At 36.9% G+C, this 72,089-nt stretch overlaps 1 protein-coding gene and 1 long non-coding RNA gene across 2 annotated transcripts; both read right to left on the bottom strand.

Annotated features, from left to right (window-relative positions):
* Positions 1 to 39,892: 39,892 nt before the first annotated feature.
* LOC140140300 (uncharacterized) lies at positions 39,893 to 46,138 on the bottom strand. Its single transcript, XR_011857242.1, has 3 exons — positions 45,983 to 46,138; positions 42,871 to 43,041; positions 39,893 to 40,054 (listed from the first exon to the last, which is right to left on the bottom strand). It is a non-coding gene; the product is annotated as an uncharacterized lncRNA (long non-coding RNA).
* A 12,562-nt stretch (positions 46,139 to 58,700) lies between these two features.
* Positions 58,701 to 65,874, bottom strand: LOC140140445 (uncharacterized). Its single transcript, XM_072162205.1, has 2 exons — positions 64,636 to 65,874; positions 58,701 to 58,763 (listed from the first exon to the last, which is right to left on the bottom strand). Exons 1-2 carry the CDS (start codon positions 65,872 to 65,874, stop codon positions 58,701 to 58,703), a joined length of 1,302 nt encoding a protein of 433 aa, XP_072018306.1.
* Between the last annotated feature and the right edge of the window lie 6,215 nt (positions 65,875 to 72,089).

A 72,089-nucleotide genomic window follows, 5' to 3' on the forward strand; every position in this document is an offset into this window, starting at 1 on the left:
GAATTTTTGGCACATATATTTTGGGGACAGGTGTAGGAAAACATTAGGAACACAACGGTCAAATATGCAAAATTTCCTGATCGCTGCGCTCGCATTATAGGATAAGGCAATTTAAGGTTTTAAATACGGATTCCCCAAAATCTTACATATGTAAAGGGGTGGATGGCAAAGATTTTTTGGCACGTCAAAGGGGGATGGTCAAAGGGCGATTTTTGGTAGACCATTTTGAGAATTCGCCAAAAATAGGTGGGTTATTTATTATTATTATTATTATTATTATTAGCCCCGGATATCGACGACAAAGAAAGACACAGAACAATCAAACTTTTGTGCGGAATGACCACGGAATAATTTTATGGCTCAATAATACTGAATAAGAAGAAAAACATATACTTTCAACATGTACTTACACAATGTTTATGCTGTCGCCATACTACACGGGCGACTCGACTAAATGTAACAATTACCAACTGTCACCGTGATACACAGGCGAACAAAGAAAAACATATACTTTCAACATGTACTTACACAATGTTTATGCTGTCGCCATACTACACGGACGACTGAATATAACAATTTGTAGCAAATCACAATAGTCCCTAAAAGCTTAAAAGTTTTTCCCAACCCCTATTTGTTCCCGAAGAACGCGTCCCCACCCACGCTAATAATCTGAAAAACCCGTTCAGGCTCCAAAAGTAAGCCCTCCCCACCCCTTTAAAAAAAAACGAAACGAGGGCGGGTAGGGTGGGTTTTCATTTGAAAGAATGGCCATCAAAATTATTCCGAAGTCAAATTGTGACATCAACGGCCAGTGCACACGCCCTCATCGTCGATCCCGGGACTAACACCAATTAACGATAACAAGTCTCGCTAATTGTACTTAGCCCCGGATATCGACGACAAAGAAAGACACAGAACAATCAAACTTTTGTGCGGAATGACCACGGAATAATTTTATGGCTCAATAATACTGAATAAGAAGAAAAACATATACTTTCAACATGTACTTACACAATGTTTATGCTGTCGCCATACTACACGGGCGACTCGACTAAATGTAACAATTACCAACTGTCACCGTGATACACAGGCGAACAAAGAAAAACATATACTTTCAACATGTACTTACACAATGTTTATGCTGTCGCCATACTACACGGACGACTGAATATAACAATTTGTAGCAAATCACAATAGTCCCTAAAAGCTTAAAAGTTTTTTCCCAACCCCTATTTGTTCCCGAAGGGGCCAACCGCGGATTCGAGGTGCGCGAATCCGGATTCGTGCAACTAGAATCCGCGGCCACCAACCCCGCAAGGGCCGAAACCATGAAAACTAATAAAAGAAAGCATCTGAACTAGCAAAAGAAATCGTTCGCTCTCCTTATGGTGAATATAAACTGCGTATAGTCCAATATTGCTCAAATGGAGGCAATCCCATACGTAAAATCAAATAACAAGGCCCCTGTTGCATTGCTCACTCTTGGCGCATACAATGGTACCTGATATCCTGAGTGCGGTATGTCCTGATTTCGTGCATGTTTGATAGATGTGTCAAAAACGGCATAGGATCATTGCTGCATTCTCCCCTGTTGAAAGCAAAGCATGGGAGATCAGTCTGCTGTGGGAGAAGTGTCTGATCAGCCCTAAACCCGGGCAGTTGTGGGCCGCTTTCAGTCCAAGTGCTTCCCCCAGTACTATATACCACTCCTAGCTCACCAGGCAAGGACGACGCCTGCCCTGTGATTTCTGGTGGATTTGTGTTATAACATTTGGTGGTGGGTTATTAACTGCGCCGCTAACGCCATTAAAGCGGGCGCTTGCTGCTGTCTTTCTTTGCTGAACTTCCTTGTTTGCGTCTTTCTTTGCTGAACTTCCTTGTTTGTGTTTCGGCATGACATTATCTGTTGAAAAGAAAAAGAAAATTAGCTATTGTTCTAATAGGTATGAATGTGTATTATAAAAAAAAAAAAAAAAAAAATGGGAGGCCCGACTGACGGCCTCATCCCCCAATTTATCGGACCAAAATTCAAATTAGTGAATCGAGTGCAAAATCGCACCTCTAGTCCCAGGTGTTCCCAACCGGTACCACAGGAAGCAACATCCGGAAACACGCCGATCTGAAACCCCAACGAGAAAAATAGGGTTCCCATCTGATAACAATGCCAAATATGCACACGGAAATCATTATAAAAATAATTAGGGATGTCCACCGTCAATCATGAACATCATTATAAATATAAATAGGGATATCCACTGTCAAACATGAACATGGACATCATTACAAATATAAATAGGGATGTCCACTGTCAACACATTTGCTGCTAGAGCAGTTTCCCACTCACTATGTGCGAGTACTCACGCACAGTACATGCGGTGGCCCAGTTTAGGCCTAAAACAAACAAGAGTTTCAAGAAATCCCTCATTTCACACCAGAGAACAATAACCAAATCTTTCATGATAAATATGTTAATAGAAAGGACCGTTCTTTATCAGGGGTTCAACTTGAAGACTGTTTACGCCTACCAAAACTCGTCTCAAATTATGCACTTCTAACCACCATTTCAGATATGATACCCAGTGGGGCTTCCATGCTGTAGCATGCACACACAGTCTATTGCTCAGTGTATTAAAGTTAACCCCTTTGGGTTGGAGCAAATTCCTCAAAATGAATAGTGATTAATGTTACCAGACTGATGCCATGATGAAGATAAAATGTGCTGATCTTAAAATGTTGAACAATGTTTAAGACTACCACTAGTCATTTAAAATAACGCACTTATTTTTTCAGCTGTGAGCTATCTTGGCCGTGATGGCCTCAGCTGATAAATGGTGCACAAAAAGTCTTTAAAAAATGACGAATTTTATGTGTTTTTAAGCATTTAACATCAAATCAGATGTCTGTTATGAAATTATCTGAGATGTCAGATTTGGGGGGGGGGGCTGTACCAAAATAATCCATTTCCCATGCTATGAGGTAAATTGCACCAGCCGTTTTGATATTGGAAGTAAAATGTGTTATTCAGAACGGCATGTGTGGTATACCATAAATTGGAGATGAGGGTATTACTTTTTGGTTCATAAATAAAAATGTGAGATGTAGTTGTTATTCATCAAATAGTGATTTTTTTTTTTTTTTTATTAGTTTATTTATTTTTTATTTATTTTTTTGTTTCTGTTTTTGCTGTTTTTTTTTTTTTTTTTTTTTTTTTTTTTTTTTTTTTTTTTTTTTTTTTTTTTTTTTTTTTTTTTTTTTTTTTTTTTTTTTTTTTTTTTTTTTTTTTTTTTTTTTTTTTTTTTTTTTGTTCATAACATGTAAATGGAATATATTTCATGCTTATAATTTCTCCGGGATTGTGAAAAAAATGTGCTTTATTCAGAAGGCCGGTTTTTTTTTTTTTTTTTTTGATTTAATTAATTGTTTTATTATTATTTTTTTTTTTTTTTTATTGTGTGTGAATGGGTTAATAGTAGGTATATCACCTCGAAAATAAGGGCAGCAGAAACACGTTATTTAATGTTTCTACATGAATGACCTTTATTAAAGCATCAAAATCAAAAACCGAATTGAAATCGGTCAATGCATTGTGACGTAGTGTCAATTTTAAGATGCTCATAAATGGAATGCAAATCTGCCACAAATTGCTACAATGACAAAATTGGCACATTTCGAGATTTTGAAGGTTTATTTGGACACTTGCTTGAAAAAGCAACGTTAATTTAAGTATGACAGGTTAATTACCTATCTTTTTTAACTTCGTCAAAGAAAACAAAATTAAAAAATCTATCATTGAATAATTATAATAAATTAACCAAATATACTATTTTAGCAATTCCGGCCAATCTGCAGACAAATAAAAGTTGAAAAAATGACCAAGTTCAGCTAATTAATATGCAAAATTGATGCCAAAAGAAAACCGTACATGATATCAGGGTGCGGTTTTTTTCACAAACATATGTATACAAAGCTCTTTCAATATTGATAACAAAAAATACACAAAAAGTAATCAATTATGCAAATTAGCTTATTACAGCTAATTATGTATTCATGATATTATTATGTAAATTAGGCATGAGTAATTTTGGTTTATTTCGATATTTAATGAAAGTCTTTTCATTCATCATGAATTTGTCAAGTATGAACCTGTTGTGATGTTGAGTAAAGAATCTGCAGTTAATTACTTTAATATAATACAAAAAATACAAACTTTTGACATTTTGACGGTGTCTGGAATAATATTTTCATTTTTCTGTAAATATGGTATGTGTCACCATTGCTCAAAGCCAAATCCGAAAAGTAAAAATAAAATTCATTTGCAATGAGACTTTAAATTAACATTTTGTTATCTGGATTAACATGGGAAGAGAAACGGTAAAAGGAACAGCCCCTGTATTATACCACGTATACAAAAATGGTGTGGCCTTGGACACACACAATGGCTTCTAAAGAGCTATTGTGGTTTGGAATATTACTCCCTTTAAACTCACTTAAAAAATGTTTTGTTTCAAATCGTTTTCCTCAAGTGTGCCATTCGTTGTCGACGGAAATAAGTTACATGCTTAGAAAGATTAGTATTTCAGCTAAACGGTGGTAGATCTTGATTTTTCAAAAGGCCTATATTGATTGATTTATGAGGGATCTTCAACAATCCATAAAAACAGGTAGTAGCTCTTAAACGAAGCAATATTTATTTTTTAAAAACCCGATGGTAGTCACAGAAAGGTTTCACACACCATATATCAAAAATTCAAACAATTGTGATAAATAGCACATATGAGAAATTAATTTTTCGGCATGGATGTTTGCCAAAATTGAACAACTTTCTTCATGCGCGCGCTTTTCAATTTACTGTTATGCTTGCATGCACAGTGTGGCAGAAGTATTGTGCAGCCACTGTGACATGCCTATTAATAGTTTGATTATTTGTTTATTTATTTTAATTGATTGATTTTTGTAAACTTGTGTGTTGTAGATTTGGCTGTTGTTGTTGTTTTTATTTTTTTTATGGTTGCCTCTCTCTTTGTTTATTTATTACTATTATTAATTATTATTATTAATTTTAATAATTATGTGATAATAATATAGGAATGGATTGATTGATTTTCCCATGGTTTAAAGTGTTTCTTGTTATTATTATTATTATTATTATTATTTTGTGCTTAATACTTTGGGGTGCATGTCACTTTTTTCTTGTACTTGTTAAGATTTATCTTTGTAAATTTTCCTTGCGTAATTTGTGTTTATGTAAAGCGCCTAGAGACCTTTTTGGCATTGGGCGTTATATGAAACGCCTTATCATTATTATTGATAGATTGATTTTCTTTTCTTTTTTAATAAAATTGATTACTTTATTTTCATTATTTGCTATTTATTTTCTATTAATTGACTTTATTTTTATTTATTTATTTATTTATTTATTTTTCTTTCTTTCTTTTGTATTTATTTATTAAAATTTATTTTTTTTTTTTTTTTTTTTTTTTTTTGGTACGGTAATTTTTTTGTGTACTAAATTATTTACATATCTATATATTAATTAATTAATTAATCAATTAATTAATCAATTAATTAATCAATTAATCAATCAATCATGGTATGGTGAGTAATCAATCAACCAATCAATCACTCGATCAATCAATCGATCGATCAACCAAGCAACCAATCAACCGACCAATCAAGTAATCAATTAATGTTATTATTTATTATTATTTAAACCTTTGCTTCTTAAAATTGGAATTGCGTCTTACAGCATATGTACTTGTTGACAAATACTTATCTTTTTTGCCTTTGAATATTCCGATGGTTCTGGTCTTTTTCTCCGTTTTAGCATGGTGAAACTGGTCCGCTTCAGTTGAACGCTACGTGTTTCACTGCATGCCGCCATGGCCGTCGGAACTGTACGGTATGAACCGCAATGTGTATCAGTACATGCATCAGCATTCGGTGGTTCAGCGCTATATAGCATGCGTGCTATGTCCACTGTATGCAGTATAATCAAATGAGTACTGCACGATTGACCATTTACACCTTTATATAGTTCATTTCGACCACTGTCCAGTCTGTTATTGTGCCTGTTTATTCCATGGACACTTAACTTTCTTCTGTTGGACAAAGTTCTTGCTGATACTCCCTAAGAAGTGGTTATTTAGACAAAATATATTTTTCATTTGAAAGAATGGCCATCAAAATTATTCCGAAGTCAAATTGTGACATCAACGGCCAGTGCACACGCCCTCATCGTCGATCCCGGGACTAACACCAATTAACGATAACAAGTCTCGCTAATTGTACTTATTTGCTCACTTATATAGTGCCTCTTCAATAGATCGAGGCTCTTGACAAGATAAATACTAAAATATACAATTTAAAAACACGAAAAACATAGCGCCACCAAACGAGCGTTGGTTAAGTATGTGGCCTCATGCGATGCATACCTACGTAAACCCGTACGTATTAATGTACGTTAAAACGTACGGTCTACGTCGACGTTTGGAAAACCGCAATCTCTGTATGTATTGTTTTGCTTTTGGCGTAAAATCCAAGTTTCCTGCAGGTCGCCTGAAATTAAAAATGCGAAATGCCTGTCTATTTTTTTTTAAAGATTTGGATTTCACGTAACGTTTTCCAAACACCACAAATATTTATCCTTAAATTAGTGGAGAGTACGTTAGATATGAATATTATAAGTCTTGGAAAAATTATAGGTTCATTTTCATAGGATTTTCCGGTATTGATTTAAACAGGGCTGTCGCAAAAAAAAAACAATCAGGAAAAAATGTCATTAATATTTTATTTGCAAATTATACTTTTCTAGATTTTCAAAACAAATCTATCCTTCTAGTCTTGCATTTAATACTATTTACATTTTGTACATTCTTATACGAGTCCACCTACGAGTGCTATATGAGTCAAACAACAGTGACTACCGCCATCTACAATGATCTGCTGACACTTGACCACCCATCGGGTGGTCATGTGACCGGAGGAATTTAAACACTACACTGGATGAAGACGACGTGATGGTGTCGCTAGCTACGTCGCTGCTAACCAAGACTCTGAAAAAGGTATCTTTTAAGCAAATGTCAAGAATGACAGAGTCCAATATCAGTATCCATGCTGCTACCATAAAATAAATTAAAAGAAAATTGTTTTGTACACACATGTAAATGATTTTATACATACATGTAGGTCTCATGGTAACCAAAAACTCTTGGTAATTACAACAATGACACGGGTCATGTACAGTGGGAATAATTTTAGGCACAACATCTATTTTGGTCCTATAGCACTATTGGTGCCCGAAGAGGTACCGATTGCACTTTTTATCAGACCTTGAACATTTGTACAATGCATTCGTTTTTTATTTAAATGAAAAACAATAACACTATGCAACTTTTAATTATTATGCTTGATACAATTTATTACATCTCCCGGAAGTGATGTTAAGGTTATACAATGGATTTTTCAAGGCTTGATTCCAGAGGGGCGTAAGTTAATAATAGAAACAGCCATGCAGAAAAAAATGAACCCAAGCGTACTTGCACAATGACCACGTGACGCGTGAGTCATCCTATGTTGCTGGGATAGGGAGGGGGCAACCATGATAGGGGGCCGGTTTTCTGCAATTTTCCTATAGTATTTTCTAAATTTTCATTTTTTTAAATATTATCCTTAGATGATATTTGTCGTGAAATTGTATAATAGGCCTAGTAGGCCTACCCTAATTATGCAATATATACAACAATAACTACAATAACAATAACAAAACCAACAACCAATATCTAACTTGTAAAATATATTCATGACATTTAGACTAGTAGGCCTATTCCTGAATTATATAATTAAATTTTTAAAAACCGGCAAAAACAATCAATCACTGCAGTCAGAAAGAAAGAAACGAACAAGAAAGAAGACAGAAAAAGAGAACAGTAAGAAAAAAAAAGAAAATAATAGAACTGGACCACACAGGGACTCGAACCCGTACTAGTCGTCGTCCAGCTCAAAACTATTAAATAGTCGAGAAGAGTATGAGCCAAGCGGGCTAATCGATTACGCCACAGAGGATCTTACGAACATTGATGGTCTCAAGCTGACTATAATATGCAATAGTGCATTCAGGCTGTTATGATAAACAAGCGCATTACCCACGCAAGTCGGACGCATCGATGACGAAAAAACTCGTTTTTTGCAAAAGTAGCTTCAATTTGGAATGAAAATTAAATGGTAGCGTAATCGACAGACAGTTGAGAAATAATGTAGGTAGATAGATGTCAAAATTAAGGTTCCACAATCGAGATATCGATAATGTAACAAAACAGTTTTTTCGCAAGCAAGATTCTCAAAAACGGGCTTTTAAAATTTAATCGGTACTGTATTTGGTTCTTCTCCATGGCAACATTATTTCTTTGATCGATTTGTAGTACAATACAAAAGAAGAAGAAAACAATCACTCTGCGTGGTTTTATACGGGGCGCACATTTGAAAAAAAACGTCATGGAACGCGTTTTCTATCTTGTGAACATGGTGCGTAAAAAGGATTTAATCGAAGGATTTTCAAATTTATTCTAAAAATTTGTACAAATATACAAAAATAATGTTAAGCTACATCCAATGCACCAACATTTCACTCGCTGCGATATTTGATTACTGAGAAAACTCTGTTTTAGAGAACAAGTTTATACGTCTTTTATACGTTTTTTATACGTTTCTTTGTGTAACCTTAAGAGTTATCGGTACCTAATCAGGCACCGATAGTTCTTGAGGACCAAATTCGATGTGGTGCCTTAGAAAAGTCGTTGCGAATCGATCTGAGACAGAGAATCGATTCTCGCGACGAATCTTCTAAAAATTATTTTGTTTGCGAGAAATAAATTCTCCTTAATTCATCACAATTCCAAACGCAGTAAGATAAGTTGATTCCACTTTGAACGGTGGTCACCCGATATATATTGTTGTACAAGGTTCACTCGTCATTTAATGAGGCAATACAAACGATCGAATTTGGTGTTGAAATAAGCAAAATTTTGAGTTACACCTTTTCAATGTAAAATTAATTTTTTCAGCCAAATAAAAAGCAATAATTTTCATTTTTTCAGTAAATGTCAGGAAAAAAACTATAATGTTTAATACTGTATTTTTTTTTTCAAATCTTAGTGTTAAACTTAGGCGTGAAATTTAGTCATTTAGTGTAATATTTTCGATTTTGATAGGCTTCAACTCTGTCCGCGAGTTTTTTTGTTTGTTTTTTGATCAACCTTTTAGCTTTTCAAAGTAATATAGTTCGCTTTCTAACGCACATCACCGTGAGCGATATATCATAGTTTAGTCAAAACTTCCGTTTCGATTTCACCATTTTTTACTGCCGGCTGAAAAATTCTCAAAATACTAGTACTAGAAGAATGGTCGACTGCAGATCCGTCGGATAACGCTTTTTCAATGGGAAATGAACTTTGCTGCTTGGATGATGTCACAATGAGGTTAGCATTTATTCCGTATTGAAAAGCTACTATGGCTACAGTGTTGCCAGAACTTCAACATGGCAAAGAAATTTCCAGGCCTATGACACTGACCATGTTGACCCAAGCACGATGATGATCTTTCATCACGTGAGTGACCTGGGTGAGTGATAACTATTTGATTTCATCATCACCGTGATCATCGGACCAATGTGTTCAAATGTGCCTCTCCTCAAAATAACTTTGCCCAACGTTTGGTAAAAAATATCAACAATCTTACACGCAATTGGGCAATATTTTAAATAAAACTTTCATTTACAAAACATATATTACGCTGTATGTTTTATCAAGCAAACTTCCAAATAGCCTTCGTAACATCCCCAGACTTTCGTTATTTAAACGCCAGCTTAAAACCCATTTCGGTAAATTGATTGTTTTTATGTTTGTTTGTCATTTTCGTGTTTTGCGCGCTTTGAGTTCCTCGGAAGATTTTGTGCCTTATAAGAATCATTCCTTATCATTGTTAACTTAAACAGGGTTTTGTTTTTAAACAAAACAATTTGCAAGCAATTAATTAAAATTGCTTGCCTAAACACAGAATAACTTGGAACGTTGATACTTGACCTAGTGTTTTAATTGTCATGGGGGTGACTGGGTGACTTTTGTTTGTGTTTGTTTGAAACTGCTTTTGGAAACCCACCGAAAGTAATGATGAAGCAGCCAAAACAATACAAGGTTTTTAAACATGGAAGTTTATAAAAACCTATTAAATGACCTATAAGAAAAAACATTTGTGGCAACAATGAGCCTTGCATTGAAAGTCATGGTTAACATGTGTTGAGTTTCCCTACATACACACCCCACTACCCACACCCACACACCCCTGCACCCCACACCCACCCCATAGGCCTACGTATATTACATATCGTCGCATAATTATTAAATATTTATATAGCGCGACTACCTATATACATTTTAATGTATAGCGCTAAATGATGACAAATAGGCCTACATGTCAAATTATATTTTTTTTAAACCGAACACAAGTACCAAGTCTGAAGAGTGTAATGAAAATGCCAACCCGCGATGGGGGGTGGGGGTCATACAAAATTGACCTGGAGATAGGACGGTCAGAAAATGACAATCCCTTATAATAACACGCTAATTTTGCTAAGGTCTGGACCGTGGATTTTCCCATGGACCTCAAGCGTGCGTCTCTTAATACGAACCAACCTAGGTAAATAAACAAACAGACAAATGGTCGACATAATCATGGAAACCATATAATTTGCCATTGCAGGCTATCACGGGAGGAAATATCCAAAATTCACCTAATTTACCAGAGCACCCAAATGGAGATTTGGGCTACAAAATCGCTGGCCTAGTAATCCTTGCTTTCAATGCAAATGGGACCTGGATTACAAAAATGGAATTATCGACTATTTCTGCTGCTTGCTTTCAAGATAAAGTAATGAGTTTGACATTTTAGGAGCATGACGTGAAAAACGGTGAAATCAAAACGGAAATTCTGACAAAACTATAACAGATAGACCCACACGATGTGCCAAATCAAAAATCTTACACAAAAATACACAATTTCATGCCTAATTTTAACACCAGGATTTTTTTTAATGTATATCCAAGCACTTTGTTTTTAACTGACATTACTGAAGAAAAAAAGTATTGCTTTATATTTGACCGAGAAAATGAATTTCATAGCAAAAAGGTGTATCTCTGAAATGTGCTGATTTTAACATGTATCGATCGACTTTTAGCGCGACTATGCATAACAAAAGAATTTTTGACCACCGTTCTGAGTGATTCTCTTAGTTCTTGAGAGATGAGTATGATGCATTTGTGAGTATCAATTGTTATTCAAGCAAGTTGGAAATTATACCACAGATGACAATTTTCATAGGCTTACCTGTGGACAAACACTATTTTGACCTTTTATCTTAAACCTGGCGCCACCTTCGTAATTTACATTCTTTCCCATTAACCCCGAAAGTATCGAAACGATTACAGATGGTCAGATATATCGGGAACTGAAATATATAGCAAAAACTTATTTAATGTATATAAAGCGCAGCTTTCTCCTGTGCATTTTGATACCTCCTTTGTTGCTCTACGATGTCATTGGGTCGAGTTATGGGCACTTGAGTTGCTCCAAGTCGGATTTTGAAAGTTGCACTTAGCTCCTATTCAAGCCAAATGCGTACACACCAGAGAGTTCTTGGAAACAGAGGGGGTGGATACACTCGACTGGCCTGCAAAGAGCCCTGACCTTAATCCACTAGAACACTTGTGGGACACTCTTAAGAGGAAAGCTAGCAAGGCAATCAAGTCTGACACCACCTTAGAAGGCCTTCGGCGCATCCTGCTCAGGAAATGGCAAGACATTGACCAAGGAAAGATAAAACATCTTGTTCAGAGCATGCGACGACGAATCCAGGCAGTAATAGACAGTGATGGTGGGCACACCAAGTATTGAGATGTCAGCAGAAAGAGTTCATAAGATAAGTCAGAGATAAATAAAGGGTAGCAGGTATTGAAGTTGGAAGTCGAAGGAGTAAAATAAAGTAAAGTTCATGGTTAAGTAAACAGAGCACATCGGTGTCCTTGATCTTGATTTTGTGTGTGGGTGTGTGTACACGACGAACGCATTTGGCTTGAATAGGAGCTAAGTGCAACTTTCAAAATCCGACTTGAAGCCACTCAAGCGCCCATAACTCGTCAAAATGATATAGTTGAGCAACAAAAGAGGTATCAAAATGCGCAGGAGAATGCTGCGCTTTATATACAAGAAATAAGTTTTTTGCTATATATTTCAGTTCCCGATATATCTGACCATCTATAATCGTTTCGATACTTTCTGGGTTGAGTTTATATTGTATATACTACAATAAAACGATCGTCGGCAGGATCAGCGCATACCATATACAATACATTATATGATGTGTGCAAATCTATATTTGTTGTTAATGGTTTATATTGTGTGTCAAGGGCTACAGTGATAAGTAATTTCAGATGACATTTAAGGTCACCGATGACTCGAATGCTACATTGATTTTTCCCGACGATTCATTCATTTTGACATTTATATCAGGCTCCGTCTTCTTCCTCCCAGTTGTCATAATTGGTTCACTTTTCGTCACCAAACAACAGCATCTAGATACAAGTCGCTTCCATATCTCCGAATAGGCTTGTCGGAAGTTCCTGTCTATGGCGTAGACCAGAAAATTAACAGAACTGTTGGTGAAAGCCATGAAGGAAGCTAGAAGAAACCACCAAAATTGATAATGAAAGTCAAAGAGAACAATTATAGAGTACGGTGTCCACATTACCAAGAACACAATACAAATTATGGCGACAGTTTTTAGTACACGTCTGTCATCTGCTCGAAGTTTCTGTTGGTTTTGATTTGATAATAGATTGGTGGTGTGCTGTCGCATTCGGCGATTTGAACCGCGAAATGTCATAAAAATACGAAAGTACGAATAGCACAGTATACAAACGGGCAATATAACTCCTACCGCGACTAAAAAACGAGTGTACGATAAATTGTATGAATAATCATAGTTGCACATTAATTGACGAGTATCAAATATGTGATCACCCCATCCTAGGTAGTTTGGTAAATCAAAAAGAAAGACAATGAGCCACAACCCAATTACCATAAAGGGAACGGTGCGATGGTTGTATATCTTTGTATAAATCACTCGGTGGCATATGTAGAAATACCGATTTACGGAAACTGCGCTTATACTCCAGATGGAACAACCAAAGCTGGTGAGGGCCATTGTTGCAAGAAATTCACATAATGCTGGCAGACGATAGAAGAACTTCCCCATATCTATAGCGCCAATAACAGCGAATGGATTCACCAGTACAATGAGCAGAAGATCTGCTACTGCTAGATTAGCTATGAAGACATTTTGCAAGATACGAAGTTTCTGTGAGGTTACAATAGCTAAAATAACAACAATGTTTCCCGCAGTACCAACCAAAGACATAAATATCATTAGTGCGATGTAAGTGTATAAAATCGGCAGATGTGAATAGAGTAAATATTCGTCTGATTTTACCGAATCTGATGAATTCGACGTCCATGTCAATTCCATTGTACCCATGATATTAGTGCTGTTAATAGCATTTTCCTCTTCCATGCTATCAGCTGTTTGTTTGTGTGCGCTTCATACCTAAAATGTAAAAATATTTGCAAAATTGTCATTTGACATTTGAGGTGCGGTAAATATGATACTATAAAAAGCACTCATTGAGGTACATATAAGATCTGTCGTAAACGATTTGCCAAAACTTGCCATGCGCTTGGATTGATTAAAAACACGCTTAGAGAGAGACCGCTAATTACTTAAGTAGAATATTGGGTGTTGAGAACCAGAGAGCCTTAACTCAAGAAATGCCATTTAGAGAACTAAACCTATTTACGACTCACAATGTAAGTGTCTGATTTAACTGAAATTTGATCCTATAACCAGAAGTTCTATCCTATTGGTTATGATAAATGTAAATTATGATCAAGAATAGTGGAATATTAGATATTCTTTAGCATTCCTTTAAGTAATGAGTTATTTTCAATGCTGTCAATGGTGGATGGAATGTGTTATTATATTATCTTTATTATAGAAGCCAATGACCATAGTTCTGTAACTACACTTTAAAAAATTACTTAAAGATGGATTAGTATGAAGTGTCCGGCACTTCAACATTAATCTTATGTTATGTTATGTTAAACATTATGTTGGTACCAAAATCTCAAAATGGACGAAAGGTGAGTGAAGGTACTCTGGTTCTGAACCCTTTTCAATATAAATCATATAACATTGTACTCGTCCACTTCTTAAAACAATGGAAATAAGATTAAAAGTACAGCATCCACTTCATACAAAGTGTGTTACGACAGTGATCAGCACCCTTCATAAGTGTGTAGCTCCAGTAAAGTCAAAGCAATTCTCGCAGAACTGGATCAGCGTTTAAATGTGTCCCATTATACTACTTTGTCAGTCACCATGGTTACCCTCAGTAGCTGGTCAGCCCATTAGTAATAATTGCGGCTTCTTCTTCCTTAGTATTACCAATTTCCATTTCCTGAGTATTATGGTACTGCGGATGGGCGCATGCGCTAGTAGCTCAATCAAAGCAGATGTAATTCAGTATGAACAGGGAGGCATCAACCTTTCTAGTTTGTTCCAATGTTGGTTTCAGTGTGGGTGAGAAGAATGAGGCGATAAACGTAATAGAATGCTGCTACTTGGCGATGTCCCGTAATATCAACTAGAAGGCAGCAACCTTTCTAGTTTGTTCCAATGTTGGTTTCAGTGTGGGTGAGAAGAATGAGGCGATAAACGTAATAGAATGCTGCTACTTGGCGAGGTCCCGTAATATCAACTAGAAGGCAGCAACCTTTCTAGTTTGTTCCAATGTTGGTTTCAGTGTGGGTGAGAAGAATGAGGCGATAAACGTAATAGAATGCTGCTACTTGGCGATGTCCCGTAATATCAACTAGAAGGCAGCAACCTTTCTAGTTTGTTCCAATGTTGGTTTCAGTGTGGGTGAGAAGAATGAGGCGATAAACGTAATAGAATGCTGCTACGTGGCGATGTCCCGTAATATCAACTAGAAGGCAGCAACCTTTCTAGTTTGTTCCAATGTTGGTTTCAGTGTGGGTGAGAAGAATGAGGCGATAAACGTAATAGAATGCTGCTACTTGGCGATGTCCCGTAATATCAACTAGAAGGCAGCAACCTTTCTAGTTTGTTCCAATGTTGGTTTCAGTGTGGGTGAGAAGAATGAGGCGATAAACGTAATAGAATGCTGCTACTTGGCGATGTCCCGTAATATCAACTAGAAGGCAGCAACCTTTCTAGTTTGTTCCAATGTTGGTTTCAGTGTGGGTGAGAAGAATGAGGCGATAAACGTAATAGAATGCTGCTACTTGGCGATGTCCCGTAATATCAACTAGAAGGCAGCAACCTTTCTAGTTTGTTCCAATGTTGGTTTCAGTGTGGGTGAGAAGAATGAGGCGATAAACGTAATAGAATGCTGCTACTTGGCGATGTCCCGTAATATCAACTAGAAGGCAGCAACCTTTCTAGTTTGTTCCAATGTTGGTTTCAGTGTGGGTGAGAAGAATGAGGCGATAAACGTAATAGAATGCTGCTACTTGGCGATGTCCCGTAATATCAACTAGAAGGCAGCAACCTTTCTAGTTTGTTCCAATGTTGGTTTGAGCGTGGGGAGAAGGATGAGGCGATAAACGTAATAGAATGCTGCTACTTGGCGATGTCCCGTAATATCAACTAGAAGGCAGCAACCTTTCTAGTTTGTTCCAATGTTGGTTTCAGTGTGGGTGAGAAGAATGAGGCGATAAACGTAATAGAATGCTGCTACTTGGCGATGTCCCGTAATATCAACTAGAAGGCAGCAACCTTTCTAGTTTGTTCCAATGTTGGTTTGAGCGTGGGGAGAAGGATGAGGCGATAAACGTAATAGAATGCTGCTACTTGGCGATGTCCCGTAATATCAACTAGAAGGCAGCAACCTTTCTAGTTTGTTCCAATGTTTGCTTGAGCGTGGGGAGAAGGATGAGGCGATAAACGTAATAGAATGCTGCTACTTGGCGATGTCCCGTAATATCAACTAGAAGGCAGCAACCTTTCTAGTTTGTTCCAATGTTGGTTTCAGTGTGGGTGAGAAGAATGAGGCGATAAACGTAATAGAATGCTGCTACTTGGCGATGTCCCGTAATATCAACTAGAAGGCAGCAACCTTTCTAGTTTGTTCCAATGTTGGTTTGAGCGTGGGGAGAAGGATGAGGCGATAAACGTAATAGAATGCTGCTACTTGGCGATGTCCCGTAATATCAACTAGAAGGCAGCAACCTTTCTAGTTTGTTCCAATGTTGGTTTCAGTGTGGGTGAGAAGAATGAGGCGATAAACGTAATAGAATGCTGCTACTTGGCGATGTCCCGTAATATCAACTAGAAGGCAGCAACCTTTCTAGTTTGTTCCAATGTTGGTTTGAGCGTGGGGAGAAGGATGAGGCGATAAACGTAATAGAATGCTGCTACGTGGCGATGTCCCGTAATATCAACTAGAAGGCAGCAACCTTTCTAGTTTGTTTCGATCTTGGTTTGAGCGGGGGAGAAGGATGAGGCGATAAACGTAATAGAATGCTGGCTACCCGGCTGGCTACTTGGTTATGTCCCGTATTGCCAACTTGAAGGCATCAACCGGCATCTTTCTATATAATTTTTTCCAGTCTTTATTTGAGCGAGGGAAGAAGGATGAGGCAAACTGTTGTGTCCTGCAGTAAGGCAACCAGAACGATCGTATCTGCCAGTGATATAGCGGGCGCTGCTGCGCTGGACCTGTTCCACCTTACGCTGGTGGATCCCAATTGGTCCAACGTATATCATAAAAGGCTAGGTTGCTTGCTTCTTGAATCGTCCTACTGCAGTGATGGAAATTGCAGCTAAAGAACGCATTGGCTGGGTATGCCTTCTTTGTAGTAACTCGATGGCAGTAACATCGACATGATATTACTATTTGAAGTAAGTGAAGTAAGAGAAGTAACCCAGGAATACCGATTATACTTTTTTTAGAAATTAGATATTTGCATGTTTTGTTTTGAATTTAAAATTTATCATTTTCATGCTACACAGCAAACCATATAATTATGTATCTCTAGTCTGACAATGGTATGTGTCTTTGAGAAGAATTTACACAATAAAAATTTAAAACATTAATCCATTCCCATGCCAATGAAAACATCCATGTCCTAAAATGTTTGGTCATGTGATAGGCATATTAAGGAACAATTCAATCGATTCATTTCAATTCAATACAATTTTATTTACACACCGTCAATGTCTCTAAATGAGTGCGTATAAATTAAATACTATCTACTTTGCAATTGTTTTTGGCCGCACTCATTTTTTAACCGATTTTCAAAAAAAAATACTCAGGATGATGAACCACTTCAAATGAGACTTTTTAAAACATTTCACTTTTTTACCATGTAACACAAAGATAATATAATGTTTGATATATTAACCAACCACTTATAAACATGATTATATATCACTACATATGAAATAAATATATTTTAAACTATTAGGGTCCGTATGCACAACAAAACTAGACTGGTCTAACTTTAGATATGGTCTAATGAAAGGATCTCTTTTATGCTTTTCTTTTCCTGCTTTACTCCTGGCAAAGTTCTCGCAAAATGAAGCTGCAGCCATCTAAGCTACATGTATTTGCACTTAACAAGATCTACAATGACATAAACTATGTAAATACCAAAAAAAGTCCCCTCTCAGTAGGACTAATCTCCCTAGTTAGACCAGGTCTAAATTTAGTTGGTCTATTAATTGTTTTGTGCATACAGACCTTAGACTGTATATAAATATACAGTAACAAGAATTGTACCAGGGTGATGACATAGTCAATCACACAATAAGTCATAACATTAGGGTTTTAGCTGCATTAAAATTGGTACAGCAGAAGATCAATACAGATGGATAGAAAGGTAAGGTGAGGTATACTCGGGCTCGAGCACTCAACACTCTGAGGTCGCAACATTCCGTTTGGGACAGACATTTTATAACAGAATTTTATAAAAACAGGCACCACTTGCACTACATTCCGGATATTAATTCTACATCATATGCAAAATTTGTTTCAGGAGTCACTAAATAAATGGGATGCCAAAACACAAATAAGAGACCAGACATATTGGTTAAAAAATAACTCCAAATGACAGTGGCTAACGGTTTTGAATGGAGCAAAAGTGTGAGAAAGTCTGCAAAAGGGGATCAAGAGCACAGCTGTTAAGATTCCGGAAATTAAGTATGAAGTGTGGTTTGGGTAAAACTGTAACCGCAAAATGCAAAGAAGCTTATATTGGTGAAACTGAACGCTCCTTAAAAACACGGTTTCAGGAACATAGGAGGCCCAGTAGTACAGCATCAGAGGTCTCAAACCACATTCACATCGAGTCTCCTGGACATTTCGTGGACTTGGATAAAGTTCACATACTCGCTGGGGACAGCAGGTGGTTCCTACGTGGAGTCAAGGAAGCAGTTCACATCAAAGCCAACCAACCATCTCTCAACAAAGACCGGGCCGGTTCAAACTCTCAAAAGGGAACAGTGCGTTGATTGTATATAAATTACCCAATGACCGATTTAGGGCATGTGACTGTGATGAATCGAGTAAAAATTCATCTGATTTTGCCGATCTGATGAATTCGACATCCATGTCACTTCCCTTGTTACCATGGTATAAGTGGTGTTAATAACACTTTCCTCCTTCATGTCAACAGTTGTTTGTTTGTTTGTTTTGTGTGCGCTCCACAACCTAAAAAAATATAGAAACATTAGGAAAATTGTACTCCGACATTTTGGGATGCGGTAAATTTGGTATTCTATAAACAGCACTCGTTGCCGTATATATAAGGTTTGTTGTAAATGATGTACTCAAAACTAGGTGTATTTACTAACAAATGCTTAGAGTTACTAGTTTAGTATAGTATAAAAGATAATACTTTGATAATAAAAATTATATTTAAAAGATTGTTATCAATACAAATCTTATAAAATTGTACCTGTTATATTGTCCATTTCTAACAAAAACGGTAGTAAGGTTAGAATTACAGCAACCACATCATACAAAGTGTCCATAAAACGATCCGCACCCTTCCAAAGTGTGGAGCTCCAGTCGAACCAAAGCAAAATTCCTTAGAGAACTATCCGGGTTTGCTTTTAAATATCTCATTGGTACTAACTGTCAGTCACTATACCCTCGGTCCCAGGTTAGCCCACTATTAATTCTCATCACGCGGGTGTCGATTGCAAATGAATTTTCCTTTATTTTATATTCAAATATTCCACAATTGTAAACTTTTATGACCATATTTGGAATTAGCATGTAAAATGAGTACAAACAAGCCTATTATTGGTTCAGTGGTTCTTAAAATAGTTTTGGATATTTTGGGGACATATCTCAAAACTCAAATAATTTTGTGCAAAATTGTACTTTAGTAACGGAAAATAAACATTAAAATTATATTAGAGAAACGTTTAAAACTAGTTTAATTATAGATAAGTAGGTCAACATAATTAAGGGTCGGCCATTATTATTTTGATCTAACCTTTACCTTGTAAAGTGTGCGCATCATATTAGCAAGCCTATGGATGTTTCTAATGGTTTATGGTGTGTCAAGGGCTAGTGATTAGAAAATGTCTGTAAAGTGTTTTATAAGTAATTTGATGTGACATTTGAGGTCACTGTAGACTCGAGTGTTACATTGGTTTTCCCCGACGATTCGGTTATTTCAATATTTGTATCAGGTCCCGTCTCCTTCCTGCCAGTTGTCATAATTGGTTCACTATTCGTCACAAAACAATCGCGTCTGGATAGAAATCGCTCCCATATCTCCATATAAGCTTGCCGGAAGTTCGTGTCTATGGCGTAGATTAAAAAATTAACAGAACTATTGGTGAATGCCATGAAGGCAGCCAGGAGAAACCACCAAAATTGATATTGTAAGTCAAAGACGACGTTTATAGAGTACGGTGTCCACATTACCAAGAACACAGTGCAAATTATGGCAACAGTTTTTAGTACACGTCTATCAGCTGTTTGAGGTTTCTCTTTGTTTTGATTGGATGACGGATTCTTGGCGTGTTGTCGCATTCGGCGACTTGAACGGCGAAATGTCATGAAAATACGAAAGTATGAATAGCATAGAATGCAAACTGGCACCATGACCCCTAAAGCAATTAAATAATAACGAGTGTACGTGAAATTGTAGGAGTAATCATAGTTACAAATAAAATTACAAGTATCAAATATATGATCACCCCATCTCAAGTAATTTGGTAAATCTAGAAGAAAGGCAATGAGCCACAACCCAATTACTATAAAGGGAACGGTGCGTTGGTTGTATATCTTTGTATAAATCACTTGATGGCATATGTAGAAATACCGATTCAGGGCAACTGCACTTATACTCCACATGGAACAACAACAGCTAGCGACGGCCAATGTTGCAAGAAATTCACATAATGCTGGCAGACGGTAGAAAAGTTTTCCCATATCTAAAGCACCCACTATGGCGAAGGGATTCACCAGTGCAGTGACCAAAAGATCCGCTACGGCTAGATTGACTATGAAGACATTTTGTAAGAAGCGAAGTTTTTTTGACATTACAACGGCTAAAATGACAACAATATTTCCCGCAGTACCAAGCAAAGACGTACATATCGTTAGTGCGATGTAAGTGTATAAAATCGGCAGCTGTGAATCGAGTAAAAATTCGTCTGATTTTGCCGAATCTGATGAATTCGACGTCCATGTCACTACACTTTCCTCGTCCATGCTATCGGTAGTTTGTTTATGTACGCTTTAAACCTAAAATATAACAAATATTGGGAAAATTTAAACATTATTTAATTAAATTGTTTCGCTCTCGCCGTGGTATACATTTAAATGGAACAAATGAATCACAAGAGTATTTTGTCCTTCGAAACTACATTTGGTATCCATTGAATCATGGGGGAAATCACCGCTACGTTATCGCGTACAATACCTTGCGTTTTTATGCAACTTAATGCACAAGTCCTCGCGCTTATCTGGGCGCTATCATCCATCCAGCTACGTCGTACTGTTCGTATTTTTGAATGAGCAGGACGCAAATATTGAACCAAATTCAACTTAAATTGACCGATTTTGCCGAAGATTTTGGGATTTTTTCACAAAACATCCCCATATTTTTTGGGTTTTCTACCATTTATTTTAAAATATTTAAAAAAATTATATCACTCTGTGCCCACCTTTTTTTTTAATGTAGCGCATATAAATAACGCTGCTGAAACTTGAACCAGGCCATGTTACATGCGGTTACCGTTTATAGCGGGTCGGGGCATTTTACAAGTGTTGCCGACAATCGCAGGCGTTGCCCTGATCGGAACCAACTGTAACGAGGTCTTTTTCATAGGTCATCTGCCTCGGTTTTGCCAGTTGAGCTTTGGGGAGAGCGGATTTGATTTTGTTGTTTTTGTTTTTGTTTTGGTCCAGCGGAGATTTTGAACTGGGGACCTCTCGCACCACAAACAAAGACCTTTAGCACTTGTGCCTTATTTTAAGTATAGCGGATGTCGGCGCATGAAATATTGGACCTGCCTTTCTTCAATGACACGATAGAGGATATTATATTTATATAGTTTATTATCATTCTTAGTCAGTTAAATAGCATTTTAATAACTATAAACCAGTTTCTTCGGCAAAATTTTACCGTTATAAAAACTCCCATTATTCTAAAATGAACAAAACTTTATATAATACCAAATTTCAATATATTTACTATTAACACGCTTTGGAGAGAGATAGACCGCTCATTATTTTAGTAAAATAGATATGTGACGTCGGAAGTATAAGTTCAATAACAAAGTTAACTTAAACCGAATTACATCGCGTTACATAGATATTGTTTTACTCTTTCATGTTTCGATTTCAAAATACAAACTCAGTTTTCATATCAATTTTAAGCGCTCTTTAGCAAAGTCATAGTTCATTGAAAACAGGCGAAAGCAGTAACTTTTTGCACAAGATTTGCAATTTAAACATAATTGGCCATTGCTCATTCTAATAAAGACATAAAATTTGAAAAATATTGTAAGGAGCACTTGCGGTTTTGACTTTTTAAATCTACATTTTGGTCAACGAATAGGTAGTTTTCAACAGATTTACCACATTCGCCTTGCTAAAACACGGGCTGCAACATTGAATTGTGTTTTCTGTTGACCTAATGTAAAAAAGTGTTTTTAGGGGGAAGTGTTAGCTTTCGTTCGATATAAAAAAAAGATTTCTGTGTGGATGAAGGACCACTTGAGGCTTTGGCAAAACCCAATCACTGATGTCTATTTTCCACTAGACCTCACACAGCTCTAATGATGCTATGCACTCAACCGTGTAGTATAACACAGACTGCGTGGAGACTATACTCGCTATGCTGGAAATATCTGTGTACTCAGGTGTATCGAGGTGGAAACTGTGCGTAGATGCATTTATAAGAGAATTGTGTTTGTAGTCTTTACATTTTACGCCCGGGGTTGGTCTTAGAGGAAAGGGGAGTACGGAGCTGTGCGGCAGACTCGGGTAGCATTTCAGGCTTTTATGTTCAAAAATGTGGGAAGAAATTACAAAAATATTAGAATATTTCCTAAATTTTTATGTTTTTCAGCAGAATTTATATTTAAGAAAAAAGGATTTTGATATTTACTGTTTCATTTGTTGGTTTCGACAAATTTGTGTTGTTGTTTCAAGAGGTAGTTTTCAGAATCCCAGACGCACACACATACGCAAACTAAAGCAAAGCCAAGAACCGGAAGTAACTACAGACTCGCTGCACCCTACGATAAAGGCCGCACGCCCTGTAGGACTGAGGCCGTTGCCTTCCGTAGTTAAAGACTTGCAGCTCATGGAGTTCCAATATATTAGAGCCCCGCAGGACATGAAAACAAGGATATCAATATAACAAATCACAAGATATATCAACGAGTAAATTGTTAAGGGGAAGCTGCACCAGGATTGTTGTGAAATAGGGGTATTTTTGTCATTTTATGTTTTTTCTAAATTAAAAATCTATAGAATTTGGGCCTTTATTAATATTATTTTGCTTTTTATTTGATTCAAATCGGACATTTGGTTCAGAAGTTGCAAGTAATCAAAGGGAACAACGTGACGTGAAAAAGTCGCGAATTGAATTCTGTCCTATACTAATACACGTAATGTATTTCTTATGTATTGTATTGTTTTCAAGGGGCGATATTTAAGGAATTTCCAGATAAAAATTAATTTCTGAATAATGTAATATGTATATTGCCTATTAGTATAAATGTTATTGTTGACAGAAACATGATTTTATAATATTTGATATGCATAATTGCTGGCTAATTAACATATTAAGTGTTTCTAGACTTACAATGCCATTTTCTGCCAGATGTCGTTTCGTGTCATTTTTTACCTTGCGCGTCACTTTTCTTGGTAATGGTGTATCTGTTTGAGCTTATTTTTGGCAAGTATGTTGGACATACCTGTATCTAAATATTTACAGAAGGAAATTTTGAAAAACATCTGGTAACCATGGAAACGACCCGTTTTCGTAAATTTTCCGCCAAAATGCATAAATTTACTAATTTCAATGCACCGTAGCGTAACCGTACAACCTTTTTTTTAAAATTTCCTCTGTAAATTTTTTAATTAGACCTAAATTTGTCAAATAAAACAGATTTCAGAAAAAAATACCAAAGAACGACTGAGAAAAATGGCGCGCAATGACATCATGTGAAAATCCAACATGGCTGCCGTTACCATGGCAACCGTTATAACGACGATCATTTTTTTGGCTGGAATCGCTAAGTTTGATCAGCATACACATTCCCACCAATTTACAAGTGCACAGGTCAAATACTTTAGAAAATCACTTTTTTCAGTGCAGCTTCCCCTTAAGTTAAAGCATGGTTCTTTCTGGCCTTTGCAGAACCTTTTTAATTATTTATAGAACTATTTAGCGTTCTACATACAGGATAGCTGCTGAGAAACCTCTTTTAAGTTCTACTGGAAATATTTTTTTTCAAGGCGCCGTACCACTGTCCTTTACCATAAGTTTTCCTCGTCTTTCAGAATTTTCTAATATAATTATTAATTTTATGGCAATAGATCTTCCCACTAACCGCAGCCTTATTAAATTGATAACACTAATAATAAACTTGCATATTTAATTAAGGTGGCTGTGTACTCTCAGACATGCATGTAGTAAAAGTGCAATAACTTTGTAATTATTCAATAAGACATATAAAAGTATACATTTTTATAAAGGCAAGACATCAATAAATCTTAATATCAATACAGATTTGGGGTAAAAACAACAATTATGAAGAAAATCACAAAAAAGTGAGGTTTTGGCAATATGTGTTAGGTACATCATAACAAAAAAACACTCTTTCCAAAATATTTTATTTTGTTTTTAGCTCAATCTTGAGGCTCCATTCCAAAAACGTTTTTTTAATTTTTTTGATATTGGCCTTAGTTTTTGAGATATTGACCATATAAGGCATCAAATTGAACTTTTAAAATTCACAAACGCCTATTTGCACAAAATGATGCCTAAAATCGGAAATAGACCAAAATATAAAAAAATGAGAAAACCGTTTCTTGAGTCGATCATGCTTTTTACGATGATCATATTTGCTTACCTATAGATGCTGTATTTATTGAGTTATCGTATACCTAAATCGTCATTTTACCGAGAAAATGAACATTGAAATAATGGCCGTTAAAGTTTAAAGTGGTCACATTTTGCCCTTTCATCGAATCTCACAGGAGAATGCGGCAGTTTTCGTTTTTCTACCTTATATTATGTGAACATCGGGTAAATCCACAGCCCGTTGAGAAGTTTGAGCGAAATCCATTCATTCATTGATATTCAAATCGAGGAAAAGAACTTGAAAAAACCCACATTTTATCAGCTAAAACGGAGCCATTTGACCACTTGAAATTAGTGTTTCCAAAGGATGCGCCACGCATGCAGATAAGCGTCGCGTATGCGTAAGCGATCTGTGCGTTAACAAATTGCGCGATACATGGCGCGATGCGTTGTTGCGCGTGTCACCCCGCTGATACAACAAAGATTTTCTCTCTTTTAAAATTGCAAACACGAATGAAATAGTGAAATAAAATCCATAAAATAGCGCAGTTGGAGTTTATAAATCTGGATTTTCTTTCCTTGTATTTATAAAAAACATAACAAAGTAACAAATATCAAAAAAGCTCAATTTTGCGAAAGAAACAACGTCTTGAGTACACAGCCGCGTTAAGGTCGACCCAGAATTTTGTCTGTGAATCAATCTTTTATTCACTCTACTGGGCATTAAATGCAGTGGGCAAATGTAAATAATACAAAAATGTCTAGATATAGGAAGAAATATTGTGGCACACACATTAGAACAAAAGACATTTAATTCTCCATTTTCTTTTAAAGAAAATTAAAATTATAAAAAATTGACCCGTTTTGACCATTTTCAACATTTTCTTTTTTCAATCACAAAAAACACACATTCAAACCATTTATTCAAAACACTTTTGATAACTTGAAACACTTATGCCCAAGATTTTTCTTTCACAAGAATATAAAGGCAGTCTTTCAAAATCAACACTGTTGACCATTTTCAAGACTTAATTTTTCCATTACCACAATTTAAAACTAGCCTTTTAAGGGTAGTCTTAACCCTGGAATTATGGAAAATTTTGGGCCTCATAACTTCTTAATTGTTGGTCTTAAGTATATAAAGGTATACATATTGAGAATGGAAATGGCTTCATGAATCCGTCTGTGAGAATTTTTTTGTTACGGTGACCAAAAAAATTTGGACAAAAAAACCTGTTTTGGGGGATTTTCTACAAAACTGAGCTTTTTTTTTTTCATTTTTGCACAAATTTGACCTCACAGATGGATTCATCAAGTCATTTCCATTCAAAATATGTATACTTATATATACTTTAATATAATAATAATAATATAATAATAATAATACTATTTTTATATAGCGCATTTACATCAAACAAGATCACAAAGCGCTGAACAATATTAAAAACAAAATATAATAGTACAGATAAAATATAAAAACAAGATAAAAAAGTACAGATAACATTTTCATAAAAACCAATTAAAATGAAAAACAAGATAACCACGAGATAATATAAGATAAATGAAAAAATACAACAACACCAAGATGGGTAATGCAATGAAGGAATGATAAATAAGCAGAAGATGCAGAAACACATTGAACTAACCAACTGGCTAACAGCAAATGCACAGGAAACGGAAACACGAGAGCAAAGGCCACAAAAATAAACTGTGCAAAAAGCAAAAGGAAAAATTTGAAGCAAAATTTACCAAAAAATATATAGACAAAAACCGTGATGGGAATTGCAAAGGAAGAGGTGAACGAGCAAGAGAAAAACAATAAAAAACAATGCAATTACCATCGGGATAATATAATAATAAGCAAATACCATCGGCCTAACATAATAATAAGCACAAGAAAAGCAAAAACTAAAAACAGCTAATAATGTAGGCCCACTACAAACGATCACGTGAGCAAAACCAAAAGAAACAAGTGGGCATACATCAAAAGCAACAAACCATTATGGGGAAATAATGTAATGCAACTTTAGACAAACAATTTAGATGTTATGAGGCCCCAAAGTTTCCATAATTCGGTTGCAGATTCGGTCGTTTGGCAAATACATTGCATTCTCTGTCTGTCGTAAGACATGAATTGCAACACTAGTAGCCTATGGGGCATCGTAGTACATAATTATGTAACTCCCAAATTCAATGTATGAATTAAGGGCTGGGGTAGCGACGTTGGTCAGGGTAGCCCCTGTCGAAAAGTAAAGATGCCCTACACTCATTATCATGTGTGATAACTGCCATGGGTCAGTACATGTCATGTATACTCTTTTTTTACTAACTTTTATATCTGGTCAGATTTTTGGGGCAAATTAGTGAAAAATCGGTTTTTTGCACATTTTTCATTAAAGAGAAATGTCAGAAACAATCGCTGTTGGACAGTTATTATACATACATACACACAAAATTTCAGTATGGTTTTAGCACCTGCGAGTTTTCCATTTAAATATTACACTCGAATTTGTCTTCCCATTTTGCTGTTTTCTGTCGGTTTTATGTATGTTTTCGCATTAAGAATCGTTTTCACAATGACATGCTCAAAATTTTGGTCTGACCGTCGGCATTTCTTGCAAACATTATGCGCATTACAACCGAATTTTATTCAAGTCACTCTATGTGTATATTTTGGTTGCTACCGAAGTTTGCAAGTGATATAAACACAGTGAGACACATGTAAAAAAGCGAGAAAATTGTTTCTCGTAAATTGGCAGTCTAGATGTTTCGTGAAAAACGTCGGTTTCTGGGGTAATTCTGCTATTTATACTCACATTGTTTTTCCTCAGAGTGTCTGCAGTTTAGATATTCCATTTTCTTCTGAAATAGACTATTTTTATAGTCTATTTTGAGTCCAATTCTGGTAGGAAGTCGAGCTAGCTCGTATAATTAATATGGTTTTAAATGGCACGCCATTTTATTTATTCGTCCTTGACCCATGATGACACGTGATCTATTTTGAGGCAGAAAGTAATTCCTTATGACAATTCTACTTCAACTGTGCATAGTAAACCTAATTTTTATTGTTGCTTTTTGCAATATTTGCAAGAATTTAGAAAAAAAAAACATTTTCAGCCATTTTAAAGCCCAAAAATATAAATATTTATCAGTATCATTACGTACGATCTCAGGTCACGTCCTATTAACGTCCTATTGCGCTTAGCGTGCACAAGTAATATGAATGAGACTACATAGTGGGAATTTCCCCACAGAGGTCAAACATGCGAAGAAAAGTTAGATCACTCAGCTCACATCATGTCTTTTCATGATCATGCACTATTATGGCAATTCTTTCCTACTTTTCTGACTGTTTGCTGCTCAAATTTGTTGTCCAGTTATCCGTGAATGTTAGTCCCTATAATCATTCAATGGAATTATTTTGCCTAGCTATAGCATAATGTTCAAACAAGAATCACAAACGTTGCGATCAAAATTCGGCAGTCTTTATCATAGTTATTATAACATGTATAACCACACCAGAGAAGATGTTATAACCATTAAGACACATCGTTCGTACCCCGGCGCACAAAGACAAGGTCAAAAGGATGCAGAAGAAACAAAAACTTCAACCTGAACCAGGTAATGTTTCATTTTAATATAAACATGATAAAGCATGAAAATGAAGCCAGCTATGATGAATATGTGTACTATTGGGCCTGTGCTGTGTGCAATATGGGGCGGTGGGATTTCTTTTGGAATACCCTACCTACCACTGCAGATTTTCAATGTCATCTTTTATGAACGACCCATACACATACACTGTGAATGTAAAAAGATGGTACCAGGGTATTCTAAAAGATGGCGGGCGGTGCAATAAATTGTGAGCCCCGATTTCCAAACGGTTGCCAAAAATCGCTTGCCCCCCCCTCTCGGCCCGCCAAAATTTGCTTGCCCTCCCTCCCCCGCCCGCCAAAATATCTTTGCTCCCCAACTTTACACATGTCAAATTTTGGGATCCCAATTTGCAAACCTTAAATGGCCTAGATCATGTTGCGAGTGCAGCGTGCTAGAAAATTTGCATATTAAAAGCGTTTGGTACTTTTTTACTAAGCCTTTTAGAGCGTTTTTATTTTAAAGGCGGCCCGGCATGAATATGTGCCAAAAATCGCTTGCCCCTCCCTCTCAGCTGGCCAAAATCCTTCCTTCTTGGCTCAGCAAAATTGCCCCCCCCTTGGCCTGCCAACAAATCTTTTCCCCTTCCCCTTTGCACATGCCACATTTTTGGGTTCCCAATTTGCAAACTTTCTCAGATTTATAATTACATGATTAGCGAGCAGGAAATTGTACATTTTTAAACGTTTCTGTAGTGTGTTGCTATTTTAGCATGTGTAATTTAAACTTAAAGGGTGCTCTGTAAAAGTATGCCAAAAATTGTACCTCCCCCCATTCCCAGCCAGCCAAAAATTGCTTGCCCTCTCACCTTTTGGCTCGTTAAAAAATCCCCCCCCCCAAAAAAATATATATACGGTACCCTCCCCTAGGGCTCATAATTATTGCAAAGCCTCTAAGTGAAACTTATGCATTCCCAGGCTAATAATAATATGATAATGGATTTATGGGGAAGATGTTTATTTTGTCAAGACCGTAACCATGATTCTTTGTGGGGGTGCTGATTGGGGGCAATTTTGTGGAAGTAGACTTTCTTCCACAAATTTTGACCAAAAAAAGCTTTAAAAATAAACGCTTGCAAATTATTACATTTTGGGGCTTTTTGTATACTTTTGCAAATTGGGGGGCTGCCCCACCGCACTCCAGTCTAGCATAAAATTGGGCTCTGAGAGCTTCATTAGTTTACGATAGAGAACACTAAAATATCAAAACGGTAGGTGGTAAGTGCAGTCATTTTTACTCTGCGTTTCATGGTTTCAACACAGGAGAACTTTTGTGTTTATGTCAGAAATTTAGCAAAATATTGTGTCAATTATTTTACTTGATCTTTTCGAGCAAATGTTGCCTATTTCGAGAAATTCAAAATATTTTGGTTCACTTTTCTCGCTGTAATCAACATTTCCCACAGATTGAGCAAACTTAGTGGCAAATTGGAGTCAGATACCCCTTTGTGCACATTGATTGAAACAAAAAATCACACTCAGCAGAGTTTTTTTTACAGTTGTCAGTCGGTCAGGTTAAGGGGGTACTGCACCCCTGGCCAATTTAGTGCTTATTTTTGCATTTTCTCAAAAATTATAGCGCATTTGATACAAGTAAGATATGTATATGTTAGGGGCATACAAGGACTACAACTACTGCACTGAAAATTCAGCGACTCAAGGCAAGTAGTTATTGATTTATTGATCAAATAATGGTTTTCCCTCATTTTTGACTGTAACTCCACAACTGTTGTCTGTGCTGAAATACAATTTCCAGTGCAAGAGTTGCAGTCCTTGCCCCTATAATATACATATTACTTGTCACCAATTAATGCGCTCTAATTTTTGAGAAAATACAAAAATAGGAACAAAATTGGGCAGGGTGTAGTTCTATAGACAAACTCACCTATATGTTAATTTCTGCATCACAAACATTGCATTGCATTTAGGCTAACACATGGAAACCCTTTGTTTGGCAATATAAGCAGTTTGGTCGGGAATTAAAATTTTGAGTTTCATTTTGATAATGCTGGCAATATTTTACACATACACTGAATCGCATTTGTTTTGTATCTCAAATGCAGTTGCTGACATGGACACAAGCAGTGATGAGGATGTACTCCCAAGAAAAAAACATCTACTTGCATATAACGGTTAAGTATTTGTTCAACTGAACAGCCACAGCAGCACTCCAAAGATGTGCTGTCACATATTTGCATTGTCTGCAACAAAGTATAATACCCTGCCACAAAGGAAGCAGATTGAGATGCCAAGGGGCTCTGACATCTTGTACTTTCATAAGACAGAAATTGACGAAAGCCGTAGATGACAAATCATAGCAAAGACTGAAGGTGCATGCAGCAGCTTACAGGACCGGACAAACTGTGTTGTGCTAGTGGTTTGAAGTATCATGCAACATGCTACAGGGATTTTATCCCATATTAATTACCAACTCAACTTCAACTCCCAGGAATAATATACATGTAGAGTATACTTTGTAGATACAGCAATCCAGCTGTTTATGTTTGTGAATTCATGTGTTCAAGAGAAAGTCATAAGAGCCTCAAAGACTCAAAAAGTTGAATAAACTGTTAGTAGAGCAGGTAAAAGAGACAGACAGAGAAGATATTTCTTCTTATAAAACAACAATAAAGGCTGCAGCAGACATTTTCAGTTCACAGCTATGCCGTGTAAAACCACATCAGCACAACTGAAGTGAAATGGTGTATATGACACTTTGTTGATGACTGGCTTTATGATGAGTGTCAATAGTTAAGGAATTGCAGATTCTAAGTGAGACAATTCAGTGTTCTTCAAGTGATGTAAACAGACTCGGAGACATTAATTATGTATTATATTTATAGGAAGTTTATTGACATTTGACACACTGCTTTGGATAACCATGAACACATTTCAATTTTGATACTTGGAAGTGTATGATTACAGACATCAAATAAATGTCAGGGCCGTCTATTCTTCTATTATTCACCCCCCCCCCCCACACACACACACACCAGGGGAGGAAATAATTTTACCCCTTTGAGGAAGAATTTGGTTTTTTCAAAGAAAAAAAAGCTAGTTTCAAGGAAGATTAAAATAAAATGAATTATTATGTTATGGAGATGGGCTATGTAATTGGATTGGCTGGCAGTGACCGCTCTACAGGGTATGCAAATTATCAAGTGTCATTTAGGAAAGAATTATAATGGGTTTATATCATTTTATACATGTAGCAGTCTGTGGCTTTTACCCATCCCCATCAACAAAAATAATGATTTTGTAGGAAAACCAGGGAATGCTTAAAACAGGACAGTTGGTCAGTAATTTGTCCTCGCCTGGGCAATAGTGATCACTTATAATAATAATAAAGAGCCTACATATACCCCATTGTGGCCTGCAGGGGCATGTACACCATCCGCAATAATAAAAACATGTAAAAAGGGTAGTATTCATGAGTACTGAGGCATGTTACATGGGTAGTATGCGCAAGGTGCTACAAAATTACGGTTGCATTTGACAAATTTCAATTTGCATAATCAATTAGGGCCACTAATTAGAAAAGTTGATTAGGGTCCTAATTATTTTTATGCAAATTATGGAAATTTGCCAAATACATCCATAGGTTTGTTGCATTTTATGTGTATAGCCCATGTACCAAGTTTCAGTACTACCATACCTCTTATAATTGTATCTGAAAACTTTACTTTGCATAATTCATGCATATATAATGAAAAAATTACCTGACAACACTTCATGCCAAAAATAACGAAAATTATAAAAAGAAAGTTGTTGCCAATTTGTTGGTTTTGTACCATTTTGACAGACCATATCTTGAGAACCGAATGTCCGATTAAAATCAAAATTTCAGTTTTGTAATCAGGAGAGCATGGACTTTTAAATTGGAAAAAAAAATCTATATACTAGTGTTACCTTAGTTAAAACGTATTGAATAAACGTTTTAAGAACATTTTGTGTTTGCTGGGAACACATTGCCCAGAGGTTTTTTTTTTAAGATGTGTCTCAATTTCACTTAATTGTTGACCAAAGTGAGAGGGGTGGACCAAATATTTTCTCCTCCATTTTTTCCCTAGTAAATACTTCTTATTACCACTGACTCGTGCCCCCACCTGCCCCCCCCACTAGCTATGGCTATATAATAACATGGTTCATTGAACTTCATTCTCATATTTGAAGGGTATATTTTTGTTGTCTATCGCTACAAGATGAAAATAATTCTCAGGTATATCAAATCATTTTTAAATGAACATGTACGTTTTCAAGATTTTGTACACATTACACTTTGCACTTACAATTTCAAACGTCCAACTTGAAGGGGGTACTTCACCCCTGCCAAATTTTGTGCCTATTTTTGCATTTTTCGCAAAAATTATAGCGCATTGGGGACAAGTAAGATATGTATATTATAGGGGCAAGGACTACAACTAATGCACTGGAAATTTTATTTCAGCACCGACAACAGTTGTGGATTTACAGTCAAAAATGAGGGAAAACCAATATTTGATCAATAAATCAATAACTATTTTCCTTGAGTTGCTGAATTTTCAGTGCAGTAGTTGTAGTCCTTGCCCCTATAATATACATATCTTACTTGTCACCAATGCACTATAATTTGTAAGAAAAAATGCAAAAATAGGCACAAAATTGGGCAGGGGTGTAATACCCCTTAAGGTTGGTCTGAAACCTGGAATTATGGAAACTTTCGGGCCTCTAAATTGTTGGTCTAAAGTATATAAAAGTATACATATTTAGAATGGCAAAGACTTGATAAGTTCATCTGTGAGGTCAAATGTGGGCCAAAATGCCATTTTTCCCAAAATCCCAAAAATAACAGTTTTTGGCCCACTTCTTTTTCGTACATCGTAACAAAAAATTCTTGGGCCAAAATTTTGTTTTAAATTATTAATATTTAAAAACTTGAATTCAAAAAAATAAAAAAATGGGTCCTAGATATTTTTAAATTTTTATGGCGCTGGATAGTACATTACCCAGGAGATTACCCCACTGATCTCTAACCAATGTCTGTGGTTCACATACATGGATAGGCCTCCCAAAAAGCATTTTTTCAAGAAAAGTTCTGGTAGATTTTTGTTTTGCTATTAAAACCAGCTACATGTGTGTATGACCTATAATATAATAATAAAGGAATCATGGGTTTTCATTTGTGTAGTTTCATTTTTTTTAGCCTCCAAAGGCTAGATATTTTTTTTTTCCAATTTTAATGTATACTTTTATACAATGTTGGTTGGGGGTATTTTTTTTTTTCTCATCAGTGAGGCAAATTTTTTTTTTTTTCGTCTCACTAGCGGGTGAAGTTTTTTTTTTCGTCTCACTAGTGGGCGAAGTTTTTTTCAAAAAACTCCCATGCCCCCCTGGAAATCTAATGGTGCGCCCCTTACCAACATCGTAACCTTGATATCGTCTTCTTGACTGATCTGTATTCAGGGAATGCTGAATTCCATTACCCCCTCAGTGACTCAAGAATGTAGGCCTACTATTTTCCTTCTACCTTCAGTCTTGGAAAATAGTAGACATATACTCTCCAGATCACCTTGGGGTAATAATTTGCACACTTTCTATCATGAGCAGCCAATATTCCCACCATCCACTTGGTCATTGGGCTATTCCAGTTTAAATCCACACTACCCCTGTGGAAGATTTAGCCCGAGTCTTCCACAGATGGAGTATGAGTTTTCGAATAGAATAGACAGTTGGGTAACTTCCATTTGAAATACTCACTCCATCTAAGACCACTTGACATGTGACGTCATTACCCGGCAGTATGCGCACGCATTATGGCACTTTCCATTGTTCTTTGCCCTGCATTGTGCGTGCGCATCGTAGTTTGCTCAGGGCGTGTGTATTTTAAATCTCCCACCACATTTCATATGGTACAAGAAAGCCATTGAACTGTGAAGCGGTTCGTTCGAGCAAATCGAAAGACCAATCCCTCGCCTTTGTTGATAAACATTGATGTCAAGTGGTCTATAGGTAAAGCCATAATGCAGAGGGTGTATGGGTTTCAAAATAATTAACCCTGACCAATTACATTTGAAAAACATACTCCCCTGTGGAAGGATTGTAACTGGAATAGCCCAATATGAAGATATGACCTTAATCTCCCAGGGAGTGTGAATTTCAATTGTGGTTACCTGAATGGGTGACTCCACTTGAAATCTACATCACCTGTGTCAAAGATTAAGGTCATGTATTCCATAGGGGGTGTATGGATTTCAACTGGAATAGCCCATTTGGTGTATAACAATGTGTTTGAATAATAACAATGAAAAACACACTTTATCACAAGTTTGTACTTAATCATTAATATCTTTTATTTGCTAAATAAAGTTATCTCCATTTGTAATAAATGTGTTTGTTGAATATAAATTACTGACATCATTTGCCACTTGTATTGTATTACTAGTATATCATACTGTTATAACATGACAGAGTGCCGAATAACAACTTACTAAATATATAACTATAAAGCGTCCCCATTTGTTGAATTGCTTCCCGGGAGTGTTTCAGTTAATCGCTTGAATTCGAGATCAAGTTTTTATATTGTTTTATCATGTCAACAGACTCACCACAGTATTAGAGTAGATACCCGGCCCCCAACTCTACACAAAAGTTGACAACCATGAGAGTTACCAAATCTTTCAAAAGCCCCTTTTGCAATGATTTTTCATCAAATTACCCCTTTTTCATGCAAAATCGAGGACGAAATATGGCCAAAAACAACCCCTTTTTGCGGTTTTAAATGACTAGAATTTCAAACATCCGCTTTCAATGATTAGAATTTCAAACACCCCTTATCAATGACACTAAATATTGACATAAAATTTCTGGATTTTCTCAATTACTTTTTATCAAAATATCGCGGACAGTGCAAATTAAATACCCCTATTATGCTAATTTCACTGTCAAATTTCACGAAATTTTGCCAATTTCAAGGTCCTTGCTACTGGTAAAAATAACCCCTTTTCCACGCAATTTGGTAACTCTCATGGTTGTCAACTTTTGTGTTGAGTTGGGGGCAGGGCGTGATATCGAAACAATATGAATTTAATACACCCTTGATGCCATTTTCCAAAAAAATGCTATGTCTCGGAGCTTGCAAACATTTCAAAATCCAATGATTTCAGTTCATATGCACTACAAGTTGCCATATTTGGCTGAGAAATAGCACTATTAATCTAGGCTATGGAGCCATTTCAACAACACCTTGCATTCAGTGGGAAAAGGTCATTGAACTTTCAAACTTGATCATAACCCATTTAAGGGGTACTACACCTCTGTGGTAAATTTGTGACTATTTTTGCATTTTTCTCAAAAATTAATAACATATACTGGTAACAAAAGTTATGTATATTATTGGGGCAAGGAATCCAATTACTATACTGAAATTTCAGTGAATCAAGACAAGCGGTTCAGTAAATATGATAGGAAATGAGGTACATCCTAGCGGTACATGTACCTCATTTTCTATCATATTTACTGAACCGCTTGTCTTGTGTAAGCACCCAAAGAGCTATTTGGTTGAATACAATACTTGCACTTAAAAATTATGAATGATTAGAGTTTTGCCTTTTCACAAAGAAACAAACAACTGAAAAATGCCCATTACGGGCAAAACCTAGGTGGTACTACACCCCTTGATAAATTTGCGATTATTTTTGCATTTTTCTCTATAAGTAATAACACATTGGTAACAATTAAAAGTTATGTATATTATAGGGCAAGGAATCCAGTTACTACACTGTAATTTAAGTGACTCAAGACACGCGGTATGTTATTGATGATAAGAAAAGAGGTACCGCTAGAATGTACCTCATTTCTTTATATAATGAACCACTTGTCTTCAATCACTGAAATGTCAGTGAAGTATTATACATAACTTTTGTTACCAGAGTGTAGTAATTTTTTAAGAAAATGCAAAATTAGTCACAAAATTTATCAAGGGCGTAGTACCATACCACCTTAAAGCCTTCAATTTATAATGTACATCAAGGTTTAGGTGTAAGTAACATTAAAGGAGGCTGGTCAAATTTCATCGCATGATATTTCTACCATGGATGAATGATCTTGAAGTTAATACTACTGCCTATACCTCTTGGGACAGAATATTCCTTTGTTGCTACATCATAACACAAAAAATACTTTTTTTTATCTTGAGGCGACATTCTAGAAACAGTTTTTTAATTTTTTTTTTTTGATATCGGCCTTATTAACAAAAAAAATAACTTAATAAATTTCACATATGCCAATATGCACAAAATGATGCATAAAATCAGAGTCTCCGGCAATCATAGCATTGTGCCTTTTATGTTAGAAAAATAATTATGAAGCATGAATCGCATGGTTTATTTAAAACAAACTCATATTGACTATAAAAGCGAATAAAACAGTCGGCTCTCAACACGCGATATTCAAAATTCCTGCGCTGAATCTGTCTAAGTGCAATGACATAATGGTTATTTGTACCAGTACTCAATTGTCATTACACTCGACAATTTCAGCGCCAGGAATTTTGAATGTCCCCGATGAGAGACGGGTGTTTTAATCGCTTTATAGTCACGATGAGTTTGTTTTAAATAAAACCATGTGATTCGTGCTTGATAGTTATTTTTTTACATATAAGGCATAATGTTGTGATTGCCAGAGACTTCCTTTAAAAGATACTACAATGTAGGCCTAGTTCACCTGTCAATCAAACTCAGAAACAGTTTGTTTGTATACATTTTTCTTGATGATTGAAATTTCTAACCCATCGGGAAACAGCATGCCCTATGGTTAGTTTTTTACCTTTAAACATACAAACTCTCTAAAAAGTTAGGTCTTAGTAATAGGAAACTAATGCTAGAAAACAATTCCTAGAAAAGTTGCCCTTTTCCTTCCTAAAGTTCAGACATCATTGGCCATTGTCTCTGATTGTGTGCTTTTAAAGTTAAACATATCACAGGCCGTGGTGAGGATTGACATGATCGTCAGATGCAAAATAGTTCACTCATTTCTGACTATCATTATGAATGCATGTTTTTGAAGCTCCTAAAAAATTGGTTAATGCAAACCATGCAATACAAACAAAATGCCCTTTTAATATGATACATGCAGAGAGCAGCATGCACTTTGCTCAGTGTGCTACACTATATATGCAGTATGCTCTGTGTGATACAAAAATACACAATTACTTTACTATCAACAATAGCATTGACATAACTACACAAAAGATACAGAAAAGGGATATACAGGGTGTAACAAAAAGTTTACCATCAACTTTTGCTTGTAAAGTTGACCAGGTGCATATAGCCAGGATATGTGGCTGCTAAGGGCTGTTATTTTCTTCGGGCAGGAGGGCACCTATGTTTCAGATGGACATTTTATTTTTAAAAAGACCATATATATACAATACATAAAAAATATTTCAGTATAGCCCCTCACGAAAACTAGTGCATTGCATTTGTGCTTGCTCAATTAGCATTTTGTGCAAATTTTAGTACACAATTTGTTACCGTTCTTTTTTATGGACCTTTTCATTTTACATGTAAAGTCTATGGAGATTAATATTAGAGAAGGCTGTTAATTATGGATGCTATAGCCTCATTTTAGGCTATTTTAAGAACTTACAAGTTCATAAAAATGGCAACAAATTGTGTAATAAAATAGAAAATGCCACTTGAGCAAGTCCAATTAAAAATACGTCTGGAGTGGGGGCTATAGCTAAAACAAAAAATGTCCTACACCTTAGGCCAAGTAAAAAAATAAACATATTTCACGTCAAAAATATAAAAAAAAAGGAGGAAGAGGGGCCTTTTATTTTGTATTTTTATCGCAAAATCAGTGTAAATACCCATAATTAGAGCTGTTTTAGCGTATACAATAATGCCTGGAAAAAGGAGGAGGCCTCTTTTTATTTGTTGTTCTGAGAGATAGGCCCCTCTAACTATCACAAAACCTTTAGACTATAGAAAGCACCTCTACTTCCTAGACATATTTTTTGAAAAGTTGTAACTGAATTTCAAAAAATAAAAATATAATTGAAGAAACCTCAAAAAAGGAAGCGGGAGGGGGCGTGAAACATGTTTATTTTTTTATTTGGCCTTAGTGGTTATGAAACAAAGGTGAGGGGTCATGAATATGTCAGTGAGCAGAGTCGATTTTTATGAACCCCTTCCATCGTGGGCTGAAAATTTTGTGACCCCCTATCTTTGGCGGAATATTTTGATGACCGCGCTTTTGTACGGATACCAGAGACAAATTTCCAAAAAAGTTAAGAAATGTGTGTTTGATGGAAAGGTGTGCACAGTACAGAAACATTATTTTGTCATTGTAACTAAAGATTGTAAAATTTGTGATGGAAAGTGTAAATGTGCTCGTAGGGCACCCACATTTTTTTAAAGTCACACGCCATTTCACTCGTTTTCAGAGAAGAACGGCAGCCCTTGCTCAGATTGACGCGAATGCCTTGTTATTCTGTTAATGAGCGACATATACAAGGAGCTTTGTTTGTGCAGACCAATGTCTAAGGCGCGTAATCGGCCAATCAAATTATCATGTCTGTAGTTATGTTTGTCAGACGATTGAATCAGCCAATCAGAACCAGTGCCGTAACTACCGGGGGCAGAGGGGGGCAACGTGCCCCGGGCGCTACCCTTAAGGGGGTACCAAATTGACCAATTCAGCATCGATTCCGCGCCCCTCCAAGCGATGAAAGTCAAAATTTTCAGCACAAAATCTATTGAAAGAACATTTTAAGACCGATATTCAACTTCTAGTAACCAAAATTAATTAGTGGTAGGCCTTATTTGTCCAAAATTTTGCGCGTCCCGCGCGCAAAAAAATAAAAAAATTTCCCACGTCTAAGATATTCTGGGGGGGTGTAGGCGCAAATTTTTTTTTCTTGCCCCAGGCGCTACCAAACCTAGTTACGCCACTGATTAGAACCCTACTAACGTGTTTACACTGTGCCCACTCTCAAAATGTAAACAAGTGCCATTCTTCTTTGAAGGAAACTGTAGTAATTATAACCTCCTTTTTGGTGTAAAAAATTATGACCCTCACTATTTTTGGTATACAATTTGTATGACCCCTAGTATATTCATGACCCCATTCTGAAGAAAATGACAGCCCCCTAAATACACAAAAAATTGTCTTTTATGCAAAGGTCATTCAGCAGTTTTGAGCCAACCTGAAGCATTCATCCTTGTTCACCTTAACTGATATTGGAGGTCAAGCTTCACCTCGATCAGCTTACTTTTTGCTCACAAATTTGAAGTCAACTTTCACTATATAAAGTGTTCTGTTGGGCCAAGCTTCACCATGCATCCAAAAGGATTTTCATTGTCTCACCATTTATGCGTTCAATTTGCCACCATGCATCGGTTCACGATAATAATGCCTGAAAGCGAAAGCCAAGTTTAACCTTAATCATACGAATGCTTTTATTAGTTCAAGCTTCACCCAGAAGTTCATTTTGATAAGTCTAAACTTAATCATCGTAAAGCGGTATCCAAGAAGAAGAAAATAGTGAAGCTTGACGTGGCTTGAGGAGGTACTGAGTTCCAAGATTCACAATGATGCCCACATTAATGTCTACTGGATCTTCTTATTGTGGGATAGCAACCCCTGTAAACATGGTAAATGTATTCCTTATTTTTAAGATGCTCGCTTGGCTTCTGTAACAGTATCCACATCAAGTTGTGAAGCAAGTGTGTATGCTGTGGATAGAAAAAAATACGATTATTATTGACATATCTCTGTTGAAATGTTCTCATTCCTAAAACACTATTACAATGTACCAAATCATTGTATATATTATCTTCAATTAATTGTCACCATAATTAGTTCCCTTCTCCTAATAAACAAGAAATCAAGGGCTCAGGGACATAACATCTTAACTCAAAATTGCTAGTTTGAGTGCACTGTGTAAATACAAACCATGATGTCTATATGATTTTGTGTACATTAAAATTTTCATATTAAAATCTCATTTTCATCACAACGATACTGTGGCGTATATTGGGGGTGCCACCAGTGTTCGAAATATCAAATATGCCTCAAAAAGTTACAGGCCAGCCAGGCTTGACCTTTTAAAAAAGTTACCGGCCAGCCAACTAGATGCCAGTCAGAAAATTTCCGGCCAGGCCAAAAAGTTACATGCCAATGGCCGACTGACCGGGCATATTTTGTATGCTGGGTGCCACCCCCAGTCCCAACCTTTCCCTGGTTCTGGAATAAGGTGCATCTCATGCCCCTCTTGTCAAGCAAATTTCTTGTCCCTAGTCTCAAAACATGCCATTGGTCAATATATTACTGCATACCAAATTTAAAATTATTCCAAAATCATAATAGGGGCCTCCGTGATGCTGAAATTGTTGGTCAATGACCATACCCTAATGTTAATGTTAGAAATTATTGCTGCCTTATGCATTTTAGTTCATGCAGTTAGGACTATTAATGAATAAAGATGTTAAAAAAGCATACTTGTCTCAAAATTAAACATAAGGGAGCTATCTACAAAGACCAAGTTTATGTAAACACAAATGGCTGCCTTGTGCTGTCTTTACTGTGTAATTGTGAAATTGCTAAAATATTCATAACTTTCCTATTTGTGCTATAAACTTTGACCTGTTAGGCAGATAATACTAAAGACTTGAGATCACACACTTGCATCTAGACCTTGCTCAATTTGATGAGACAACACACACAGGCCTGATGAGCTCGAGGATAGCCTTGTTCAAGGCCTTCTAAGATTTCCTCCCTACTTGAACTATTTTTGGGCTCATGAAGTCAGTGAGGGCCACAGATTACAGCTATTAATGACCGTGCGTATGCTGAAAAATTGAACTTGGGCTCAGTCTACGAACCGCCAAACAGCCTTGTCTCGCCATACGAGCTCGCAGGCACAACCCGAGTTTGATTGTTCAACTTAAAACACATGATTATAAGCAGCCACAGTCTGTGATGGTCATATCATGGACAGGGTTGTAGCTAGGATATTTTCAGTGCTGGGTGGCATTTGATGAAAATCTTGCATATTTATTTATTTATTTATTTATTTATTTATTTATTTATTTATTTATTTATTTCTTATTTAACCTGGGGTGACCAATCAATGCACTGGCATTGTTCTCCCTTAGTTCCCAGGTGGAAATTGTTTGCCAAAATAGACCAAATTCTTAACTAATTCAATAAAATGCTGCAATTTTGGCCTCTGAGTGGTGGGCTCCAATGCTAAAATTGGAGCCGAGTGATAAACTCCAAAACCGATTGGTGGGCTCTACCGCCCACCACCGCCCACTGTAGCTACATCCCTGATCATGGACTTGGCAAGCCCAAAAGTTGTGATAGGATTCAAGTGCTGGTCATGAGGGAGGAAACTTAGAGGGCTAGCCAGAGGGCTGAGGTTCTTCAAATCTTGAGATTGGATATCTTCGATTGGCACTTTCAGGAAATCAGAGCTGGGTTTTACTCCATGCTCAACGCTCATTGATATTGAGGGCATTAATGTCATTGAGTGATGCTTTGGTACATGTATGCTTCAGAGTCTCAACATTCTGGGGAAAGGAAATCAGGACCATATTGTTTATCTCTGGAATATGAAGTGTGATCCAAGGATCATGCACATTGCACAGCTAGATCAGCAAGGGCTGCAGATGGAGTCATTTCTGTAGACACTGATGAGGGTTTCCCAAATCCAGTTCCAATAAGGCATATATGTGTCATGATTATTTACGTCATTCTGCTTCATACTTTGCCTTTCATCTGGCCTAGCATCTACAATGCTCTAGAATTTTAAACTTCTGAGTTTGCTCACCACTACCTATCCACAACTTCACGATATAAACCACCTCTGCTGAGAACTCCCATCTGAAGATTTGAAGAACCTCAGCCTCCATTCTTTTAACATATTGGGTGCTGTGACTGCTGTCTCATCAAATTGAGCAAGGTCAATAAATGTGCAAATGTGCGATCACTCTTCTGTAGTAGTATCAGCCTAACAGGTCAAAGTTGGCACAAAAACAGTAACGTTATGTATTCACAATTACACAGTAAAGACAGCAAATGGCAGCCAATTTTGTTTACATATAAAACTTGGCCTTGTTATTTTTTGAGTAAGACTGTTATTTTGATCATCTTTTATTCATTGATAGTAGTAAGGACTAAGTTACTAGTACAGCAGTCATTTGTAATGTACACAATGCATGAATAAAATAGCTGCCTTATGCATATGGTATGGCTATTGACCCCAAAACGACTTTGGAATAATTTTAAATTTGCAATGGGGACAAGAAATTTGTGTGACATGAGGTGATGGGGGGCACGAGATGTACCCTATTCTGGAGCCACTGATTTTGTTTCTAGATATTTGTGTAACTGCATTTCACAAAATGACCAAGTGATAATTTCGACAAGTTGGTACTTTCACAGCTTTGGGGCACATCCATTTTGTATCCTTGCCCTTGGCGCACAACCCCCTAGCTACACCAGGCAACATGAAAAGAAACATATATACGGGAATAGCTGTTCTTACCAACAATGGCTGGTGTGTGTCATTCATGGTCTTGTTTGATCACATCTAATCCTGTTCTGCCCCACTGTAAAAATCATCCATCAATCTTCTACATAGTTTTGCAAATGTCTTCTCCATATCCAGTGTACTTGGAAACACAAACACTGCCATGCCTGGAGTAAGCTCCACCATCTGGAAGTAGTAAAACAGTTCAGTATAATTATAACACTTACTGGCAAAGTTCATGGAGATTGAATGAAAGTTAAAAAATTGGCTCAAATTTATTTAGCTGTCAACGTCACACAAGTAGCCTACAGGTACTGTATTCACCATAATTAGTTCCTTCTCCTAATAACCACCCTTAGAGAAACTTTTGAAAGACAGCTGTACAACTAAATTCATCAAATGTCTAAATAAAAGTATACCTCAGTTCTAAACAGTGGTGGCACTACTAGGGGCAGGGGGCATTTGCACATAAAAAATAATTTTATTAAAGAACATCCATGGATCACTTTGCAGGGTCTTAGGCAAGATTTGAAGGTTTGGGTGTGTAAATTGAAAAAACTGGGTGTGTAAATTTAAACATTTGTGTACAAAGTATAGGCCATGTGGGCAAAAACTGGACGTGTACAAATTTGGGTGTGTAACATTTGCTGGCTGCCTAAGCCCTACAATCAAAGAAATTAATGTTGGTACACTCGGGCATACTAAATGTAAATCGCCACCCCTCTCCCCCAGTTCAATGTTGATGAAAGCACTTTTTCCATTGGGCTCTCCAGTCTCCCCAACATTGATTGAGGGGAATGGGGAGGGAAGAGGAAAGGAGAAGGTATGTACTTCTCATCAAACATAGTTATACTAATTTCACTTAACTCTCAGAGCGGCAATGAAGAGTTCCAACATATTGTCAAGGTGTACCAACTATTAAATTCCTTGATTGTAGCTTCCAAGACTATTTGTGGTACTATTTGTGATTTATCCCTCAGAATGGATAAAATAAAAATCAAATCAAATGCCTTGATCAAACTTCATCCAGCAGGAATATCTCCAATATTCTACATTTCAATTTTTTATTTACGATTTAGCAAAGGAATATACTATAGATAATGCATGATGTATATATCGAATTTTTTATATGATGTATTTTATTGACACAAAATTTGATACAGGTAAAATATGCCCTTCCTGACTGCCATTCTGCCCTTTTTTATGTCCTCTACCAACGGCTAAAATAGTACAAAATATTGCACCAAATGGTGTCATTTGCACCTCAAATTTTTTTAAATCGATAGCTTCACAGGGGGGACACCCCTCTGGCTCCCCCACCCCAGGTGCTAAAGCAGCCATTGAGTGGCACTTTGCTGTTTTCTTTTATTTCATGTGGCACTTCAACATATTTGAGGAAGCCTAATGTACATGATACTTGTTGTGAACATAGCGAGCAGGAAATTGGCAAAGTGTTTCCGTAACTGTTTTCCTTTATAAAGCCATTTTAGAGTGTTTTATTTAAAAGGCTCCCCTTACTTGATAACTCTAGCTTCGAATTTCAAATTTTTTTTTTGCACACGATAGTTACGCATTCGATGCTAGAGTGCATTGCTAAAATGTTTTTCGGTGGGACAGCGGTGCAATCTTTTGTTATATTTATTCTGTTTAAATGTTGAAATTTGGATGAAAGTTATTTTGATGAGTCAACTACAGTACGGTATCTTTTGAGCAAGATTTGCCTATTTTGAACAGTCTAAAATTTTGCTAAAGTTTAATTTTAGCAACATTTTTTATGCGATTGTCTGTCGTGATCAGCTGTGTAATTTACTATTTTACTTCTGAACTTCCATTGCTTTACACGTACGTGTCATGCTTCAACAAATCCGACTAGATTTTGAATGCAATGGTCTCTAGAATGTAGGTATGCTAGGTGAATTCAAATTTGCCATCAAACTGCATCATTTTATATATCAAATTAAAGCCCTTGAGTAAACAAAGCCAAAACTGAAAACCTTTTTTTCATAGCACTTTCCGTAGCAAAGTTACATCTTGTCAAAGATTGACTTTCATCAAACAATGTCAAAAAGATTCAGCTAGCAAAATCAGGCCGTTGCAACTTCTATACTAGCGCAATACAAAAAGATGGCGTCAGCGTCGGGCTTCCCCTGTGTATTACCCTGTACTGATAGCCTAAAGAAACTGCAGAAAAATGCTGCTGCCACCTACGATAGTACTGCGTAGTGTTGTGGAGACTTACGTTAACATGACGTCACGAATATGCTAATTACAGAAAAATGCTGCTGCCATCTACGTCCACATGTTGCAAGCGTGATTTATCGCTGACCTCACATCGACGAACGGAGTTGCAAGTCCATCGCGCTTCGTGCTCTATTACGTCCATGGCAAAATTCCCCAAAACGGCATTTCGGGGGTGTTTCTAGATCTTAGTCTCATTATGATAGCAGCTTTTTTTGCTATCAAAATCAAAAATTCCATGTCGAGTGACTTATCACCATAAAAATCATATATTTGGGTCAAGTGAAGTATAGAAAACATATTTATGTAGGTTTCTTTCTTCGGCACAAGTTTCGGGCATTTCTATGTAAAAATGCATTGACATTGTCGGCGAATTTGGCTGACTAGCAAATGTGTTTGCCTGGCATACCTAGAATGTGAAGCTATCGGTGAACAAATTCTTGGCTATCTCTTCTCGAGCAACTTGGAGCAAGGCACCCATGTGTGCCAAAAATCACTTGCTCCCCCTCGGCTCGGCTTGCCAAAAATTGCTTGCCCCACCCCTTTCGCTCGATAAATATTTCTTGGCACCCCCCTCCCATTTTACCGCCAGGAATTTTTATAGGGCATTAGGGGGGTGCTTATTTTGTACAAGTGGACTTTTTTCCAGGTGGGGGTGGCAATTTTACATCGCACCCACCCCCACCCATAACCCCCCGGCTCATAATTATTGCACAGCCCCTACGTCAGAAGTAGGTATAGTGCAATAGATAGAACATGCCCGGGAACAGCCCCGACCGAGAGAATGCTAAATATCTTTATCATGTTTACTTTAAGCTTACCCATGTTGTTTAACCCGGGCTAAGTTACTAAACACACGTCACACATATTTTTAGACTGAAGTACTTACTTAATATAGGTGATAGCTGCTAACGACGCCTCTTTCTTTCTCCAGGCATGCCAGGATATCAGTAAAAGTAATATTAGTGGATGAATTATTCACTAGAAAGAATAAGATGACTGGAATTCTTCTTCGCATGTGTGTACATACATGCATATATATACCAATCCAGCTGATCAGCTGATTCGTTGATTAGTCTCCCACCAGTCGTAAACCAAACTGGTTACGGCATGTATAGCAAGTCAACCCTGCCATAAATCGTTTTAAATTGAAAGAGATGAAATTCCCCTCAAATTCGCATTTTGAAAAGGAAATTTTTAACTTTATCTGGCTGACCTGATAGCTTATGATTTTCTTAAACAAAATATGGCAAAAAAAATTTTTTGGAAAATTTTTTTGAGGGGTCTTGGACCACGCCCATTCCACCTCCCTTAAAGCCATATTATAACATTTGCTGAGGAAGACGCACTCACTGAATTTTTAAAATTCCTTTTTACACAATTAAATTGTACTTTATTAAACCAATATACCCTGCAAAAATCAAAACTCTAGGTGCTGTAGTTTTGTCAAAATCCGAGATTTTGAATAAAACGCCGGAACCGGCGCTTTATTATTACGATGGAATTATTAGTCGAACGCATACACGATGTTCATAACACACAGTACGTACACGGCGTGCAGGACGGTGATATACACAACAAAGGGTCGTACCGCAACATGACCGAAGGAGTGGTACGTATTGGCGACATGTACGCTGGTAGTAAATTCCAATTTTCTTTGCTTTGCTGTAGTTGTTCGGCTCAAAAATAAAAGGGGATATCTGACAGTAAAAGCTAACATTTTATGGCAAATAAATGCTAATCTATTTTGTTTGAAAATGTTATAATATGGCTTTAACAGAAATATCCCCCCATTAATTATGCTAAAGAGCGTCATAATGCGTTTTTATTTTGTTAGCACTTGAATTTAATAATGCACTTTACATTACATTGCTTTTAAATCTTAACCAATTCTTTTTAACAGATTTAGTTCATAAATGATTTTTTTCTGAACAATGTCCGTTCTCATAAAGCCAGTGGTAGTATGTGACCCATATGCATGGGAGTCAGTGACATCCGATGACATTGTTCAGTCCAGCTTTCCAGAAAGTGACCGTCGCCTGAGTTATTACCCTGATTCTAGCTAAAACGAAGGTAAAACACCACAAATTGTTTCAGGCATCTTTAACGTAGTTTAAGAGCCAGTCTCCCTTATTATGTACCCAACTGTGATACAAAAATAAAATTGAATTTTCTCTAAAAAATGTATTTACACCAACAACGCACATGTACAATATGAGCGTGCACAGCGCCCTCGTTCAGCTTTAAAAAAATCTTGAAATTTCAGCCTCTCTGAGCCTTACTTGCGAATGGTAAACTTTGGAGGTGCATAACATCGTGCGCCATCATTATCCCAACCTGCATTTTGCATTTTTTTGAAGTACCAAATGGTTACATTACAAAAACCAAGAAAAAAAGTTGGGATCTTGATGGCGCACAAAATCAGCAAATCCAATGATTAGATGAAAAGCGCCCTCGTCATGGCAGGAAAAAGTGGGCAATACGGGAAGCTCATTGCCGGGAAACTTTTGGTTTTCGACCAAAAAAATAAAGAAATACATCAGGGAAATATGTCATACTGGAGGGAAATTCTGGATTGCTTGCAGGGAAAAATTTTCAGCCTCTGGCCCTCGTGCAAACTTCAAAGCATCATAACGGGCTGCGCCATCAATATCCCAAGTCCGAACAAGTTTGAAATTAAAGACCTCAATGGTAAATTTCATTTTTCAGCAAAAAGATTTTGGGATTTCGATGGCGCACATAGTTAACAGAGGTCAAAGGTCAAAATTTCCTATTTTCGCACATTTTTACATGCCTGTATTATTGCGCGCCAACGTCACCGAAAACTCTACGAATAGCATTTCATTAAAGAAGAGGTAATTCTCTGTAAGTACTGAAACAATTAGCTTGGGATCTCTTGATCTTCATGTTTTTCTGATTTTTTGAAAATGGACTTACTTGCAGTAGCGTATTTAGCAATATGATGAAGACTCCGCAGTCTTCACCCATTCAAAACTCTCTGGCCACCAATTCAATGCCGACGACATCATAATCTTCGACAAGGAGGAGAGGTGGTTTGAGAGGGGAGTGAAAGAATCCATCCGGGAAAGAGCTGAGCAGCCAGTACTCAACAAGAAGGGGGGCCTCCGTTTCCTGCTATCGCACGCCTGGGACCCCACCGTGAAACTACTTCCTCGCCGATTACCATCACGTGACCAAACCATCAGTCAAGTTTCTGCGCAGTCTGATGAAGACCCGGTGAACGGGTCGCAACGTTACTGAAAAAATCGTTGGTGAGTCCAGTATTTGATTCATATTTTTGTCTATTTTATACTACTGGATGACTCAAAACATTCACAATCTTATATGTAGGCAAGCTTCGAATCATGTGACTCTAATGATCCGACCATGGAGGTATATCTGAAGCTTCAGATCTTCTGAAGACCATTATTCGGAAGCCTATTAGTTACACGAGTTACAAGAGCTATCATGGTTATAAGAGGAGGTACACATACAAACTGCAGCAAAACTCTTCATTGCTAACATTTAAAAAAATCGCTGATATGTATATTAATTTAAATAGCCCTTCCTATACATTGGTAGCGGAGGCCAGTGGTTGTTAATCCGTGACGAATCCACATCTTTGCAGTATCGTATGCGCGAACGCAAGCGCGCTTACGCGTGAGCCAGTAAAACTCGTCATGCCTGCATATATATATATATATGGCAGATGCACTGGAGTGCTGTAGAAGAATTAAGCGGAAGGTGAACCAAGAAGAAGCGGTAGATGCCCTCTGTGCCCTTAGTTTTTTTGCAAATTTTGTTGTTTTAACTCCCATTTTTAGCGGTACCACCGGTGGACAGTCGTCTTAGGGTATTTTAATAAAGGCACTTAATTTAATGCCCACGTGACCAGATGGGCGCTGACATTACAACTTCTGGATAGGATGTCTGGAAAAGTGACCTTTGGCACCGTGAGTGGTCTTCCTGTGTATTTCAATTGGAAATTTGTCATTTTTGTAGTATTAGTGAATTGTAGTATTATTGAATGAGTTTCCGTCAATAACTTTTTTCCATAGGTGAAAACTAATTATTTTGCCTTATACATTTTCAGCTATTTTGATGATATTTGTCTGTAAATATCTTAGCATTGTAGCACATATACTGATCACTTGGTGGTCTTGGTATGGCGGCGCCCATTGGTCACGTGGGCATTAAATTTAGTGCCTTTTATTAAATAGCCTATGTACACTGGTTGAAGGTGGAATAGTAGTATGCAGTCATCTGTGTGGGTTTGAAGGGATGGAAGGATGCACGCCATCGGCTGAAGCAATACCTTTATTCTCATTCTTAGAGACTTCAATCAAAATTAATATAATATAAAGTCATAAGTATACCAAATTCTAATCACACTAAATTCTGCATTTTACAAGGAATTACCTAGGGCTTAGAATCGATCAGTCCAGTTGTTGTTATATCACTCATACATAAATTCTAGACAGTTCATTGGTTGATTACCATTTGCCATTTTTACCATCAACCTCTCCGTGTGATAGTCTTTACTATCATAGTGCTCTGCCGTAGTGCGCCTGCGCTAAGCCGTGCGCTGACTCTTGGACTCGCCGATTTAGTTATGGGGTAGACCCCAAAATGTGAAGTATATCACGGCAAAGCATGGTGTTATGTTGATGAAAAAATGTATTTCCTACCTTAAATAGTATTTTAGTAATAGAATTTATGCATGAGTGATATAAAACAAATATTAACTGTCTTAAATTCGTGTAATGGTCGAAATATAATCACTCGGTGAAAGATGTATTGTTCCATCTTTCACCTCGTGATTATATTTCGACCATCACACTCATAGACAGTTAATATTTGTATACTATACACCTAAGATATGATGCTAAGATTAAAAAATGAATGTTTATGGGTGATAATTTATCTTGTTGACTTACATTCACCAAAACTATTTGAAATCAGGCTTTTTATGATTATTGTGACTTGACTTGCAACTTTGCAAAATGACTTGACTTGTGACTTAGACTTGAGTTGCAAAAATGACTTGTTACCATCTCTGGTAGATCCATATCCCAATTCACATCTATTTGGACTATTTATTATGTTAATTAGGCATACATGTTTTGGTTATGAATTTTAAAAAGTTATTATAAAAAGTATTTAAAAATCCCTCCAACCGACCCTACCCCATAGTGGGGATCTATACATTATTAAACAGGTCTTTCTTTTGGCCTAAGTTCACCAAAATCTACCCTACTTTAAAAATACCAAGGTAAATATTTTACCAAGGTAAATATTTGACAATATGATCAAAAGTATTTCTTATCATATTTGACCAGTAATATTTGCCTATACCGTATCTCAAAATGAGAAAAAATAGACATTGGTTTTTGCACCTGCCTCTATCTTCCTCTCAGCCTCTATTTCTCTCTTCTTGCCCCTTTCACTATTTACCTCTATGTCCATCATAGCCTTAAGTTTTCTCTCTATCTCTCCTCCTCTCTCAAAGATGAGAGAAAGGTCTCAAGAAACCCGAAATGTGGCCATGTCCCCACTTCTACGGTTTCGCGGGAGAAAGAGGGAGAAGCGAAAAATGAGGCTATGATGGACATAGAGGTAGATAGTAAAAGGGAGCAAGAGAGAGATAGCGGCTGTGAAACTGATAATAAAGGCGGAGAGAGCGTGGGCAAGATAGAGAGAGAGACAGGAATAATAGGGATGAAGAGAAAGAGAGAGACATGCAAAGAGAAATAATGGGAATAAGAGAGACTATAGGGTAGGATTCAATGACGTAAAACCATTAGAAATCGAAAATTAAATTATTCTTATCGATGTAGAAATCCTCTTTTGTTCAATATCTATTCTTATTTTATATCCAGGCAACGCTATCACGAGATAAGCTCCAAAAGAAGATGATAAAGTAGGTCATATTTTCCATTTAATTTCTAAAATCTATCTGGATCAGCTGATGTACACACCTAGTACATGGGAAAAACACTGAACAAGAACTAACACGTTTATTAACAGAATTGAAATACAATTTTGTCTTTGACAAAATGTTTGTTTGTTTGTTAGCTACCAATCATAATCTCAAACATTTTAGTTCACATGCTATAAGGGACTACAAATTATATAGTGTGTTTTCAAACAAGCCAAACAATTAATTAATTAATTAATTAATTAATTAATTAATTAATTAATTAATTAATTAATTAATTAATTAATTAATTAATTAATTAATTAATAATTATAATTGATTGGTTAATTAACTAATTAAGTAATGAATCAAATATTAATAATTAATTAATCAATTAATTAAAAGTTGAAACTATTTAAAATGGAAACTATTTTATTTTATTTATTATTATTATATTTTACTAAAAAAAGTAGACATTGCCTTTCTTGCCAGTATACACTCTAAAACAAGTATTATTATTATTTTTATATTAGCACTATTTGAGCAATATCTTTTAAATGCACTACAACAGTATTTACATATAATTGTGTTAAAATTTGAACATTTAACACATTAACACTAATATGAACATAACAATGTCAAAATTTTCAACACTTGTGTTACACTTGCACAATATTTGCATATTTTTACACACTAGGCCTAAGCTGTGATTGAAATTTTGCCACTTGAACATCCTAGTGAAGATATGTTACCATGTTCAAGTTCAAGTGTTAACATTATAAAGGTGAAAGTGTTAAAAATAGTTTGAAATTGTAACACAAGTGTTAAAAAATTGTAAGTTAAATTAGTATTAAATGTTACAAGTTTAACCAAATTATATGTTAATAACAGTGCTATAACTATGTTAAAAAGTGTTACTCAAATGGTGTTAATTTACTTGTTTTTAGAGTGTAACATGTAAATAGTAAAATTCGTATGAATTTATGAAGTAAAATACTTTAGACGCAGGTAGCTCCATGTAAAAGATCTATAATTATTACCTCTATTGTTACCATATTTTATGCAAGGAATGAAATTTTAACCTTGAAATTTCATTCCATTGAGCAGTTCCAATCTTGCATCCATTAACACCTATACAAATTGTCACATGATTGGGAGAACCAGTAAGATCTTTTCTACACAGGAAGCTGCCATGAGTAGTTTTCAGCAAGCCTGCTTTCTGGTACTAGTATATTAGGAAATACAGGATTCCTTCAAATTCGAAAAAGCATAATTGTTTAAGGAACATAGCATATATCTCAAATGTCAGAAGAGAAAGATATAGCTGCGATGTAGACAAAATATTTTTCTTCAGTTTAACTTTGTTTAATTTGGATATATAACTCGTTCTTATATATGCGTTTCATATTTTTATTGCTTGCATATTGTTGTTGTTGTTTCTGGTGCTATAATTGTATACATATTTATAATGTTATGATCGTTCTGTATTTCACGAGGGTATTTTCTTTGCTTGACGCCTCGTTTTCCGCATCTTTCATCCTCGTGCAATATTGTTTGATCTTTTTGGAACTGTTCAGACTGTGTTATATTATATTATGTTATATTTTTATGCTTTGTATTACTTATCAATATGCCTGTGTATTAGCTTTTTGTAGTGGGTTGAGCTATATTGGTGTTGTTCTGTGTTATTTCGTCCTGCCTAGGACGGGTGCAACATCGGTTTTCTCTCCCCACGGCAAATGGTGTTGTTTTTTAAATGCATTTCTGTTTGGCTTTATTTAATTGATTGCATCATTAATTGTTTAATTTTTCCTTCAACCACTTGGCGTGTTTTTCTAGTGTCTCCGGGTTTTCGCGGCCTGCTGTTTGCGTTCTTTTTGCCTCTCCCCCGTTCAACACTGCGAAAGCACGTCTGGTGGTGGTTGTGATTTCGTTGTTCTCTGAATTAGCATTTATGCTGTGTTGTAATAATCTTGCTTGATTTTATCTTGTTTTGCTCTATTGGGCTTTTAAATTTGTAGTATATCTTGTAGTTAAGATTTTTCTGTAAAGCGCATTGAGAAACTGTTTTGTTTGTAACGCGCTCTATAACGCGCCAGCCCCCCGGGGTAAAAAAACGGGGCGGAAAAAAAAAGAAGAGGAGAAGAGAAGAGAAGAGAAGAGAAGAGAAAAGAAGAGAAAAGAAAAGAAAAGAAAAGAAAAGAAGAAAGAAGGAAAGAAAAAAGGAGAAAATCACGCTTATCACCTATAAGGGCGGCACATTTGAATAGGGTGGCATGTAATCAGGCAATAATAGGGGGCCTACAGGGTGGCACATACAAGGAGTGCGGCTTATGGGGCGACACATACAAGGAGAGCGGTGGTTTGTGAAAACGTGTGTCAGTCACCCATAAGGGCGGCACATGGTAAACTTGTTACCAAGTGAAAAGAGTGGGTGAAAAAATACAACAAGCTTAATATGCCTACAGAGTGACCTATCACAAGCAGGGCGGCTTGTGATGGGCGGCACATACAAGGAGGGCGGTTTGTAACCAGGATAAAAGTAGAAGGAGGGAGGTCATCTATAAGGCGGCACATCGTGACTTGTAACCAGGAGAAAAGAGGGGGTGAAAAGGTAGATCACACTTTTTTGACTACCGTATATATTGGCCTATGGGGCAGCAAACATAAGCATAGGGGATTTTGGGGCGGCACATACAAGGACGGGCGGCTTGTAACGAGGAAAAAAATTAAAATGGAGAGAAAAACGCTTATCAGCCACCTATATATAGGGCGGCACGTGTTGGCTTGTAACCAAGAGAAAGGGGTGGCAGAAAAGCACAACAGGCGTCATCGTAAATATAGGTGAACGAGGGCGGTTTGTTAGGCGGCACATACAAGGATGGCGGTTTGTAACCAGGACAAAAGTAGAAAGAGGGAGGTCATCTAGGGCGGTACATCGTAACTTGTAACCAGGAGAAAGGAGGGGGTGAAAAGGTAGATCACACTTTTTTGACTATATGGGCCTGCACTACAAGGAGGGCGACTTGTGGGGCAGCACACAGAAGTATAGGGGATTTTGGGGCGGCACATACAAGGTCGGGCGGCTTGTAACGAGGAAAAAGGTAAAATGGAGAGAAAAACGCACAACAGGCGTTATCGTAAATATAGGTGAAAGTGGGCGGCTTGTGAGGTGGCACATACAAGGAGGGCGAAAGTAGAGGGAGGGAGGAGAGAAAAACCCTTGTCAGTCACATATCAATGGCGGCACGTCGTGATTCTTAACCAGGAGAAAAGAGGGAGTGAAAAACGGTATGTCACGCTGTGTAACTATGGGCCTACGCTGTGACACATAGAAGGAGGGTGGCTTGTGGGCGGCACTACATAAAAGTATGGTGGCTTATGTGGCGGCACATACAGGCTGAGTTAAAAAGAAGTAAACTCATGTTTGAGGGGCTGTAACTAGAGATCTGGAAGGAATCTGCTATAAATGAAAATTTCATTGGAAAGAGAAATATTCTACACGTCTAAATAAAACAAGAATTGTTGCAATTACTCACAGCAAACTAAAGTTATACTCATTTGAATACAACCACTCATTTTTGTAGCTGCACACAGCTGATTGATTTTCATCCATTTCAATTTCGACGAATCAACAAAGTGCTATCAGGATTTATTGTTGAAATGACAACTTTTACTTTTAATTAATATTCAACAAACAATGCATATAAACTGTATACCAATTCAAGTCTTTACGAACGATCCGGCAGAAACTTGATTGGGGAATATTGAGTAAAGGATTGTGTTTAGTTGAGTTTTGGGTCTTGCTGTAACGCATGCCTAACTCTAGCAATGTTCACTTGAGATCTAGCAGTTCGTGGTCTGCCTGTAACTTCCGTCTGTCTGTTCCTTAGTTTCTCATGCACATTGAGCCTGTTCCCATTTTTATATACTGCTCTCGTACATGGAATCCGATCTGAACTTCTGTGGGACTCTTTAGTTTCATGATACTTCATCGACAGAAACGTGCGCTCCCGTGCGGTTTAATTGTGGTGCCATATTGTCATTTGGCCCGTTTCATTATTATGTAGTGCAATGAGGTAAAAATCATATGTAAAAGAACCCTTTAACATGTAGGAATTATTTATGGCAACCACACCTGACACGTAACTTTATTTGCATTCAAATATCGCGTCTTACCGATCAATATAATAGGTACTTGGGAAGTGAAACCGTGTGCAGCTTCAAAAATAGGTGGTTGTAATCAAATGAGTATAACTTGAGTTTGCTGTGAGCAATCGCAACAATTCTTGTTTTTATTTAGATGTGTAGATTTTGCTTTATCCAATGATATTTTCATTTTTAGCAGATTGCTTATAGATCTTCCGTTACGGCCCCTCAAATATGAGTTTACTTCTTTTTGACTCAGCCTGTATAAGGAAGATGGCTTATAGCCATGCAGGAATAAAGCAGATGAAAGAGAAAACCGCATTATATCATGGCTTTCAACAGTGGCGTAACGACGGGGGCAGAGAGGGGGTTGGGCACTTGCCTTGGGCGCCACCCTTAGGGGACGCCGAATTGACCAATTCAATATCGATTATGCGCCCCTCCTAGCGAGCGATGAAAGTCAAAATTTTCGCACAGTTCGCACGCATTTGAGCACAAGTTCATTTGAGAGACCAATTTACGATATTCAACTTCATTATAACCAAACTTAATCAGTGATAGGTCCTATTTGTGCAAATCTTCGCGCGCTCCGCGAGCACTTGTTTCAAGGATTGGGAAGAGGCGCCATGTATCCTTAGCCCTGTGCGCCACAACCCCTAGCGACGCCACTGGCTTTCAACTAGCACTGAGAGAAGAGGGGAGAAGGAGAGGAAAATCAACGCCATGTAACTAAAAAATCAACGCCATGTTACGCCTTTGGGTAACTAAGGGAGTCAACGGGGATGAATTTCGAGCCCGTGTCCAAGCAGTGAAAATTTAAAAAACTAATCATTATGAAAGATTGTTTTACCCCGCAAAGTTACCCCGCCTTTGGGGCAACTTTGGTCACAGTATTACATTCCATGAAGGAAAAAAAATCAAAAAAATTGATCTTCGCTGAATATGGGCAAGTTGTTGTTTTTTGTGACATTTGACACCTTGCAAAATTAATCAAACATACATCCTTGCTCACAAATATCGATTTTATTTTTCTGAAAAAATATAAAAAATGCTGATTTTGGTCAAAAATCCCGCTTTTTCGTAAATTTCAAGGAAATTACACATGAGCGACTATTATTTCTTCCAAACATATTTCTTAACAAATTGACACCAAATATGACTTAAAAACAATATTGCTGTACGAAAATATGACCATTTAAAAAAATATATTTGACCGACCAAAGTTACCCCGCTGACCGAAGTTACCCCATTTTACGGTATTAGATACGTTGTAATAAAACATGATTTTAAACATTTGTATATTACTTTTCTCTGAGGGCTTGCAGCAAAATTGATATTTTATTTTCCTTGGTATGGGTTTGTGGCTAGTAGTCAGGTAATGATGATGATATGATGATGATGACGACGACGACGACGACGATGATGATGATGATAATGATGACGATGACGATGATGATGATGATGATGATGATGATGATGATGATGATGATGATGATGATGATGATGATGAACAAATCAAATCAAATCAAAGATGATAATGATGACGATGACGATGATGATGATGATGATGATGATGATGATGATGATGATTAATACACAAACGAAAAGAGGAACAAACATGCCTAGCATGTAATTCTATTTTTAACATGGAAAAATTTGACCTCTTATCTACTCGCAAACTGAGATTATGCATATCTTATCTCTTCAATAAACATTGTAAAAGTCGATTTTGGCCTTGGCAAGGGCCCTTGCTGAAAATATGTCAAATGTTGTTCGGATTATAAAGACACAGTTTGTTGACCCTATAATGTTTGTGCACTCATAAATTGACCTCTGAGTGTATTGGGTATAATGCATGATCTTCTATAACAACAGGTTAACTTTCTTGTTGAATGGAGGCCTCGAGGTCACTGAACTGTGTATTTGATGTATTTTTTGGGTCATAGCACACGTGTTAAGCAAAAACATATACATGAGAAGTAACCAGGTGACATCTTCTCTGCTGTGACTGATACCATAGAAACGTGCTCTTTGTTTAAACATTGCAAGTAACATGAGTGGCAAACATTAATGTTTCATATTGCTTGCAAACTCCCCCCCCCCCCCAAAGCAATGTTGGAGCCAATACTAGACCAAACGTCCGTTCCTGTCTCAGTATCAAAACAACATTGACTGGTGGGTGCGGGAGGGGGGTGAGAATTTCATACTAAATTAAATCCTCATCACTGCCATCATCGTCACCATCACGACTCTAATAATCATCTGACATCAGTTGTATTATCCATCATCATCATCATCATCATCATCATCATCATCATCATCGTCATCGTCATCATTATCATCATCATCGTCGTCGTCGTCGTCGTCGTCGTCATCATCATCATATCATCATCATTACCTGACTACTAGCCACAAACCCATACCAAGGAAAATAAAATATCAATTTTGCTACAAGCCCTCAGAGAAAAGTAATATACAAATGTTTAAAATCATGTTTTATTACAACGTATCTAATAGTAATAGGAATTTGCACACAACCATGACAACTGCTAAATTAAGCTGAAATGAAGAAAATATAGACTATAAAAAGTCTAAAATGAAAATAAATGTTGTTCTTATATTTGGTCATATAAACCTAAAAAGTTCCAATTTTTGTGCGCTTCGTGCGAATTTATTCCACTTTTGTACCATACTTCACCAGTTTAGCTTCAATATGGTAATTTTTTCTCGCGCTTCGAGATCATTTGTACCAGATTTTTTCACTGAAAGGCTCTAGATTCACTGTACTTTTCCACCCCCCCCCCCCATTTTAAAAACAAATCTACGCCACTGTCCATAGGGCAGGGTGGCAAGTCAGTACCCTCCCTGTTCAGTCGAGAGAAATGTGACAAAGTTTACGATTTGAATCTTCCTTTTGGTCTATTTTAGACCCAAAATTAAGCCCATTTTGGAAAAATCAGTTAGTATTAAAATGCCATGCCAATTTGCCGCGCGCTTCGCGAACATTTATTTCGACAAACCCATTCTGTGAGTAGATTTGTGAGACGCCCCTTGGAAATTCCTTTCTTTTTTCGTCTCAAACTGGAACACAATCACGAATCTCAAAAATGAGAATCATTATTCGATCCTTTCTATTATGTAAATCATAAATATGAGTGCTATATGACAGCTCTGGTGCCTGGAATAAGCATAAAACTCATGAGCTGGATCAAAGTACCGGGACTAAATTAACCAAATGTTGTAAAAGGCATATACATCTTCCTTTGGCGCAATTTACCTCAATTATGTTCATTTTAGCATTGAAATTGCAATTTTTTTCGCGCTCTTCGCGCGCATTTGTCCCGGTAATGTTCTTTTTAGTAGGCCTAGTAAATCATTGGGACGTAGTATAAAGCAATGATAATAGTGTGATGCATCATCCCAAATGCCTTCATTTGGTAAAATTGTTCTACTTATCAGGGGGGACATCTCCACTCAGATATCCCTCTGCGTATGGATAAACAAGTAGAAATGATGCACTAAATGGCTTCAATTTGGAACTTCATTTGGCAAAATTGTCAAACTTCTGAGGGAGTAGGGCATCACTCCTAAGACAACCAACCCACTGTGAATGAATAAACAAGTAAAAATGATGCCCCAAATAACATCGATTCGGATTTTCATTTGGCATAATTGTCCAACTTCTATGGGGGGAACATCCCCGCTCAGACATCCCCTGCTTATGGATAAACAACTAAAAAATGATGCACCAAATGGCTTCAATTTGGACCTTCATTTAGCAAACATTTCCAACTTTGGAGGGGGAACATCCCCCTCAGAAATGTCAGACACCCCCTGCATATATGGTTAAACAAGTGAAAAATGATGAACCAGATGGTTTCATTTTGGACCTTCATTTGGCAAAATTGTCACAATTTCGGAGGGGGAACATCCCCCAGCAAACATTTCCAACTTTGGAGGGGGAACATCCCCCTCAGAAATGTCAGATACCCCATGCATTAAACAAGTGAAAAATGATGAACCAGGTGGCTTCATTTTGGACCTTCATTTGGCAAAATTGTCACAATTTGTTGTAAATGACGTGCTCAAAACTAGGTGTATTTACTAACAAATGCTTAGAGTTACTAGTACTATAATGCTTTGATAATACAAATTAGATTTAAAAGATTGTTATCAATACAAATCTTATAAAATTGTACCTGTTATATTGTCCATTTCTAACAACAACGGTAGTAAGGCTAGAATTACAGCAACCACATCATACAAAGTGTCCATAAAACGATCCGCACCCTTCCAAAGTGTAGAGCTCCAGTCGAACCAAAGCAAAATTTCTCAGAGAACTATTATATCCGGGTTTGGTTTTAAATATGTCTCGTTAGTACTAACTGTCAGTCACTATACCCTCGGTCCCAGGTTAGCCCATTATTAACTCTCATCACGCGGGTGTCGATTGCAAATGAATTTTCCTTTATTTTACATTCAAATATTCCACAATTGTAAAATTTTATGACCATATTTGGAATAAGCATGTAAAATGAGTACATGAGTGCCTAGTATTGCTTCAGTGGTTCTTAGAATAGTTCTGGATATTTTGGGGACATATCTCAAAACTCAAATAATGTTGTGCAAAATTGTACTTTAGTAACGGAAAATAAACATTAAAATTATATTAGAGAAACGTTTAAAACTAGTTTAGTTATAGATAAGTAGGTCAACATCAATAAGGGTCAGCCATAATTATTTTGATCTAACCTTTACCTTGTATGACGTGTGCGCATCTTATTAGCAAGCCTATGAGTGTTTCTAATCGTTTATGGTGTGTCAAGGGCTAGTGGCCAGAAAATGTCTGTAAAGTGTTTTATAAGTAATTTGATGTGACATTTGAGGTCACTGTAGACTCGAGTGTTACATTGGTTTTCCCCGACGATTCGGTTATTTCAATATTTGTATCAGGTCCCGTCTTCTTCCTGCCAGTTTTCATAATTGGTTCACTTTTCGTCACCAAACAATCGCATCTAGATACAAATCGCTTCCATATCTCCTTATAAGCTTGCCGGAAGTTCGTGTCTATGGCGTATATTAAAAAATTAACAGAACTATTGGTGAATGCCATGAAGGCAGCTAGGAGAAACCACCAAAATTGATATTGTAAGTCAAAGACGACGTTTATAGAGTACGGTGTCCACATTACCAAGAAAACAGTACAAATTATGGCGACAGTTTTTAGTACACGTCTATCAGCTGTTTGAGGTTTCTCTTTGTTTTGATTTGACGATGGATTCGCGGCGTGTTGTTGCATTCGGCGACTTGAACCGCGAAATGTCATGAAAATACGAAAGTACGAATAACATAGAATGCAAACTGGCACCATGACTCCTAAAGCGATTAAATAATAACGAGTGTACGAGAAATTGTATGAGTAATCATAGTTACAAATAAAATTACGAGTATCAAATATATGGTCACCCCATCCTAGGTAGTTTGGTAAATCTAGAAGAAAGGCTATGAGCCACAACCCAATTACCATAAAGGGAACGGTGCGTTGGTTATATATCTTTGTATAAATCATTTGATGGCATATGTAGAAATACCGATTTAGGGAAACTGCACTTATACTCCAGATGGAACAACAACAGCTAGTGACGGCCAATGTTGCAAGAAATTCACATAATGCTGGCAGACGGTAGAAAAGTTTTCCCATATCTAAAGCACCCACTATGGCGAAGGGATTTACCAGAGCAGTGACCAAAAGATCCGCTACGGCTAGATTGACTATGAAGACATTTTGTAAGACGCGAAGTTTCTTTGCGGTTACAACGGCTACAATAACAAGAATATTTCCCGCAGTACCAACCAAAGACGTAAATAGTGTTAGTGCAATGTAGGTGTATAAAATCGGCAGCTGTGATGAATCGAGTAAAAATTCGTCTGATTTTGCCGAATCTGATGAATTCGACGTCCTTGTTACCATGGTGTCAGTGTTGTTATTTACACTTTCCCCTTTCATGCCATCAGCAGTTTGTTTGTGTTCGCTTCAACCCTAAAATATAACAAATAATTGGGAAAATTCAAAAATTATGTAGTTAAATTGTTTCGCTCTCGCCGTGGTATACAGTGAAATGGAACAAATGAATCACAAGAGTATTTTGTCCATCGAAAACTGCATTTGGTATCTATTGAATCATGGGGGGAAAATCATAGCTGCGTAGTCCCGTACAATACCTTGCGTTTTTCTGCAACTTAATGCACAAGTCGTTACGCGTATCTGGGCGCGCTATCATCCATCCAGCTACGTCGTACTGTTCGTATTTTTGAATGAGCAAGACGCAAATATGGAACCAAAATCAACTTAAATTGACCGATTTTGTCGAAGATTTTGGGATTTTTTCACAAAACAGTCCCATATTTTGGGGTTTTCTACCATTTATTTTAAAATATTTAAAAAAATTTTATCACTCTGTGCCCACCTTTTCTTTTAATGTAGCGCATATAAATAACGCTGCTGAAACTTGAACCAGGCCATGTTACCTGCGGTTATCGTTTATAGCGGGTCGGGGCATTTTACAAGTGTTGCCTACAATCGCAGGCGTTGCCCTGATCGGAACCAACTGTAACGAGGTCTTTGCCAGTTGAGCTTCGGGGAGAATGGATTTGATTTTGCTGTTGTTGTTTTAGTTTTGGTCCAGCGGAGATTTTGAACTGGGGACCTCTCGCACCACAATCAAAGACATTTAGCACTTGTGCCTTATTTTAAGTATAGCGGATGTCGGCGCATAAAATATTGGACCTGCCTCTCTTCAGTGACACGATAGAGGAGAGTATATTTATATCGTCAGTTAAATAGCATTTTAATAACTATAAACCAGTTTATTCGGCAAAATGTTACCGTTATAAAAACTCCCATTATTCTAAAATGAACGAAACTTTATATAATACCATGTGCATAAAATTTCAATATATTTACTATTAACACGCTTTGGAGAGAGATAGACCGCTCATTACTTTAGTAAAATAGATATGTGACGTTGAAAGTATAAATTCAATAACAAAGTTGGTATCAATATAAATCATGTAAAATTGTACCTGTTGTATCGTCCACTTCTTAAGACAATGGTAATAAGGTTAGAAGTACAACAACCGCTTCAAGTCTGGATCCCCAGGCGAATCAATGGAAAATTCCTCACAGTTTCAGAGTTTTTTGGATTGCGTTTAAGTCAAATGTCTGTGTTTCCGCAAACTGTGATTTGCGGTTAAATATGTCAGGTACCTGTGTTGACGCATATTGTCACTCTCAATCATCAACATTCTGGTGACTAAACAAGCATCACACAATAAACATGCGCAGTAGCGGCGGAAGGATTCAGTCTAGGTGTTGCCTATCAGAAAGCGCCCATTATGCTACTATAATAGTTCCCATTTTGCTCATATACATGCAGATTTTACAATTATATACCCAGTTTCCTCAAAACTATTAAACCTAATATTAAAGTTAATCTTAACATAAACCGAATTGCATTCCGTTACATACTTAGAACGGATACCTTTTTCATGTTTTGATTTCAAAATACAAACTCTCTACGGGGTTTGTCTTAGTTAAAAGGTGAGTACGGAGTTGTGCGGCAAAAATATGGAAAAAATTCCTACATTTGTATGTTTTTCAGCACGATTAATATTTTTCAAAAAGTATTTTGCACATTAAGTTTCATTTGTTGGTCTCATTTTCGTCAAATTTCTGTTGTTGTTTCAAGGGGGTAGTTTCCAGAATCCCAGTCGCACACCTATACCCAAATTAAAGCAAAACCAAGAGCCGGAAGTTACTACAGACTCGTTTCACCCTGCGATAAAGGCCACAAGCCCAGCGGGATTGAGATCGCTGACTTCCATAGTAAAGACTTGCAACTAATGGAGTTCCAGTATATTTATTATAGCCCCGCAGGGCATGTGACATTACAAAATAATTGAATACATGAATCCCCACCCAAGTCCATGGGAAGTGATTTTGAGAAAAAAAACCTGTGTATCATTTTAATTCCTTCAGTTATATTTACCTGGTCAATATGGTAAGTTGTACGTGCAAATGGGTGGGTTAAACTGTATTAGGTATGACGATTAGCATTTCAGGGACTTATAATAATTTAATAATAATAATTTATTTCTTATATAGCGCAGTACAATATAATATCTCAAAGCGCTTTACAATAAACATGATAATAACACATGATACAAATTTAAACATGGAAAGCAAATATATAAATTACACTGGTTAAAAAGTATGCACATATTTAAAAACCAAATAACATGATTAAGAACAATAATTAAAACCTATACCAAAACACTGCATAAAGATAAGCTAACATTGCACATTTAACGAGCGCAAGTACACTGAAACAAACCAAAAAATAATTATGTGCAAGGTAAAGCTTAAGTAATCATTTAAAAATACAACATAATTACACATGAAAAATACAGTATCAAAACGCAGGGAACCAAACTGCGGGGGCAAAGACAATTAAAAAGTCGAAACGCAAACGCAGGATCATAAATATAGACCAAAAAAAAAAAAAAGGCTCCTATGAATTATTAAAAGCAATTTTGAACAAATGTGTTTTGAGCTCACTTTTGAAGTGTGCAAGAGATGAAGATGATTTAATGTGAGCCGGCAGTTTGTTCCACAGAAGGGTGCAGCACTACAGAAAGCCCGCTTGCCATAAAATTGAGTTTTACCCCTTGCTGGTAGACGGAGAAGGTTTTGTGACGCAGAGCGCAGAGATCGGCCAGGATTATATGTGATTAAAAGATCGGCAATATAAGATGGAGCAAGACCATTTAACGCTTTAAAAGTGATAAGCAATATCTTGAACTCAATACGGTACACAACAGGGAGCCAGTGGAGATCGAAAAGCACTGGCGTAATGTGATCGCGATATTTGACCCTTGACACCAATCTAGCCGCAGAATTTTGAATTCGCTGCAGCTTGGCAATGTCACACTGAGGAAGACCAAATAAAAGACTATTACAGCAATCCAATCGCGAAGACACGAAAGCATGAACTAACCGTTCAGTTGCGTTTTGGTCAAGATATTTGCGAATCTTACCTATCCTATAGATGGCGAAGGAGGCAGCCTTAGACACATTTTTAAGGTGATCTTTCATATCAAGGCTCTCATCAATGACCACACCAAGATCACGCGCTGCTTTTGATGCACTAATGGCTGAGTCTCCAATGGCAAGAGGTGGCAAAGAAGGATAACTTCCGTTTTAGAGTCATTTAGCATTAACTTATTGCACACAGCCCATGCTTTGATATCAGACACACATTTCTCAAGCTTGTTTATACCGTCGAGACGCTTTGATGGATCTAAAATCAGATACAGTTGTGTATCGTCCGCACATATATCATGTGACTCAAACCGTGGGCTGCAATTATGTCACCTATAGGTGCCGTATACATAGAAAAAATAAGGGGGCCACATACCGAGCCCTGTGGGACACCTTCATCAAGCGGGTATTCGTCAGATAAAGTACCATTGATATCAATGCACTGAGTACGGCCTTGTACATATGAAGAAAACCACTTCAGGGCAGTGTCTGTGATGCCGTAACGTTGACACAAGCGCCGAATAAGAATCTTATGATCAATTGTGTCGAACGCAGCTGAGTAATCGATTAATATCAACACAGCTTCTTGATGTTTGTCTACTGCCCGAAGTAAGTCATTCTGCACACGTAGCAAGGCCGTCTCAGTGCTATGAAATTTACGATAGGCAGACTGCATCGGTGAATGCAGCTTATTCTTATCTAGGTAAGCATGAAGTTGAGAAGAGGCTATCCTCTCAATAGTTTTGAACAAAAACTTCAGGTTTGAGATAGGTCTATAGTTTTTCAGCTCTTCTTGATCAAGGCTGGATTTCTTAAGCAGCGGGATGACTCGCGCAACTTTAAGCCCCGATGGCATTTCTCCTGTCAACAAAGAAGTGTTTACCAAACGTGTTATAGTAGGAAGAACAGCTTCCAAACATTGCTTGAGAATAACAGAGGGTATTGGGTCCAACGGGCACGATTTTGCAGCCGACCCAGTGATGGTCTTAGCGACTGTGTCCTCAGTAACAGCACTAAAAGATCTAAAGCTACTGCAGCAAGAGTCGTGTATGTCAACCGATGGAGAGTTGTGAACCGAGCTATCAATATCCTGACGCAGATTTTTGATCTTTGCATGAAAGAAATCGGCAAACTTATTTGCCAAGGACTTCGCGTTATCATGAGATGGAAGAACACGCGATGAAGCCGTTTCTGGTCTGCACATTTTATCCACAAACCTGAATAGCTGCCGATCATCGCATTCAGCAATCTTATTGCGGTGGTAATCACACTTAGCTTTTTCAAGCTTACGAGTGTAGATTTGACACTGATCAACAAAGATTTGGCGGTCTATCTCTAGTTTGGACTTACGCCATTTGCGTTCATGGCACCGTTTTAAGCGTTTTGCTGCACGCAGATCTTCCGTGTACCACGGCGCATTTGGCCGCAATGACATAGTTCTCGTCTTAAGAGGAGCATGGCGATCAAGAAGCTCACTGAGAACTTGCTCATATTGAGATACAATGCAAGAAGGATCTTCCGATGGCGCTGTGAATAGCACCGAGGTCTTGATGTCGTCGTGGAACTTAGCAGCATCGATCTTGCGAAGCTCGCGGTAACACTTCGTGGGGTTCATTTTAAATTCTGGACTTGGGTGGTTTTTGAATCATATACTAAGACAATAATGTTGGAATGAGATTACCACTAGTAAGATAATACAAAATAAAGCACACAGTTATGTATAATGTTGATAAGCATTCTGCCATGTAATATAAACCACACACTTTCCTTGATTAAACCCATTTTTTTTCAAAAGTCACTCTCTAGCAATGAATGTGTTACAAGTGGACTTTTATACATACTGGATTTCAATTAATGTGTTACAAGACTCAAATCATGGACTTGGGTTGATTCTTTCATACATGCTCTTTTTCACATGCTCAATAGACACAGAGGATGAATTTGAGTTGATATGACAGGCCTATGTATAGCAACACTTTCCCATACTTAACTCAATTTGGCCAAAGTATGGACTTGGGTGGCTTTTGTATTCATATATTCAATTGTTAGGTTAAAGCATGGTTCTTTCTGACCTTTGCAGAACCTTTTTGGTTATTTATAGAACTATTTAAGGCTCTACATACAGAATAGCTGAGGAATATTTTCAGGTACTACTTGAAATCATTTTTACAAAGCGCTCTACCACTATCCTTTTAAGTTTTCCTCGTCGTTCAGAATTTTCTAATATAATTATTAATTTTTATGACAAAAGATCTTCCCATTAACTGCAGCCTTATTAAATTGATAACACTAATAATAAACTTGCATATTTAATTAAGGTCGACCCAGATGTTTGTCTGTGAATCACTCTTTTATTCACTCTATACTGCGTTAAAAGCAGTGGGCAAATGTAAACAATACAAATAAGTCTAGATATAGGAAGAAAAATTGTGGCACATACTTTAAGACAAAGGAATTCATCCGTTGTCATATTTAATGTATGTTTCTCCATTTTCTTTAAAATAAAATTATAACAAAATTGACCCGTTTTGACAAATTTCAACATTGTCTTTTTTCAATCACAAAAAGAATAATTCAAACCGTTTTTTTAAATCAACACTTTTGATAACTTGAAACATTTTACTATTCCCAAGATTTTTCCATCACAAAAACTATAAAGCAAGTGTTTCAAAATCAACATTTCAGATCATTTTCAACACTTTTTACATTGCTATCCACAGTAGATAGCATCAGTGATCTACCGTATTGTAGTACCCGCAGGAGAAAGTTTTGCCGATTTATTATTCTTACAGTAGTAGGTAGCATCACTGGTATTTCATCAGCAATATAGTAAGTTTCAATGATAAGTGATTCACCACTATTACTATCAGCAGTAGAAAGTATTCATCACTACATGTTATATAAACAGTAGATAGCATCATGGTCCACAATTAATTATTTCATCACGTTTGCAATCCTTATTAGATAGCATCAATGTATAATAGTAGAATTTTCTTATTTCTAGTCCAATAAACAGTACTCACTGTGGACGTTTTAATATCTACCAGACATCTTTTTCTACACTATTGTTGTTGTGACGATCTTCTGTTTGTTTAGCAGCGTGGTTGCCAGTTCTTTTTCCAAGACGATCGTCAAACACGTGACTGGGAATGTATTGGCCCTCGTCCCTGTTCATGATGGACTCCTGTTTTCTGATCTCTTTCGCCTCCTTAATCCACCGCTTGTATTTATCTGCCTCTTTACCTACTACCTTATCCTCTTCCCAGTCTATAATATGGTCGTTCTCCCGCACATGGTCTGTGATGGCCGATTTCTCAGTCAGTTGACGATCTTCTTGGAAAAAGAACTGACAACTACGTTGCTAAGCAACTATCACCATCAGTGGTATACAGAAGATCGTCACAACAACAATAGTGTTGAAAAAGATATCTAGTAAACATCGAAACGTCCACAGTGAGTACTGTTTATTGGACTAGAAATAAGAAAATTCTACTATTATGTTTCATAACAGTCCTAATGAACATGTTCAGTAAAGCATCAATGCTATTGCTGTCAGCAGTAGATAGCATCAATGGTCTATACGTTTTTCATCACTATTGCTGTCAGCAGTAGATAGCATCAATGGTCTATACGTTTTTCATCACTATTGCTGTCAGCAGTAGATAGCATCAGTGGTCTATACGTTTTCATCACTATTGCTGTCAGCAGTAGATAGCATCAATGGGCTATACGTATTTTTATCACGATTGCACAGATAGAATCAATAAAATATTTCAGCAGTATTGCTATCAGCAGCATATATACGTCGTATATAGCATCAATGGTAATACATTATTTCAGCACTATTGCTGTCAGCAGTAGATAGCATCAATGGTCTATAAGTATTTCATCACTACTACTATCAGAAGTACACTACAAGATTAGCAGTAGATAGCATCACTGGTTTATGCGTTTTTCATCAATATTCCTCAATATTCATCAATATCAGCAGTAGAAGCTTGTAAATAGCATCAATGGTGTATACGTTTTGCATCAATATTGCTATCAGCAGTAGATAGCATCAATGTATTTTATAAAAGATATTGATGCACAAAATGGATGTAAATGGCCATTTCTATGGAAACTCTTATCTCTCTAAATTCTCCCAATAGCCTAAAATTAAAGAAGCCCTTTATATAAATAATATCAGGTGTAATACAAAACTTTTGTAATACAAGACATTGTAACAAATTATGAAAAAGAGTCCATTTTTGGCCAAAATGCCTAAAATCACTAAAAACGTTTAATGCCTACTTATGAATTTCAAGAGGTCATAGGTCAAAAACCATAGGTGACAGAAACATATTGTGGTTTACTATTTTGATCCAGACATTAATCTCAATAAATTCATATACTTTCAATGATGCATAAATCATTTTTCACAAAATTAAATTTTTTGTCAAAACTGGACTGAAATAATAATTTTGATCATAGGTGTTAAATAATCACGTGTCATGTATTCTGCATACCAAATATGAAGTTTCCACTCCATTTAGTGTCAAAGAAATAGCTAATTAAAATTTGACAGTTTTGGTAAAAATTACAAAAATCAAATTAGCGTGACTGTGCCATTGTCAATTGCAACAGTCACGCTCTGAGCTCGTCGGTTACAAATTTGATTACATCGCAGAAAAAATTATCCAGACTCTACTTCTGAATATTTTGTTATTGATTTGTCCATTTGAAACATCTATCCTACAAAATGGTTATATAGAGCACATTTGGTTGCATACTCCCTATACTTTAAGTCATGTTCATTTTTCAACAGGAGCTGACCTGACAAATAATAGTAACACTTATCATATTCATCCAAAGTTATTTTTTTATAACTTTCGTGGTCCAGGTACGGGCTGGTGATCGGCGATCGCGAATAAATGTGTAAGGGAACACACCAAAAGATCGACGACGTCCTATAAACATAATTAGTTTCGTTTCTCTCCCTCTTACTTTAGCAGATAGGCGGGGTCTGCTTGTTCGCTGTTGACAAGAGGCACACAGTGTCATCGCCCCGATATCTTCATGGCAGAAACCGCCATGGTAGGTTGAATCCACAGCCACGCATGGCCATTTTGTTCCGACCTTTGAGACGCATAATGAGCCGAAAGACATGACTAAGGCTACTGACAATAGCCTGGTATTGATCTCTGGTCATCGACTTTTATACTGCCTCCACGGGAGTGAGTGCAGCTAGCCTACGCGCTGTAGTCCATACAGGACCAACGTAATATAAAATCAGAATTTTGGCCAGTTCTTGAGTTCAAGACGCACGCTTCTTTCTCAATACTCAAGCTAATGACTATCCTATCCTTTCAACACAGTATGTTCAAGTGCAAGGATCTAAATATGGCTTCTTTAAAACAAAACAAATACGGGAGATATTCATCATTTTCTACCCCAGTATCCAAAGATTTATCGTCTAATATCAAATCGTACATAGCACATTCACGTGTATCGATCCCGGGTATTTATTTTAGTATCTCTGGTGTACCAAGTAATTATTAGCCAGGCGATGTCGGTGTGAGGCAGTCTTATGTGAACGGCTCTTTTCAGAGCCATCAGTAGGCAAGGGACGCATATATCATTTTAGGTACTTTGTCCCGAAGAGGTCAGAGCTACTCCGGACAAAAGCTTGGCAGTTCCAAAATTGTCCGACGGCGAACCCGCTATCAAAGTAACTAATTGAGATGATATGTTTCTTCCGTAAGAAAGTCGTATCTGCACATAATGGTGCAATAAATTCGTATCACCGGAGATACATTTTTTCATTTATTTATTACTATTAGTAGACATTTTAAACGGTTTTGCAATGTTTGTTTTTGAAACAAAAACCATTTTGATGAAGAAAAGCTTACAAAATATATAATGACACATTCTTCAGACCGATGTTTTCTTACAAACGTAATGGTTTGTTCCCTAAACCGTCTTGTTGGCAAGACCGTTAATCAGCAAATCACCGTGAATGTTTATCACCTCTGTGTTTACTCTCGTGTACGCTCGGCGCACAGCACAGACCACGAAAGTAATAAAAATTAACTGAAGGTGTAAACTAATACTTTTGATTTTATAAAATACTTTTCTCTATTTATATATTTACATAAAACTACACTCTGAGTATAACGATTTCCTTTGTAATATATATACATGTACATCCAAGAAACTTAAACTATAAATAATCCTCCGATAGAGGACAGGGCTTGAAGAATGAGAAGAAAGTAGAATATATATTATATGGTGTCAAGGTCACTGGGCTTTGTTGCCTGCGGGGCCCTGAAGAATAGTTATCATAGTTATATCTATACTACTAAAATAATGATGGAAGTCTGTGTGTCTGTGTGTCTCTGTGTCGGGTGTCTGTCTGTCCGGCTATGCGTTTCGCCGCGCTTCGACGCATCGATCCGATATTTCGGATATGGATAGGTATCGGGAAAAGTATGTTGACTGGGTGGTTTTCGAAGGGCCCCTCGAGGTCAAAGGTCATCTAGGGGGAAATGTAAATGTAAATGATTCCCTCAATCGGATCACAGATATCTGTGATCGGATACCATGAAGCAATAAAGCAGCCAAGTCAGTGCATAAAAAGAAAAGTAGAAATATGTGGCCACTTGTCCCAGCTGTCAGACATTTCACAACACTGAACACCGCAATTAATTGATTTGTTAACAACAGGTGGATGCATCTTGTGAACATACAATATGCCCTATAGGCACTGTGCCTTGTCTGGACATGAAGGTCTCAGTATATATAATATTTGCCCCAAGCTATGTTCACTACAAGTTTTACTTTGTTCTAGACTCTGGTTATAATTGTTATATGTTTATGTTGGTATTTCAAATTGCTTCTTTGCACTAAAAACTACAGCTTAAATTAGTTTCATATAATCACATGAGGAAAATTTATGAAGTGAAAATAAGTAAAAATAAAATAGGATAAAATATCAGTGTCTATGGTCAGGCAGACAAAAAATGCCCTGAACAGTCTATTAACTCCTTGCATGCTGAAGAATTCACCAAGATTCAACATTAACCAAGGTAAAATTGTTACTACTGCATAAAGAATAAAGGTTTAGAAAATATTATTAAGAGAAAAAATAACTATCTTAATAAGAAAATATTAAAAGAAAGAATAACTATCTAAATAAGAAATTGACCTCTGCGTGAATAACAATGTTGAACTTTACCACATAGGCATACTAAGTCCACTGAGTTGCACAGAGGTCCAGGGAAGAAGGGAAAGGGTTATTTCCCATGGTTTGGTTGGAGCTGGAAGCCCTCCTGCCAACAGTGGTATGTGAAAATAAGACCAGGGAAAGAAGATTTATTGCCCTCGCTTTCCTCTAATCGAGGGTAATTTTCCTCAAGTTCTTTAAGGATTCGTTGACGGCATGTGGGTAAAAAATAACAACATTGAAATTTGACGGAAATCTTACATTGTGGCTGTAATATGTGGCATATCAGACCATAAAAAGGCATGTACAAAGGCGGGTGTCAATATTTTGGTACATTCAGAGCAGCAGTTGAGGTTTAGTCGAGCACAATAATCGGTTCCCGGTGGCCAATCATTCCGCAGCCCTTATCATTATATGGAGTTTCTTTTAGGTGGTACTACACCCACTGATAAATTTTGTGACTAATTTTGCATTTTTCTCAAAAAATAATTGCACACTGGTAACAAAAGTTATGTATATTATAGGGGCAAGGAATCCAATTACTTCACTGAAATTTCAGTGATTCAAGACAAGTGATTCATTATATATGTTAAGAATTGAGGTACATTTTAGCGGTACCTCTTTTC

This window comes from Amphiura filiformis, chromosome 19 (assembly GCF_039555335.1).
Source record: "Amphiura filiformis chromosome 19, Afil_fr2py, whole genome shotgun sequence".
NCBI lineage: Eukaryota > Metazoa > Echinodermata > Ophiuroidea > Amphilepidida > Amphiuridae > Amphiura > Amphiura filiformis.

What these genes read in the sequence shown, in the direction of transcription:
- LOC140140445 (XM_072162205.1), bottom strand. Translation starts at nt 65,874, where the DNA reads ATGAACCCCACGAAGTGTTACCGCGAGCTTCGCAAGATCGATGCTGCT. An exon ending in AAGGTGTCCCACAGGGCTCG is followed by an intron (nt 58,764 to 64,635) that starts GTATGTGGCCCC and finishes ATTCATTCACAG; the next exon opens with TGGGTTGGTTGTCTTAGGAG.